Below are 72089 nucleotides of genomic sequence, written 5' to 3'. Positions count from 1 at the left end.
TCTGTATATTAATGATTCTCCTGTGGAGGTGGTCAGCAACATCAGGTTTCTGGGTGTGCAGCTGATGAGTAGACTAGCTTGGTCACTCAACAGTGAGACACTGGTGAAAAGGGCACAGCCTGAATTTTCTGCATCTCATGAAAAAAGCACATCTTCCTTCTTCTATTCTTACCACTTTCTACAGGGAGACGATTGAGAGCATCCTGTCATATTGCATCACTGCTTCAGACCGGAAGGCGGTGCAGATGGTGGTGAGGATGGCAGAAAAGATTATTGGCAATTCCCTCCCTTCCATCCAGGACATAGCATATAAGCGATGCTTGAGCAGGGTCCGCAAGATTGTCTGGGACACTACACACCCTCTTTATGACCTCTTTACCCATACACATGCATAACACACATATACAATGTGTGTGTGTGTGTGTATGTATGGGTAAATATATACTTTCTTTTGAGAGCAAGCAACAGAATTTCATTTTTAATATGGGCCAGTGTGCTCACAATAAAAAAATGACAATATTGGTTATCTTATCTTGTTTTATGAAAATCACTAAGTTCAGTTCAGCTTAGAAATACACTTTACTTTTATTCTTCTAAATGAAGTGAGATCTACTATGTATGTATGTATGCATGCATGTATATATGTATGTATGTATTGGCAGCTCTCGACTTACAACCATTTGTTTAGTATCAGTTCGAAATTACAACAGCACTGAAAAAGGGACTTATGACTATTTTTCACAATCATGACCATTGTAGCATCACTAAGGTCATGTGATCGAAATTTGGGTACTTGGCAACTGGCTCATATGACCCAGGATAGTTTCAGTGTCCCGGGGTCACATGATCCCCTTTTGCAACCTTCTGACTAACAAAGTCAATGGGGAAGCCAGATTCACTTAAGAACCGTGTTACTAATTTAACAACTGCAGTGATTCACTTACCAACTGTGGCAAGAAAACTCATAAAATGTGGCCAAAGTCACTTAACAAATTTCTGACTTAGCAACACAAATTTTGGGCTCAGTTGTGGTCATACGTTGAGGACTGCCTGTATGTTTGATAGGTTTTGAGAGTTTGTCTAAAACAAAAGTTCTAAAGAACTTGAAAAGTGAGGCAATTGTGAAGTTACATGAAAGTTGTGGTGTTAAGTCGAGGACTACCTATATTATAGGAGGACTATAGAAAAATACAGCATAGCTACTGAAGAAGTCTTGGCTTCCAATTTCACCTTTCATTTTGCATTTTAAAATGAAATTGCTATCTATTTTTGGCTGTGAAGATGTCTAGGCAAAGGGCATAAATGATGGTTGCTGAGATGTCAGAAACAAGACACATTTTAATAATGGATGGCTAGTAGTGTTCTGAACATCAGTGTGATTACACGTCTGACAAAACCAAAATAAATAAAAACAGACATTTTGTAAATTTGTATAAAATGACAGGCTGCAGAATTCAACTTGTTTGTTTTTATTATTTGGGTATGGAGTCATATTTATGTTTTGAGCAGGGAATGTACCTAGTCCTAACTATCAATAATCAGTATAATATTAAGTAACATAATCTAAGTTAAAGCATACAAATATTAAACAAACAATTAGCTAACAAGAAAATTGTACCAGCAGCTCTTTCACCCTCCATTCTTCCCTCAGCGATATAACACTCCTATCTTTTCAAAAGCATACATGCATTAATCTTGTGGTAAGTAATAAATTTGCTCTGTGCTAAGAATATAAAATAATACAATGGTGTAATTTATCTTCTAAATGAGATATGTGTGTGTTACTGTTACCACTTTGTTAGGATACTAGAATTTCAAAGTTGGATCATGTTTGTTTTCACACCGGTCAGCCCTTATAAACCACTCAAAGCAATGCATGTACCAATTTTAAAAACTGCTTAACTTAAATCTGATGCCAAAAATAAGATATAAATACCATTTTGACTTCTGATATTATGCAGTTGCAGAATGTTGAAAGTAAAATAATCCAAACTTCTACAGTGCTAAACATTTATTATGGTCGGAAAGCACGTATGTACTCATAAATATGCATGTGAGATGTTTAAAGGTTGTATTTTAGGTGTCAGAAACTTGCTGCCATTAAATTATATGCAACCAATTCTTGCCAACTTATTTGAATAATATAAAGGTACTTACAATTCTGGACAAGTGCCCATTTTAACATGCACTGTATTTTATTTAATAAGATCATTTCAAAAACTGCAGGACATTGTAGAAAAACACAAATTCAAAACAAAATAAATTAACAATTTGACTGATTAAGCATCCAGAAGAACTGAATCAGTCACATATACCATAATTAGAAGACAATTCAAGGAGAAAAAAAGAGTAACAATAGTTCTGTCCTTTTAGATAGGGAATTTCCCTATGAATGTATTGCAATAGAAGTTATATTCTGCTGATGCTATTAGTACATATATGTGTAAACATGTAAACATATGTGTGTGTGATTGTATGTGTATTTATATACATATGCATAAACACAGAGAGACACAGACACAAATACTAGATTAAGGGGCCTTTTTTAAAAGTTCTGTATGTGCACAGATCTGTTTTTATTTAAACCCTTAAACTAATATTTAGAACTTCTTTCATTAAAAACTGAAGGAAATTCACTCAGTGTTTTCAAACTTGTCAATCCAAAGATTCCTAATAGCTGAAAAGCAGTTAATAAGCAATGTCTGAAAGTGGTTAGAAAAGGAAGTGTGCAAACACAGTGTCCTTTTGAAAATGCCAACCATGGTTTGAACAAGTTGGTATTTTTTTGCCTCCCAGAACTCTAAACCTACCAAAATGCCCTCTTGCACTTTCTTTTCAGGGAAAACCTGTCTGGAGCACTTGAGGGCAATCTCAATTTTTCTCCTTGTCCAGAGAGAAATTATGAAGAGCTGGTCTACTCAACAGCACTTCATTCCAACGTGTTCATTGCCTCTGTTTTTAGCAGAGCTGTCCTAATGTCACTATTTCTTTCCTGGAAATCCCACAACGAGAGAATCATGACATTCAATCAACATCTGCTAAATGTTCAGATTTGGAAGGAATTTTTTTTTCTTTTAACATTAGCATTTTACCATTTGGTAAAAAAGAAAATGTGTGTTCTCAGCTGCCACGTCTCCCTTGTATTAATATAACTGGGTGGTACACTTATTTTTTTAACTTTTAACATTGAGCTTTCTCTTCAGTAAAATAAAAATTGGCATCCAGTCATATTCTCTTTAGCAACAGTTTGTTGCATGATGTCTCAAAATTCTAAATGCACATCTGGGCATCTGGGGAAAAAAGATATAGTTGCTTTAAAAAGTTTTGGATAGCTGCCACATTTACATCTCTGCATAGTCCAAGGAACAGTTTGGAATCAAACCCAAATAGCTGAGCAAAAGCCTACTATATATTTTTGCAAACTGGATGGCAGATGAAGGTGGGCACAGATTACAAGCACTGGAATTAGGGAGCTAGGTTCACTGTAGTTTCTCCCCAAGTGTCCCCGAGCAGAGGAACTTTAAAACAAGCACCACTTTTCTACCTTTAGAATAGATTTAATTGGTATTTAGTATGTAAAGCTTTGGATGTGTGTATTAACTAGTCCCATGAGACAAAACCTGTCCATGCAGTTCCTAAAGGAGCCAGTTTATTTTGGCATCTCCCCAAACCATAATAATCAGCTGTATTATAAACACACACCACTATTTCTTACTCTAATACTAAGCATTGTCTTGTTTGCCATCCCATTGTGATAAGAGCTTTATTGTTGTACATATAATCAGTCATTGTTTGTGCTAGGATTTGGAAAGCTCCTATTTAAGTGAAAAGCGTTTATGAAGGTTAGCATTAAAAAACAACATTGCATTGCTGCTGCTTCAAACAGCAGCAACTGGCACATTGATTTATCCAAAGAAACACAATGCTTTCCTGAGCAAACGTTATGCCTCATTTGACCTTGGCAGCAAATACTAACCTAGAGTGGAATATGTGAGATTTTAAAAAAAAATAAATATTTACCGTAGCTCTTTTAAATCTTTTGGTAAACTAACAGGGCTGACGACTTCAGTCTGATGATTAAACTTCTATCATCTGTAAGTTGGGATATATATATATATATACACAGAAAATTCTATTGAACTGCACAGCAGGATGACAAGTAACTGTGGCCATGCTGTACAGTATTTCTTAATGCCAATTTCACTTTATTTAACATGTCATTCCTCAGAACCAGATCAGAGACAAAGTCTTAATGTTAGAGCTGCCTTGTCTAACTACTGGAACTTCTTTCCTCGTCTCCACTGATTTTATTCTTTCTGATCGGGAATTGTTGGGTGGCCAGTTCAGAGAGTGTTGCACAGCATCACCCTGATTTTCTGCCATGATTGTTGCAACAAAGGTAGTAGGACCCATGTGTGGAATAACTCAGATGCTTCATCCTAGCATAAGATTAATTGTCCCTTTGCAGATTTCCAGACCATAACGCACAAGGAATTTTCTTCCCCTTATTCCACAATCTGTTCCAGGTGTGTGAGAGAGCTATCTCAGAACAACACTACAGTTCATAGGAAGGCTCTTAGTGAATAGGGCAGGATGACAAGATGGAGACATAAAATCTCTAAAGGAGGAGCAGGAAGCTAGCAGGCAGGACCATCGCTGGGGGAGGGTAAGTTTCAACAAAGGAGGCCTAGCTTGAATAAAGCTGCACTAAAAGTGCCATTGAAAACTGCACTTCTTCCAACATATCAAAAATGCAAATTGAGGAGGGGAGAGAAATATACCTGTCACTGATTCTCATATTTACACTCTGTACATCAACCTTCCCAAGCTGGTGTCATTCAAATATGTTAGATTGCAATTCTCATCATTCCAAACAAGTATCACCAGACTGGCCAGACAACGTGGAATGGGACTTTGACATTTCTACAAACTGGAAATGTCTGCATTAACTACCCCCCCCCCATGCTTTCAGTGAAAATGGCAAGTAGTAAGAGCACTTTACAGCCAAATTTATTTCCCTTTATTTTTAAAATGAATGAAATCAATTAGCGAGAATATTGTACTAGATCTAAATAGTGCCTATTCTGGACTGTGTTATGGAACACATTGGATTATCTCCCTCCTCCTCTTCCTCCTCCTCCTCCTCCCATGGTGTCTCTTGAATACATACATGCACACTACATACAGTATCTAAATATGTCAGTGTCAGGTTATAGTGTGTCCTCGACTTGGGATTGAAGTTTCCATTGCTAAGCAAAGCAGTTAAGTGAGAGGTGCCTGATTTTACAACCTTTTTGCCCCTGATGTTAAATGAATCACTGCAGCTATTATGTGAGCCCAGCTTCTCCTATTGTCTTTGCTTGTCGGAAGCTATCTCGGAAGGTTGCAAATGGCTATCATGTGACCTGGTACATTGCAGCCACCATAAACACATACCAGTTTCCAAATGTCTGAATTTTGATCACATAACCGTGGGGTTCTTGTGAGGGCTGAAAATCACTTTTTTTCAATGTACTGTTATAACTTCTAATAGATGCTAAAGTAATGGTTGTAAGCTGAGGACCTGTATCTCCCCCAGTAAATGGTATAAAGCAGTGGTTCTCAACCTGTGGGTCGGGACCCCATTTGGGGTCGAATGACCATTTCAGGGGGGTTGCCAAACAATGCAGTTTACCATTTTTTCCCCTTTTCCTTAGCTGTGCTACTCCCTTTTATTCTTGAATAGAGTCTAATTCTATTGGCTTTCAAAAGCCAATAGGAATTGTCCAGGCTGTTTCTGCCCTGCTGAGCCCACCAAAAGTCCCATTCTGCACACGGTGCTGCACCAGTTGAGTAGTCCTCGACTTACGACCGGTTGAGTAGTCCTCGACTTATGACCGGTTGGGGGTCGTGGCATTAAAAAGGTTGAGAACCACTGGTATAAAGCAATCAACAGCAATAGAAGGAAGAGGAAGAAGAGAATTGGCAATAATCGTATCCATCTGTTGTGGAAGCAGAGAGATTTAAAGCACTTCATATTTGAGCCATTGCTGGAGCCCACATTGTTTTCTGCAGGATAGTCTTCTCCAGGAAATCATTTCAAAGGAAAACAAATGATACTGCAATTTGAAATTATGAGCAATAATGTTGTCATTTTACCTAAAGTACTTTATTGTTTTTTGTTTATTTGTTTAATTTTTATGCTGCCCATCTCCCCTACAAGGTGACTCTGCTTCCTTCTCTCCCTGCAAAAATGAAAATAAATAACTCTTCTTGTTGTTGCTGGTGTTATTTTTACTGCACGTGGTATAAAAGCCATACTGAGTCTTTTGCCAAAGGAAAACATTATTTATCAGAAAAGAAATGTCTTGATGGAAACACATAATAACTGCATTTGGCTGAATTAAACTCATGCAATTCTTCTCTCTTCTTTTACCATTTATGGTTTCTGGATTTTTACTCAGAGCTTTCAGATCTCAATACATCTCATTTGATGATTAACACATCAAGCAATGATTTAGAAAATTAATTAGCTGCCCCAGATTAAACAAGAGCCAGTTTGGTCCACTGGTTAAATCACAGGCTAGAATCTGGGAAGCTGGTGATTCTAGTCCCATCTTTAATCATCATCATCATCGAGTCCAACTCCCTGCTCAGGCAGGAAACCCTACACCATTTCAGACAAATGGCTGTCCAGTCTCTTCTTAGAAACTTCCAGTGTTGGAGCATTCACCACTTGTGGAGGCAGGTTGTTCCACTGGTTAATTGTTCTAACTGTCAAGAAGTTTCTCTCAGTCCTAGGAAGGAAGCAATGGCAAACCACTTCTGAAAAATCTTGCCATAAAAACTGCAGGGGCTTAAGGTGTTAGATTCGGAGAAGAGAGACTCCGTTTCTTCCACCCTCAGCCACGGAAGATCATTGTGTGATTTTGAACCAGTTCTCTCAGCCTTGCAGGGGAAGTTTGGAGGAAATACAGTTGGAGGAAATATAGGAAAAGAAAGGAACACTAGACCCATCCTTTAGCTCATCTTTCATTACCGTAAATGCCGGCGTATAAGACGACTTCCGCGAGCGCTGAAATCGGCGCCAAAGACGGGGGTCGTCTTATACGCCGAGTCGTCTTATACGCCGGAAATACTGGTAGTTTCCGGCGTATAAGACGACGTTCTAGGAATGCGGCCCGGCTATAAAGACGGGGGTCGTCTTATACGCTGGGTCGCCTAATACGGCGGCATATACGGTATATATGAATGAAATAATCCTTATGCAGTATGGTAATATGAAGCCCATCTTGTTATTATATGAGAAGACAGAACAGAAATCTTATGCAATAAAAATGTAACGGAAGAGGAATCACAAATAAGATATCAGGCATATAGTATGAAGTTTGCCAACATACGCAACTGAATGTAGTAAAATAAAATTACCAGCCAAGGTCAATGGGGCAGGATGATCACATAGGATGCTGCCTCACAGTCCTGAGGCCCAGTTTCCAGTCCTTCCTCCAGATTATTTTGATCCAAGCAAGTCATCCTGTTCACTCCTGGCAACGTTGGCTGGAACCACCAAAATTGTAGAAAGAGAGCCAGTTAGTCTTTGGAATCTAAAAACCAGGAGCTTGGTAGCACCTTTCCCAACTCTTAGGATTTATGAGGTTTCAGCTGTCATGGCAGACTCCTGATATTAGATCAATGGGAGTGAATGAATAAGAATTCAAAGGCTATCTTTGCTCTCACAGTAATCAGACCCCCTCAGCCCCTTATTGCCATGGCTCCAAATGGGTTATTAGGGGATGCATACACTGATGCATTTTGTAATTATGACATTGCTTTGCAGCCCATGATATTTTTTTTCTGACCTTCCTTTCCAAAGTGTCTCTCAGCTTATGCTTTCCCCTTCTTGCTGCTTTCCTTTTTTAATACCATCTCTGTTTTCAAAAATCTCTCAAAGAGCAAGCTATGGCATGTGAAGCCACTTCAGTACTGTACATATCAGGCATTTGCTTCCATACCATGTTCTCATCTTTCTTTCATTTGTTTTTCTGCACATACATGTGCATTCACAAACCCCCTCATCTTGTACCTGCACAATCATTCATCTACAGCAGTGGTTCTCAACCTTTCTAATGCTGCGACCCCATAATACAGTTCCCCATGTTGTGGTGACCCCCAACCACTTATACATCACCGGGTGCCAGGGGCGTGGCTAAAGAAAGGGGGAAAAAATGGCGGACAGCCTTGTTTGGCGACCCCCGTGAAATGGTCATTCGACCCCAAATGGGGTCCCGACCCACAGGTTGAGAACCACTGATCTACAGTGACTGTTGTCAAAAGAATAGCAATTAGGATTATGCACAAGGAGGAATAATTAATACTTGGCAGACTTTTTGCAATAACAGGAAAAAGTAGTTGCCCCTTCAGAAAGAGGCATTGTCTTCTTTCTGAACTGCCTCACCAAGCACCTAGTCCTTAGTAACATTAATGCACTGAATGAATCTGAGTGGTTCCAGGATACTACAATATCTCCATCATTTGAGCACCACATAGCAAGCATTGTTAGCATTTAAATTTGCAGACAGTGGGGTGGTCAAAAAAGTCAAGATGGCTGTAGTGGCCATGTGACTTAAGCCCAATATTAATGTTTGATATTGATTTAACTCACTTGGGGTACAATCAGAAGGAATTTAAAACTAAGTGGTTTAGAAATACTGTTTTTATTAATTTTTATTTGATATTTAAATAATTACATGCATCTGTTCTTAAAATAACAATAAATAGTGGTGATGCTACTATCATATTCAGAGTTTATATAGATTTCTAGTTATTTTGTTTAATGATACAATAAAACTAGTTTTATAATTAATTAAATAAATTAAATAATGAAGTTCAAACTGAACAGTTTACTGATATTTTATTCTTTTATGCACAATGTTTCTCTTTTTCTTCTTTCTTCTTTTTTGTAGTTATTTATTCTGGTTCCTTCCACCCACATAAATGTTTTAATAAATAAATTAAGATGGAAATGACATTTCAATCACACCATTGTGGAAGCCATCTTGACTGTTTTGACCCCCACCCATCCTCAGATTTGTTGGGAGTGAAGGATATTGTTCTCAGTCAATACATTAAAGGCAACCCATCCAATATAATCATTTTCAGATGACATTTCAAGAAGACCAAAATCCAGTCTTCTGTTGTAGGATGGAGGTTCAGCCTGTTTTGTTTCACTCATTTTCTGGATTCTAAAGCTGAAAAAAAAACTCCTATATACCTAACCGCTCTACCAAAATTCCCGTATTGTCAGAGACCTTTTCCTGAAGAAAGATAAGAACAATTCTTTCATTGAATGTTTGAAAGATGTTAGACATGACACATGCCAGACCTGTAATTGGCTCAAAAATTGGTCAGTTATGTTCATTTGATCTGCTTTAGGTTCCTTAGTTTTACATTCCAGTAAAGTTATTAGTCAAAGTAATTGTTTATTTTTTGCCAGAAAAACAAACGATAGAGCACTCAACGCTGGAGCTGACTAAACCATCCCTTTGTTTTGTTTGACTTGCAAAGTACTCTATAGTCTGAAAAATTATTCTATAATGGATGAGGAATCTGCTAGAAATTTTGCCCCAGACAACTTTAATTTGTTGGCACAATGAAAACTATCATGGAACAAGACCACCAGGAGTGCTCTAAAGAGAACAGAGAAAATAAATCAAGACATTTATCCACTGTTTGGTACATGGCGTATATACTTTTTTCAGAAGATAGATAGATAGATAGATAGATAGATAGATAGATAGATAGATAGATAGATAGATAGATAGATAGATAGATAGATAGATAGGCAGGCAGGCAGGCAGGCAGGCAGGCAGGCAGACAGACAGACAGACAGACAGACAGACAGACAGATAGATAGATAGATAGATAGATAGATATAGAGAAAGAGAGAGAGAGACATAGAGATAGACAGAGAGAAAGATAGAGATAGAGACAGAGATAGACACAGAGACAAAGACAGATGAGAGAAAGAGAAGAGAGAGATGATATTAATGGAGATAGCAAGAAATGATAGAGATGGAGATATAGAGATAAAGAGTTTTCAAAAGAAAAATATAATGGAGATAATTAGAAAGATAATGTTCAGAAGATACAGATGTGTGTGTATGTGTGTGTGTTTCTGTGTGTGAGAGAGAGGGGGGAGGGAGGAGAGAAGAGAGAGATTTTTTTCAGGATCTTGCTCATTTTAGAAAGCAACTCTCAACTGCCAACCAGCTAGTATTTCACAGGTCTATCTTGTAAAGTTTTATTCTGTAAATGTTGCCATATGACAAGATTAGTGATTCTTCACAGTTCTCTATGGTATCTTGCTGGGACCTGTCCAAGTTTTCCCTTTGAACTTACCCTGACTCTGTTCCATTATTGTCTTGGTTCTATTGTATTTTTTTTCCCTGTAATTCTCCAAAGGAAGGCAACTTAGCACCCTATAATTCCCATAAGCCTCAGCCAATGGTTGAAAATTAAGATGGCTAGAGTCATCTGGAGAGAACCTGCTGGCCTCCTTCCAAAAGCCTTAATCAGAACCAGACATGAATTTGACTGGAGCTTGGTCAAAACACCCCATGTTTCTGGATCCTGGCAGCAGGAGTTAGCAGAAGCAAGGAAAAGCAATAGCTGCAACTTCAATCAAACAGCATTAGGGGCTGAACTGGACTGTGGGACCATAAAGAAGCATTCAGACTCAGTTGCTTGACAACATTTTGAACATGCAGGACTGCTTGTTTTCTATAGTTTTTTGCCCATCTGGTAAAATAAGACATAGTTGGTTGCACTTCAGGTCCTTTTAAGCAAACAATGTCATCTGTAGGGATCCAGGAAGTATGCCTTCTCTGTAATCATATATCTTTGGAATGATATCTGCTCCCCACCCAAGATATCCATGTGGCTCCCACCTTAATGAAGTGCTGGAGGCCTTTAAAACATGGCTGTTCTCCCAGACCTTTGAGTAAGATGGTGGTGGAACCCCGTCAATGTTATATGTTATATGGAGTATTGATGTCTGGACAATTCTAATTTTTTTATTGTTTTTTCTGCTTAAAATTATAATCTGCCAAAACCATTCTGGAGTTGGGCAGCTTCCAAGTCTAATAAACAAACAAATCAATATGAGGGTGCAGGGAAAGAAGAAGGATCATCTGTTTAAGGCTTGGTACTCAGAGTCACAGTTTGCTTTTTACATATAGGATACTTCAAAAAAAAAAAAAGCTAATGATCACACTCTGTCTTAGGTTGTTTCATTCTTCCTGTACTACTGGTAGCTGAGAGGATTTAAGTCTGAGCAATCACATTTTGTGAGTAGCCATTCTTGGGCCAGGAATTTACTACTGACTATGACAATGGATCAACTTTCCCTGGGAATGTCCCTGATAGATTTTGCCCTAAAAATGGGATAGTCCATATGCCACAGTGCTAAAGAGTGGTGCACAGAATAAATTGCGGGGGGGGGGATAACCTTGATCCAAGGGCTCAGTTTCTTTGAGAAAGGTCACCACTTTGGGAAGCAGAGCACAAAGAGAGCCTTGGTTCTTTCTTTACTAAAGACTAGGAAAGTGCTGGGCTAAAGGGCACGCAGCACTGCTGCCAGTCAGAGCAGTTGAACTGGAACAAGGAAGGTGAATCTTAATCTAGTTAAAATCAAACCAACCAACAAGCAGATTATTTGCTAATATGGTTGCCAAGATCTCCCAGAAAGTAAGTGCTTAACAACATTATTTTTGAATATGTGAAGAAGGAATAAGATTTCCAGGAAATTTTCAGTAAAAGGCATATTGAAATATTGTTTTTCTTAAACAAAATGTGCCATGTTTATTTAAATCATCATTTAGAAACACACTCCAAATTCCAGCTGCTTTTAGAAGAGAAGTCAAATTTTCCTAGATTCAAAATTGCTCTTCTACACTGTTATAGGTGAGCCAAACTGCTGTTTAAAGCATAGGGTAGTATTTGCTGCTATGCTGCAAACCTATCAAAGTGAGAAGCAATTCTTTGATATTTCACTTGCCTTAATTAAAATTCTGTTCTGTCACCCTCCTTTCAGCCCCTTGACTCAACTGTTTGAGCATGCTTGGCAGGTACTGTGACAAAGAAACGCTGACAAAATTTTAATAAAAAATGACTGAATTATAAAGGAGATAACGGAATAAAGTTGTACCTTGTGATGTATGTATTTGAATGGAGACGGAACAGGCTTCCCATTTGTATCACTCATATTGCTTTGAGATATATCCAGAGGAGATCATCTGTCTGTGGGTTTTATTTTATTTAGAAAAATAAAAAGCAGTCTGCATTTGAAACAGTTGCAGCAGAACTGGTGAAACCCAGTTTTTAATCTGGAGTAATCTGTAAACCTGTATCAGAGGAATAGACAAAACCAACAGAAGAAAACAACTAGAAGAAAAAAAGAGAACAGGATAGGACAATAGAAACAACTATCCTGCCAGAGGCAAATCTGTCAGAGAGCCATTCTTGACATTTTGCTTGTTCCAGCTCTTTGCAGGGGTAAACATCTGGGATGGGAATATTCCTATTCATGGTGGGTGTCTCTCTCTCCCCCCCTTCCAAATTCTATATATGATTATGAAATTGCAGGAGCACTGATGCATCTGGCTTCACTCCAAGAGAATGACACAGGAAAAGCTGGGTTCATTATAATGATGTACCTGGTGGCTATTGATCAAGCCCCTCTGCATTAGGCATATCTTTCAGTCCTAACAGATATTGACAATGGCCAACCTTATAAAGCTTTTGTTAAGGGGAGATCAAATGTGATGGTTTCAGAACAGATTTGTTACATGAAGACTGTTGCTGCTGCTGCTGCTACTCTTCCATAAATGATCAAATTATGTTATCTACTTTGTGGCTCAACTCCATGCCTTTCTTAGATTGCTGCTACAACAATATTGTCGACTCTGATTGACAGCAACTCTCCAAGCCCTTGATAGAGCCCTTTCCCAGGTGTCTTTATTGGTGACAGAGTCAACCTGACATCACCTATTTATTTGTTTATTTTTATATCCCATTATCAGTCCAGAATAATGTACATAAAAAGCAATTTAAAATATATTAAGTATATAAAAAATAAAATAAATGCTAAACAAAAGAAGTAAGACAACATTCATTATTTTTTTTTTTAAAAAAAAAAGCAATTGAAGAGGAAACCTGGTCCTGGAGCAATCATTATTCTGCTGTTACATGTCTCAGAACATCATTTTTTTTTCACTTTAAAGAGGGTTCAGCCATACTTCCCTCCAAAGAAAATTCCATAATAAATTAGTGGAGGTGAGAAGTCCCTGCTCCTGTCCCAGGGCATCTGTGGTGGAGAGTGTCAAAAATTTGAAAGATGCGGGTGAAGCCACACAATTGCAGCCATTATCTTGACTTCTTTAACAGCTATTCTGTAGATGCCCCTACCCCTAGCAACTGCACTATAAGCAGAATCCACCAGTGGGATAACAACCAGGATTTCCCCTGCTGATCTTATCACAGTTGGAAGGTTGTCTAATAGAAATCCAATTTTCCTTCTAAAATGTGTGTGGGGGGGTTAAACTGAAAGTTTTCAAGTAGGGTATGGGAGACATTCCTGAAAGAAAGTAAAACTCTATGTAAAAAAATTGAAAGCAGAAGGCAACTCGTCCCACTGTGGCTAATTCCTCTGGCAGAGAAGAGGAGAACAATATTGCCCATTGCTTTCCCCACTCCAATTCCATCACCAGGTCTGATTCTGGCACATTCTCTCTGTTTAGAGAGGGAAAAAAATTTAATTTATCCATTTTGCCTGCTATTTTTTTTTATCAGGTGCTCTGCTCAGGAAGAGATCGTCCAATTTTTCATTCCCTTGCAAAAATAAAAAAAAAGCTGAGTGTTTCTCTGTGACATTTTTTTTCCTCTTGCCATCATCAGAAATGCTACTGTATGTATGCATGTGCATTAAAAAAAAATAAAACTAGCAAACAAACAAGTAAGCAGACAAAGTAGGGCCTGACGTGTCAAACAATAAAGCCATAAAGGAGCTAACAACCATAGCAAGTGATATTTTCCCCTTCGTCATCCATAATTGATCTTCTGAAATTTTCAATAGTGAGCAGTTGGGGTGTGTGTGGTGATATGTATGGAGATATCTTGGTCATTGCTTGAGACCATCCAGCACATTTTGCCAATCCCTGTCAGAGAACATTAGCTGACTTCAATATAAACATGGAATAAAATCAAGACTTTTCTGAAAATAGAATAACATTTCCCAAAAGCTGTAGAAAGAAGAGCAAGATTTGCTAAATAGGGTCCTATAGTTACAGCAAGGTGATATTGAACTGGAAATGATATGGTGAACAGTAATCTCATAAACTGCATCTATGTGCTACTTGATTGGTTTATTGAACTGAATAACTGTGTGCAAGTACATACATGGAAACAGGTTATTAAGTTGGATAATGTGCATTAGCATAATAATAAAAGGGACCTTTGTTTGCATGCATGTTTAATCAATCCAATCTGGATGTTGCATCCTCAACATCTGTAATAAAAATATTTTAATGTCTGGCAACTATTGATAAAAGAAATCAAATATAAAATTTGTGTTTTGACAACCAAGTGTGATGGAGAAGAGTTGACATAAAAAAATGGGATAGAATAGAAACTCCTCTTTCCCTTAGCAGTAATGCAGTTTACACTGGAATGCTTCATTTGTCAGCATCCATCAGAAGATATAATATAAGCTAGTTAGAGTCACAGTATTTCTGTCTATGGTTGAATCAAATGGGAGACATTCCTGCATGCTCGTATATGAACAAAATTGACAGTGAAGTGTTTTGATAATGCTTGAATGCAATAAGGCATGGATTGGAAAGTCAGTTTGCTGTAGTGGTTAAGGCTAGAAACTGGGAGACTGTGAGTTCTAGTCCCATAAAGCCAGCTGGGTGATTTTGGACAAATCATTTTCTCTCAGTCCTAAGAAAAAGACAATTGTCAACCATTTCTGAAAAATCTTGCCAAGAAAGGGACTTGTCCACACAGTCTCTCAGAATTGGCCACAATTAAATGAAAGAAAAGAAGAAAAAGACAAACGGAGAGCCTACCATATAATATTATCTGAGGGTCAGAAGAAGCAGGGATTTGGTAAAGGAACCTGAGAAACTCCAGGCTAAGAGGTATCTTAGAGCCCCAGAGAATAAAACTGTATAAGGTTTGACCTGGTGGGATGAATAGGAAGGGAGAATAACAAATGGGATGTGTTTCAGATAACGAACAGCTGGAGAAGTAAGAATGATTAGGGTTACGGGTAGATATTATCTGCAATTTATGAGAGTATGTAGAGAGTAAAGAAGATGACCTTGACAGAGATATATGAGCTTCATTACCAAAGGGATGAAGAAAAATTAAGTCCACAACTGGCAGGCAGCATTTGAAAGTGGCTCCAACTGACACCACCCTAATTCATAAGAGTGTAAGAAAAGGGAGGAGACTTGCAACATTCTGGTAATATAAACCAGTATCTTCCCGTGAAGTTGATTTCTTGGTCAGGTCTATCTAGCCGGGTTGATGAAATGTGAGCAGTGAAAGCATTCCATAGTTCATGCTCCTACTGGAGGGTTATCTGCTGTGGGAAATTTGGCTGAACATGCATTGGCTTCCCCATGAGCTTCAATTCTGTGTTCTACCTTGTATGGACACATATTTGTTATAGTTCAGGAGCAGACTGTAAATGTTAAAACAGTCAAATGCAATTTAAAAATATTGTACAGTAAAATCTCAATTAAATTAAACACCTATCTCTGTTGTTGAGTCTGAATATAGCAAATTTTATGTTAGCTATTGTATAGATAATTATCTATACAATAGCTAACATTATCTTAAAAAAAACATAAATATTATTTGTCTACCCATTGAGGACTGAATTAGTTAGGAATACAAGTTTTGTAAAATCTACCTCTAAGGAAGACGTATTCTAAGATTTCAGTTTCATCAAAGGCACAAGATCATCTCCTGTGTGAAAAGGGTGTCTGGTTGCATCTCCCATTCATGACTATAAAGGAAAAACACAAAAGTGTGCTCTAGGGAAGACCAGAAAGATTTGGAATAGACCAGCTGGTATAATTATTGGGCAAATGACATTCTCATGTTTTATTATAGAGTTGATACAGTCTTGAGGAAGCTACAAAAAAAAATTAGAGTATTGTTTTCTAGTCTTTGTTTAAATGGAGCAGCTTCCTGGCTATAATTGTGTACCATTTAGATTAAAAGGGGAGGACCTCTAAAGGAGATACATTGTTTTTGAGCCAGTAAGATATTATTAAATGTCAAGTTCTGCTAGGTCATCCAGTCTAAGTAGTGAGTTGAAGTCCACACATCCTAAAACTGCCAAGTTTGAGAAACAATGTATTAGACAATATTTGGGGAGGTCAAGTGTATGTATCATATTTCCATTTCCGTGGTGGTGCAGTGGTTAGAATGAAATACTGCATGCTATTTCTGCTGACTGCCAGCTGCCAGCAGTTCAGAGGTTTGATTCCCACTGGCCCAAGATTGACTTGAGCCTTCCAAGTTTGGTAAAATGAGGATTCAAATTGTTGGGGGCAATATGTTGACTCTGTAAACCACTTAAACCACAATGTAAAGCATTGTGAAGCAGTATATAAGTCTAAGTGCTATTGCTATTTAACTATATGTCATTTTTCTACCAGAGGCCTACAAGTTATCATAACAGAATTATTACAACCATCATAATAGTTCTATGAATTATGATGAACATTAACCAATTAACAGCTGAATAAATTTCTCAGGTATTAAGAACCAATTAACAGAAGAAGTAAAAAAATAAGAAATAGAACATTGCATATTAGCAGGTTGATGGAAGTTCATCTATTTTATTTCAATGAGCTACAAAGCTGGAATGCAAAACTAACCGTGTTCTTATGATTACAGCTTTGGTAAAATCATTACATTTGTATTTGCACCTTAAGTATTAATAAAATATGTAATAAGATTGCTTTCTGGTATGAACTGTAATCATGTCACAAGAATTAAATGGATTACATTTAAAATATGCATGCCTCAAATTTGTCTCTGTAATATTGCTTATATGAATATCTAAACTGAACTACAGCAGATTTATTTTTTATCATTCTTATACTTTCTTATACAGAAAGAAGAAAATATTCTGTAGCATTAAAATACAATGACATGTTGGGTTCTTTATGAATGAAACTAAGAAAAATATCATCAGTCTTAGACGGGAGTGCTTCGTCGGTGGTTTGTACATAAATAAAAACATAATAACTGAGACATTTTTCCCAACTTTGTTTTCTTTAGTTTTCTGTGAGAAATGAAAGAAGTGAATAATGAACAAAGCAACAATTCCTTTTGTCTGCCAACTTGAAGAGCACCAGCTTTATTGTCAATTAGAGAAATCAGTCCATAGCAAAGTATCTCCCTTCTTCTGGCTTATCTTCATGGAGCAACAAAGCCAGAGCAAAGCAATTCAATTAAAAGAATGTGCATTAAAAATACAATAACTGACTTGCTTCATATAAATGATTTGGGATTGATGTCTTGTACTTTTCAATAACACAGCTCAATTACCCTGCCTTCCTGGAGGCTCTTATCCATCCCCAAGCTTTTCCAGACACAGATTTTGGTCACTTATCAGAAATTTATTAGAGACACTAGGAAAAAGAAGGGAAACTTGCAATTTACAAGATGCAATAGGATTCGATCGATGTGCACTTTGTGCTACAAGATCTGCATTCAGACAGTTGGATGGATCATTTTAGGCATGTTATCAAAGACTTACACAAAGGCTGGATGATGTCATTCCTTTATTCCTGTGGTTGTACAGTTTTAAACAGTCCACAGGGACCCTTGCCTGTAATCCTACCTGAGAATAAATCTCACTGAACACAATGTGGCTTTCAGTATTGCACTGTCAGAAAAAAAAGATAACAATAGCCAGCATTATTTTCAAGTACTATATAACTCTGTGTATTTCTATAAATGAGAGCCAGTTTGGTGCAGTGATTTCATCATCAGGCTAGACACCTGGGAATTCTAGTCCTGTTTGGGCACAAAGCTAGCTGGGTGACCTTCAGCCAGTCACTCTCTCTCACTCCTAGGAAGGAGGTAATGGCAAACCACTTCAGAAAAACTTTGTCAAGAAAACTGCAGGGACTTGCCTAGGATGTCAATAAGAAGAGCAGACTAACTTGAAGGAACAAAATCATTGTGCATACAGTATGTACATGCGTACTTATAAAGTACATATACCTATACATATATACAGATAAATCCAAAAGACATTATCTTATACTGAAGTTGTCCAAGAATATTGGTGATAAGTTCTTATTCTTTCTGGATTTTCCTTGAAGCTGGTGGATACAGCAGATATAGCAGCAAGATCCATATTCTCTCTCTGTCTCTGTCTGTCTGCCATTCTGTCTCTCTCTCTCTTTCTCTCTCTTCAAATTCTCATTTTCTTTTTCTTCTCAGCATTGCATCCTTTTTTTCACTCAGAAGTTATTTTCCTTTGGCTTATCTCTATCTTGTCACTTATCACTTGCCCTCTGACTGCAGTTCCTAAATGGTTGGTTCTCTTACTAGAGTTATTTTGTTCAGCTGAACACATATGAAAGCATCTTCATTCTGCTTGGTGGGTACAGTTGCCTTTTTTTCCTGACAGCAAATAAATGTTGCAAAAGTAGGCAGAAATTCAATAAACACTTATTTTGTTTCATTATGCTACAAAAGATATCATCTATTTAAGTGTGCCTTATTTTTGTGAAAAGTAAATATGCATTCTATCTGGCACAAGAAAAAAGCTTTTTCAGTAATTGTTCTGCTTTAAATAGGTAATTCATTATATTAAAATTATGCCATAAATTATATCATGCACCATGTCTACAGTATAATTTAGATTCGAAGTATAGCATGGAGATATGTTTCTATTCAAAAAGCTTAATCTGATCATTACCATTCAATTGCAGACTAATTGTCTAAATCTACACATTTTAACATAACTTTATGTAATATATACATGTTTCTGCATAGCTGTTTGTTTTTAAAAAAATATGCTCTTCTATGAATATTTGAATAGAAAACTGCATCATGTGATTTGGATAAAAGGTGAACCCAATGAACTGATTCTTCTGATCTTATATAATTTGTTTTGGTCCTCTTAAAAATGTGACCAAACTTAAATTCTTCCCTATCCCTATTCATATTAGATGAGACTTCCTTCCTTCTGGGAAAAATAAAATAATGAATTTAATATCACATTTTGGGGATTTAAGTCAAGAACCCCAAGACCCCTGTATGATCAGTAATGTGTTCCTAGCATTCACCAAGACTCAACTGCAAATACTGTTGATAAATCAGTTGAATATGAGAGAAGAGGAATACAAATGAATGTGCATTTTAAAAGTCCTGGAATTGATTGGGGATTATGAACCTTAGTGGATCAAAGGGAGTTTGAATTCTTTGAACTTAGACTTGTCTGTCTAGCATAAATGCATGATCATGTGAACTGCCCCAAATATCCTTGGATATAAAGGATGGATATAAAAAGCTGTTTTTTACCACCACTACCTTAGGTTGCAATTCTGTACCTAGCTCCCTATATCTATTTATTATAAAGACTGAAACGTGCATACCAAAAGCTAGACTTGCAGGGATACATAGTTATATTCAAAAAGGAAAATTAAAACAAGAGAGACTTATGGGTGTACAGACCACAGGTAATTCCGACAAATAAATGTCTACATCAGTTAATGGCCAGAAATACATCTTTAATTTGTATGTCCTTCCTGTTGCCCTTCTTATGCATAAGCTCAAAGGAACAGTAGTTTTAGCACTATGTATGTTAAGGGGAATTTCTGTTTTGTCTCAAAATCTCTCTCTTGCTGCTGAAGTCTTTTTATTTGCTTACGCTGACGTTTCCCTTTGCATGGAGAGAGATCCCATAATCCTGGAGATCAAAGAGCCATGCAAGTTTATTGATTGATTTCCTTGTGTCATAGGTTAGAGTGTACTGTCAAACAAGAGGGATATTAAGAAATTGAAAGAGATACAAATATGAGAACAGGGGAGTAAAGGGCATATACTCAAGGAGCTATTTAACTCTGCTGTAAGTCAGAATGAGTTTGATATATAACCACTGTAGTTTGCTAAGAACTTGAAAAGGAAAAGGAAATGGTGCACAAGGATGTTTCATTATCATTTTTTAAAATGGAATTTAATTATTTAAATTTAATTATTTTCCCCTCCAAAAATAGCTAAAGCCATGGAAACTTTAACTTTCTATTGAAAACGGGCAATATATGTGGGATGAGGTGGGTGATATTTAGAAGTAAATGACAGAGATTCAGTGTTGGAATGTTCAAAGAATCTAATTATTTTCTCTCTCTCTCTGCAACTAGTTATTCAATCCTACTAACACTCAGCAATTGCTACTAGAGGGTGACTTTTCATATGAGCTGATATAAGTAAGGGAGTTACTACCCACATATTGTTTTTTTTTAAATATTAAAACTGGTGGGATGACTCCTAATGCATTCCTCCTTCCTCCTTTGTATATGTAAGTAATATTTCTGTGAACAAAGCAAGCAAAGCAGTGCTAGAGTTTTCATTAATGCTGATTAAATCACCTTTCCCTTGTTTGTGCCTTTCCAGATCATTGGGACTATGAGTGAAATTGATGAGAGCTCTGGCCCAAAGCCATTACCGTATTGTGGCAGGAACATTCATGGACCACAGCAAACTTCATGGATATGCCCAGTTATCTTCCTGGCTGGAACTACTAGAAATTTGCCCCTGTTGCACCTTTCCAGAAAGATATAAATATTATTAAATAAATGATTTCCTGACTATAAAATCTCCATTACATATTTCCCCATCTAGGAATTGATATGATTGACATGGCAAACTATCAAGAACTTGATGCCATCTGATTGCAGTTGAACCTTGAGATGTAAGTATTCCAAGTTGCTTCTTATTGAGCTTGAGGACCCCTCTAGAATTCTCCTCCTTGTCACCTTAGAGGCTTCTGTAGTGATGTTGAAACTCTTAGGGAAGAATAAAGAAAAGTTTTAGCAAGAGCTTCTGGTCATCCCCCATTGTTGCCAGATACAATTTTTGAAGGAGAAATTGTGCTAGGATATAATCTGGCATGTATGTTGAGGAACACAAGCAATTTCTCTGTATAATAGTCAGTCCTCTTTGTGCTAACATTTATTCAGAATAAAACAGACTTAGAGACACAGTTAGGCTTGAGGGGAAAAAAACAATTATTTCTCACTTTTCTTTTAAAAGTACTCTACTTTTCCTTAAGAGCATTTCCAAATTCCTAGGCAGTATCTGCTTGTCTGCAGATTGCAATCCTCTTGGACAAAAAATGAGGTGTTTATTACTTAAGAAGGTTCTCTAGTTTTAAAATCCATTGCACATTTAACAAGTGCAGCATCAGATTTAGAGTTCAAACTTCTCTGCTGAGCAATGGTTAGACTGGCCTCTATATAAATGAATGCAAAAAGCCAATTGCTATTCAAATACAGACAATGCAGAAGCCTGAGAAAATAAATTTAGGAGGGATAAGAATTGTAACAACAAATAGGTCTAATAAATGCTGGATAAATCTATTAGTACATTTGTATTAATTCTGACTATTGTATTGCAATATCTGAAAGTTACCACATTTGGGTATCCAACATTAGTCTGGAATTTTGCCAATGAAGGTTCAAGAGTTTTATGAACTGCAAAGCACTTAACTTTCTACTAATGTACATTCTTTCCAGATGAGGTGCAGCAACTCTCTATATATAACAGACATTGTGCTGTTTTTACTCCTCATGAACTTTCATAGTAATTGGTGGATTTGTCTCATTCTCATATCCGTGTTTGATGTCATAAGTAAATGGTTAGAAAATTCTTCCTGAAACAAACTACAGGCCTAACATTTAGCCGACATACAGCTCCTGCACTGTAATCAGAGAGAATCCTAACAACTTTTGTGACATTTCAAAGTCTCTTGGGAATACATCTCTTAGGTCCTATGTGGCAGCAACTGTGAGGATAACATATTTCTTTGCATTTGCCCTGCCTCAAGCAAGAAGGGATAAGAGTTTTATATATGCAGTGCAGAAAGCAATGTGTGTCTTTATTCTACTTCTAACTCTGCACAAATCACTTCCCTGTTTCAAACCCAAGAGACATTTCACTGCAGCCAATCAGTATGGTTGTTAATGGGAATGCCAACTGGGCCAGAAACAATCTAGTACTCAACTGTTTGATGTATATCTCGCCGGACCACTTTTCTACTCTTGTTTTTTAAGGATGCCAGTTCTACCGTTAGTACCTGTTACAAGGAATTGTAGCTTGAACTGGAAGCTTTGATCAAGTCATTGCGGAAATAAGAGCCCTTTATTTGCTATTCCCCAACAGCTGGATTCTGGGAATAGCACATAGTCAGTCTTAATGTCCCCATTTACTATAATGGAGAAAATGCTGGGCCTTATTATCTCTGGGAACTAAAATGTTAGCAAGATACCACATGATTAACTCTCAAATTTCGTAATTCTGGGTTAGGCCTGCCAGGCCCTACTCATTACAAGGGCTGGAACCACTTAGATAAGTTCAGAAGAAATCTCAGGCATTTATTGAAGGAAGATAGGAATCCATAACCAAAGATTTTCAGCAAATGCTATCATTCATGAACAAGAAGTCATGTTTAAACCCTCGTACATGTTTTTTATTTTCCTACCTGTGTCATTTCTCTTATACAAGATTCTTTGAATACCTTCATTGCCACCCTTGCTTTGTTGCTACTACTTCTGGGAATTCATATTTGCCAGTATTAAAAAAAGTTTCATCAGAAATACAGTATGTCTCTTAAAGGAAGTAACACTTAATACAACCCTGTTTCCCCAAAAATAAGACCTAACCAGAAAATAAGCCCTAGCATGACTTTTCAGGATGCTCGTAATACCTACCCCCAAAATAAGCCCTGGTTAAGATCATCCACCAGATAGACACATTTGGTACCTTATTTCCCCCAAAATAAGATCTAACCAGAAAGTAAGCCCCATTGCAACTTTTGGAGCAAAAATAAAGACCCAGTCTTATGAGGGCAATTCAGAAATGAATCCTTTTGGTAATCCGTTTGATTATCAATGACAGACACTCGCAGATACAGGGATTTTATTATACGCATTAGAAAACTACAACATTACATTACTTTTCAATATAATGACCATTCAAATTGAGGCACTTGTCATAACATCATGAAACAAGACCACACCAGAAGTGGTGCCATAGAAAATCCCACCAAATGTGAAGATGCCAAAGGAGTACTGTTACTGAAGTTCATGGAGCGTGGTTTGGCCATCAATTCAGAAGTCTACTATGAAACTCAGACAAGCCATCCATAACAAGCATCGGGACATGCCGACCTCCAGAGTGGTGTTGGTTCCGGTGTGGTGTGCTCGCCCGGACACCACTAGATGCACCCAAGAACTTTTGAAGCAGTTCCATTGGGATGTTTTTGATTTTCCCTCCCCCCTATAGCCCAGATTTGGTACCAAGCGACTAGTACTAAGGAATTTCAAACCTTGTAAGATGTTATGACAAGTGACTCAATTTGAATGGTGATTATGTCAAAAAGTGATGTAATGTTGCAGTTTTCTAATGTGTATAATAAAAGTTCTGTATCTGCGAGTATCTGTCATTGATAACCAATGGGAGTTTATTTCCAAATTGCCCTCGTCTTTTCGGGAAAACATGGAATTAATACAATTGATAACATTACATGGCTTGCTAATAGATAGGGTATACAAGTACACTCTAAAGCCATAGGTTATAAAAAGTATGGGGAAATAGAGATATTATTTCTAAAGTTGAACTCTTGCTCCCCTTAACATTAATGATGGGAGACTGGGAAAGAATGGAAGAGATAGCAGATATAAACCATCAAGAGATATTGAGAAGGATAACTGATAACTTCTCAAATAAATGTCAACTTGGCCCAGAGGGAGGGAAAAAAACTAGAAAGAAGCATATTGAATCATTCAAAGAGACTCTGCAGTAATTAGCCCACTAGAAATAAGAGTGGGAAATATACCCAAAAGTGATACTATATCCCAGGGCTAGAAAGAGATTCACCCATAACTGCCATAATATTTGTTTGTTTTGTTTTGTTTTGTTTTGTTTTGTTTAGGAAAGGAAAGGAAAGGAAAGGAAAGGAAAGGAAAGGAAAGCAAAGCAAAGGAAAGGAGACCAAAGAGAAACTGAGGGGACAAATGGAAACTTTAATGGGGTTTCTTTCTACTCTTCAAATGCTTGTGTAAGCATGAAGAGTGACTGTGTAGGTGAGCTGATGGCCACGTCCAGTTTGTTTCTGCAGCAATATCTCAAGTAAGCCAATCCCTTTGCTTCCTTTGACTTCTAAGCTCAGGGCCAAAGTAAATATCATTCAAAACATATAGTATTACCATAAGTGGACCATAACGTTTCAGAGATGACCAATAGATTTCCTGATTATTGTAATTTAGACCAGATCTTGAAGCCCCGGAAACAGGTCACTTTCTGGTTTGAATAGCAGGAACAAGAAGAAATCTTATTTAAATATCTGCGAGGGAAAGAGAACCATCTTTCTCCCAGCCCTACCCCTTAGTGTGGCCTGACAAGTTCTGCCAGCCCAAGATGTTGCTAGCTGTAGATAACTAAGAACAGTTAAGATGGAACAATTTTCTTTCATTGAATGTAGAAAAAGAGAATAATCTTACCCTCACTATACTGTAGCAAAGAACATTCAATAGCAAATGACAGATTTAAGGCCTCCAGTTTATTTATATTTGTGGTTAGTTGTGAGATCTTCATTAGTCTTTCCACTAATGGAAGATTCTCAGTGATTCAAGTCACTGTCAATACTTAGTGACCACATAGATAGATTTTCTCCATGATGATCTGTTCCTAACCTGGTCCTTCAGCTCTTCCCAAGTATCCCCATCACTGAACTCAGTTCAGTTTGTGGCTGATCATCCTTTTCTTCTTTTTCCTTCCACCTTTCCCAGCATTAAAGCCTTCACCGGAGAGCTAGGTCTTTGCATAAGGTGTGTAAAGTAGGATAGGTTCTCAAAGTATTATTATTGTTATTTATTAAATTTATATGGCACTCATCTTGTGGTTTGAGGGACTCTGACTCTGATAGAACATATGAATATAAAAATTATAAATATAAAAAAGCAATTACAACAAACTAAAAAAAACATGGGTTTGGAGCAGTGGCTTTTCTCTTACTGCATTAGCCACTTCCAGTCAAGAGTTTCTCCTTCAGGGCCCCATGACAACCAGCATAAGTTTAAGGCATTTCCTGATGGTCAGGAGAGAGGAGAAAGATCTCACCTCCTGTAGCAAATGTTCCAAAGAGTCAGGACTATGGCAGAAAAGAGTGTTCTCCTGAACCCCACCAGCTGCAGTTCCTGGGGGTCTGCAGTAAATATCTTCAGCCAGCATGAGTGTCATGGGTCAGTCCCATCGGGGTAAGAAGGCTCCTCAGATATCCTAGATCAATGTCATAGAGGGCTTTAAAGGTAATGACCAACACCTTGAATTGGACTTGGAAGCTGATGGGCAGCCAGTGCAGTTTGCATAACAATGTTGTTATATGTGTCACAAAAGGCCTCCAAAACTGGCTGCACTGCTGCATTCTGAATCAATTCTGAATAGTCTTCAAGGACAGTCCCACATAGGAAGCATCACAATAATCTAAATGGGAGATGACCAGGACATGCGGGACTGAGCACAGATGCTCAAGATCCAGAAAAGGGTGCATGCAGTTGGCTCATAATCCAAAATTGTGCAAAGACTCTCCTAGCCATGACTGCCACCTGCTCTTTGAGCAGGAGTTGTGAGTCTAAAAGTACCCCCATGTTGTGTATTGGATCTGTCTGGGGTAGTGCCACCCCATCCAAAACCAAAAGTAATAAACCTATGGATCCCAAGGCTCCATGTATCCACAACCACTCCATCTTACCAAGGTTCATTTGTAGCCTATTGTTCCTCATCCAGGCCCTACAGCCTAGAACAAATCCTAGAGGGTATCTTCTGAATGAAAATTCTCAAAGGAGTTAACAAACTACAACAATCTAATTAAAATGTAATTAAGAGCACAGTTAAAATGTAGTAAAAATGCACAATTCAAATGCTCGCAATATGTTTAGGTGATAAACAATAACATTTGGAGTTTAAGGACTTCCCATCTGAGTGATCTTTGGGAGCATAGATGGGGAGATATGCTTGCTGAATTGGATGACAGGGCCTCTATAAAGGCCTCTTCCCTTTGGCTTTACTACTACTGATTTGGTGATTGTTAAGCAAACAAAAGGTCTGCCTCACACTGCTTCACACTCAGGCACATTGCGTGTGACTTCAGGGATAGTCTGGAGGCCTCTCTGAGAATGTGGAATGTTGTCACCACTACAACAGTAGAACTTTGGCAAATCTTTTCTGCTGCTTTGGAAAGGGATCAAATTTATGCTCACCAAGTGAGTTTGCAGGCACTGATTTGCTGCCAATCCAACTCAGGGGGATTTGCCTAGGCAGATTTCACCTTGACAGAGCAAAAGCAAATTGAATTCAGATGAGCAGGCCCCAGCAGTAGGTCTCTTCTGGTATTACAGAAGAACTTCCTTCTGAGCTTATACAATCACACAACTGAGTTCTCTCCTTTGGCATCACTATAGTTAGTACACCCAGAATAATAAACAGATGGCCCTTTTCTATGAATATGTAGTGGACAGCTGGCAGAAATGTACCCTTTTTTCAGAGCTAGTATTTTTAATTTTTGTTATCTTGCCAAACATCCTATATCTGGAAATCATATTAGCTCCACTAAATAATCATGGGGCCAGCCATATGTTTTGGTGATGGAAATGTTTCATGTGATAATGATGTTTTTACAGTAACAGTATTAGCCTGGACAATTGAAAAAATCTAATTCTTGCCCCAATGGTTTCTTTCTTTCTTTCTTTCTTTCTTTCTTTCTTTCTTTCTTTCTTTCTTTCTTTCTTTCTTTCTTTCTTTCTTTCTTTCTTTCTTTCTCTTTCTTTCAAGACCTAAAACAAAGCTTAGTGACAAGAATTTAAATCATTCCAGCTCAACCATGCTGCTTCTAAAAAGGTTTTGAATAATGAAGCTTCTCTTTCTCCCAGGAGCTGCTTTTAACTTTTAAATGAAGCATGACTAAATTTGAGCAAAGAAGATTTGATGTTTCCAATTAGTTCAGAGAGTTGAAATGGGTTCTGATCTTATCTCAGTCAGTGCTGAGAATGGGAACCACAACCTGATACAGTTTCACACTGGTAAAAAATTTAGGGAGGGAAAACTCCCCTTAGTGACTTAATATAATTGTGAATTCAGGCTTTCTTTTTCCCGAGGACATCCTGTCTATAATTATACAGCAATACGAGATAGTTTGGCTACACATTTGCCAGACAATTAGTTAGCAATATACAATAATCTCCTTTAAAAACCTATCAGCACCAGCTCCACAATCTTTGTGGCCTTTGGGCAAGGCTTTATTTATTTATTTTTTTACAATAGCAAATCACAGATCCCCTCTGCAGCTTCTGGCCATCTTAATGCTCCACACATAATGAAAATGACATTATAGGAAAAAGGAAAGCTAGAGGCCAGGGAGCAGGACCAGCCTATCCAGTCTCTAAAGACAGTCCTGACAGAGTTCTAAAGCAAAATTCAATAAAGTGGGACAAAGTTGAATTAAATGCCAGCATAATAATTGTTCGGAATAGCTGAAGTGTTGAGTGCTGCTTTAACTATATTAACTATTCTTTGTATATTTTATGGGATTTCTAGATCACTACATTTTAAAAAAAAAATGTATGAAGAGTATCTTTCTGTAGTTTTGTGTGTGTGTGTGTGTGTGTGTGTGTGTGTGTGTGTGTGTGAAAAAAGACACTTAAGAGTGACCAACATGTGTAAAACAATGCAACACAAATGCACTCATCCAGGAGCTCTTAAAATCAACATCAGCAGATATTCATATAGGGTTGCCTACAGACTTACTTTCCAGATGCTTAAAGTTCAGTGCATCAAAATCATAGGTAGAGCTAAAAGAAAATTTTGCAGGTTTGCCAAGCAGCAAAAAATCAAAATTTTAACTTTTTAAAAATATTTCAAAGCATCTCAGTCTGGAGCAACCAGAAAGAAAGTTTCTTGATCCAGTTGAAATCTTTAATTCATGTTCATGTGATTTTTCTAGACCTAGAGATAACTTTTCGAACAATTTTCAACATTTAAAGTGGTTTATAAACTCCTACTGATTAACTTTATAGAAAAAAATTCCAAAGATAACACTATGCTTGGCCCCTATCTAAAAGTTTTAATATGAAGTGCATACTTAATTAAAAATAATGAAATAAAATGTATTTCTGATAGGAGCCAGTATAGGTTATTTTATTTATTCTAGAAAAAGCTATATGAAAATTTATGATTGTTTAAATCATAGAAGCATTTAATGAAAAAATAAGAAAAAAGTCCTTTTCATTAAACTGTCTCACTAGTTCTATTCAATAGTAAGTTCCACTTATTTTTGCAAATGAAAAATGATCTCACTAATAGGAAAGTAAGCAAAACTAATCTAAACTCAGACTGTTCCCTCAGGAAAAAAAAGCACAGAATATAATCTCTTTTTTTTAACCTCACCTATGCTACCTATTTTATTTTTTGATCCTCTTTTATTAGCCTGTCTGAAAAATGCTGATTTTTCTCCAATATCAACATACAGTATAACATTCTTCCCCAAGTAGAAATTGATCATTTGTATGAACTCTACAAGGTGTTTAATGATGGCATTGTAACAAAAATAATAAGTCTGCATGGAAAAATTAAAGGTGTATTAAAAATCAATATTTTATGGATCATTGTATTGCATCAGATCTTTTTGAATGGGTTTCCCAAAAATGTTAGGATCATTTCTTCAGCAGTATCTGCCACTGATTAACATTTGTTGTTTTGGAGAACCATTCATAAATGAAAATACCAGCTTATACAGTGATCTTTAGGCCATAATATCAAAGATAATTTACACAGCAGAGTCTAAGATTTATCCATCCACAGGCAAACCCATGAAAAAACGGGGGGGGGGGAGGATTGGCGCTAGACTATTTAGATTTGATTCACAGAAGTTTGCAAAACTTCCTGGGATCACTTGTATGCTTGCAGATTGATACCCTTTCCCAACCCCTCTGTATAAATATTGGTTGCCTTTGAAAAGCCACAGAGATGAAGTGTGGTTAGCAGCAATCACAGTCTACAACCCTATTATAAGTTCATGCACATAAGAGGAAGCTCTGTTCCCTCCACAGCATTGGCTTTTCATGGTGCATAATGTTGAAAAAAAAAAAAATGGGAGCTCCTACACATGAAGACAACAATCCCAAATTAAAGTCTCTCTTTCTACTACAAGAAAACAATTTTATCTGATAGACAGCCCTTCTCAATTTTACATCAAAAGTGGGGTAAAAGGTTTTGCTTACTTATCAACCACCCTTGGAAACAGCTAGTTGAAGCATGGCTATCCATACAATATGTGTATTTAATGCACAAACAGCCCCCCCAAAAAAAACTTTATCTTATCAAACATGAGTAGAACATATGAGACTAATTATATCAATATGATAAGATTCCAAATCAGACCATTTCCATATGGAAGTTAAGTAGAGAATTAGACCCTGTGTATTAGTGGAGGAAACATGATAGTAATATATCAGTGTGTTTAATTCTGAAGATGCATCTGGAAGAAATTATAAATATAAAGCTGTGTGATACAGATGTGCATGTGCATTTAGCAATCCAATGGAGTAGATGTTAAAGTCAGTGAATCAGCCAATTTAAAAAAAAAAAGATAATTGAAGGCATGTTGGTAGTAATGCATGCTCCCTCTTCTGCTTTGCAAATAGCATTTTCTAAAAATGTTTCTATCTGTGGGCCATTCCCTTAGTTCATTAGACATTTTATCACCTTTATTTTTCTTATCTATAAGTTTGGATGCTGTGTAAAATTAGAAAAAATTCTGCTTCGTATTTCATACAGTACATGATAAAAGGGATGGCCTGGAAATGTCATGACTCTTCATGTGGTTGTCTTTGTGTCCAATGGGGGGGGCTTCTCCTTTTTTTTTTTTTTTTTTTTACCAACAGTTCCCCGAGAACAATGTTAACAGCAGCAGCAGCAGCAGCATTCATTGACCTGCCACTTTTCTAATAATGTTCAAAGAGACTCTCAAGAGCAATATGTGTCACAGCCATTCTGTAAAACAATACTAACTGAGCAGTATGTGCTGCTACTTCCAATTTTACCACCACTTGAGGTAGCATCAAGATTTTTTGAGTTAAGTAAAGGGAAGAGACATCTCTTCTTGTGAAAGCTTTCTCCTTTCTGAAAATGGTAAGATTTTGATTCCCAATCTGCAAAAGAAAATGACTCACCAATCTCAAAAAGGTTTACTATCCTTCTTTTCAGCGCTTTTTTCCTCATAGAATGCCTAGAACGGAATTCCAGCACCTTTTTGGGATGGAACCTTGTAGGGTAGGCAAGGCGGGTTGTATGACATGTATGAGTTCTGGCACCTTTTTTTTTTTTTTTTTACAAAAAAAGCACTGCTTCTTTCCAATGTTGAAGGAGGTAGTGAGGCCTAAATGGTAGTGAGTCTAACTGGCTTGTGGGATAAACTCAAACATTGAACCCAAATTATCATGCTGATGATATACCAAGGCTGTACCTTTCAGAATGCAAATGGGGAGCTGAAGATCCTTCCTTTTTTCAGCTCTTGCACTTAGAAAGCCAACCTCTGGGGCATTCTTTCTGTTGTCTAATCCTCCATGGGGAAGATTCTATAAAACAATCTATTCTAGTGGTCATACTCTTCTCACTATCTGAAGGGATAAAGGCCACACAGGTATGCTGAGTTAAAATGTAGGCTACATTATGTATGAATACACATTATAGATTGTGTGCATTTATCTTTTCTTACAATTATTTTACTCTTTTGTTTTTTAGAAAATAGTAATAATCTCTGTACCCTAATTTTAGAAAATGAACTCTGGAACTATCCTGAATGTCATTGTTGTTTTCCATTATAAGAAAAGTGATAGAAGAGAACCATTGAGTTAAACCAATTACTATGTAAGAGTACAACACAGAATCTCTAGAGAAATGGTAGTAAACTGATAACATGGCTGATCTTGAACATGGGATCATTTCTACTATTTACTGAACTCTGCATATTCTGTAATATTTGGATGCTCTATCTTCAGTAAACAAAACCTCCATGCCATGAACGTGTTTATCTTTTATTTTCTCATACTGTGCTGTCTAAAATGATCTCCAATCATAGCTGCTTTGACTTTCAAGAGACTAGGAACTTGGGAAGCAAAAGGATGGCTTTCTTAATGATAAAATAAATTCACAGAATTTCCATAAATACCAATAAAGAGACAATGTGCCTTGTGAAAATTTTACCCCATTAGGTTGGACAAGTCAAAGAACTTTTGCCTTTAAGAGCCCACAAAGGCACCAAGATAATGCATTAAGTATAAACTGTTTAGAATGAAATTGAAAACAAAACATATTCAAATGAAAGCTGCAACAGGGTGAAGAAAAATATAATTTAAGACATAGAATAACGAGAACGATTTCTATCCATGAAATATCCTCTGATAACTCACAAATGGTAAAGCCATGAATTTATGCATAAGACAGAATTCACAAAGAGATAATTCATATTCAGATCTCATGGTCCTCCATCACAGAGCCCTCTGTTTATATGTAGATAGTCTTATGAGAAAATGACACTAGGCACTACTGAAATTATGAGACAGCAAGTCAAGCCTGAAGATAATAATTACTTAGTTCACACAAGCACAGTGAGACTCTTCAGTTCACGATCTTCATGCCCTGCACTAGGCAAATGTACCATGTGAAAGCAGTAAATTAAAAAGACATCCTGCCTTCCCCCCATCTTCCGAAACACTTAATGAACTAATAAAGGTTTGACAAAGGCTGGAAGAGAAAAAGGAAGGTGAAGGCTGGCTGGAAAAAAAGAGAGGATGTGAACAATTTAATTTGCACTGAAGTAAACAAGAAAGGACTTGCATTCCTGTAAACACATTCCTCTCAGTTCAGAACAGGAATGGATTGACAGTGGGATCTTATTATGCAACACAGAAAGAAGCCTTGTTGAACGTAATTGTCAGAATTATATATCAAGAGGTAAAGGTAAAGGTTTCTCCTGTTCAGTCATGTGTTCATCTCCATTTCTTAGCCAAGCGAGCCAGTGTTGTCTAGGGACACTTTCGTGGTCAGCGTGACTATACACCGAGACGCACCGAACGCTCTTCTCTTCCCATCAAAAGGGTACTTATTTATCTACTTGCATTTACATGCTTTCAAACTGCTAGGTGAGCATGAAGTAGAGCAAGAACATGAGCTCACTCCATCATGCCGCACTCAGGTCTTGAACCCAGGCTGTTAGTTTTCCAGCTGATAAGCTCAGTGTCTTTAACCACTGAACCATTGCACCCCTGTATGTCAGAAAAATGAGAGTATCTAGTATGGTTCTCATCCCCGAAGTACAGGCCATTTTACACAGCTTTGGGGATAATCCCCAGGCTCCTTCAAAAGAGGAAGCTGAATTGTAGGTAATATGACAGATGGATACATTAGTTGCATAGATTTTTTTTATGATCATACTATATTAATGTTAGTTAATGAACATCATAAAAATATAGTATTTGAGAAGTTATTTCTGGACCATTATTGGCAATTAGTATTTGGACAAAAATCCCATCAATATCAAGGGGCAGAGGTGTTCTCAAGATCCCTTTCTTTCATAAACATCATGAAAACAGGATCATGCCATCCCACCATAAGCTCTGTCCCTTGATATAGAGAATAAAGAGGATAACTATGACAGAGAAAGGGAAGATCCAAAACCAAGCAACAAACAAACATGGGTTAAGTCCACATGAAGATAGAAGGCTTATGAAATGTGTAAGGCAAACACCCACTAATGTATAGGAAGATAAAAGAAAGAGGAAGAAAGGCAGATTCAGACTTGCATGAATCTGTTACTATGGTTACTAATAGTAGATATTGTATAAGTAAAATTACTAATAAAAGTAGTTTTAGATCTAATGTACATGGTATCTGCTTCTTGAACTGGTCTATCTTGCAGAACTGACATTTTCACATGTGGGCAATGTCATGATTCATGTACAAAATGGACAGAGTTGCAGCATATAAGCACAATGCTATTTTTATAAATTCATACAACCTCAATATGTTAAGAACACAAAAGGATGACTAGGGGAGCAAAATTTTCACTGGATCTGTGGTCAGTACTTTCTTTGTTCCTGCCATCCATTTCCCCTTAAAAATGGTGTTCCTAGATATATTTCATGTCAGAACTAGAGAACAAGGAATGGATTCTCAGAAATTAAACCAAGGCTTTGATGATCCCGTAATAGTTTAGGTGTTGGACTAGAACTGATGAGATACAAATTGAAGTCTATCTTCAACCATGGAAACTCACAGGCTGAATTTTGGTCAAGCCACATTCTCTCTCAGTCTAGTCTACCTCACAGAAATTTCACTTTGGGCTAAATCGAAGGAAGATCTGCATGTAAACCACTTACAACCCTCAGGGAAAAGGCAGGCTATTAATCTAATTTTACATCCCTTTGTTTTGCCACTTTAGAAATAATTCTGAACACTTGACTTTATAGTGGGACATGCCTATGCAAGGACCATAGAACGGCCTCATCACACTTTGGGAGACTAGATGGCTGCACACTATAGTCATCTAGCCATCTGCCTTTATTTATTGATTTGAAAGGACAATGGCAGCAAAATCTACAGTGGACTCTGTGCTAAAATATACAATAAAGCAAGAGGCTCAAGGCTATCTGAGTTTGGGAAAGATTTACAAATACAGCTTCAAATAAAATACTTTCATTGAAAAGAGCATGGAGATTAGATAAATGGGAAACAATTTAATCATATTCACTTGGGTGTTGATTTTGGCTTTTTTCTTTAGGTTGGTTTTATTTTTATTTTATTTTATTTTTTGTTTATTTTTATCTATACTGCAGCCTGGAATTTTCTCTTATCTCTCAATATCTAAAATGATTCTGATTACATTTCTTTAAAATGCAGTGCAGCAGAATTGTTTTCATTCATCACTGAAAATGGCACTACACCATTTCTTGAATTGTGGGTTGTGGCTGATGGAGCCCTTTCCCCTCTTTCTGTCAGTAAAAGTCAAAAGAGAAGCGAAGAAAAATTGAAATGAACTTCATTTCAGCAAGATAATGTATTTTCTCCAACTTTGTCCATTTCTTTATTATTTGGCCATCTTTAGGTCTCTGTTTTCCTGTTTCTTATTTTGGAAACTAACAGTATTAAGAATCTCAGCAGTTCTTGGTAAGCATTTGTTCTGTAAACTTAAAAGTAATATACAAGGGGTGGGTAGGGAGTTGAAGATCTCTGCCTGTCCCAAATGCAGTCTGAGGCTACTTGTCATTGGATAATCCTTAGAAGAAATATAGCAGAAGACATCATCCATATATTTATGGGCACTGCATTCTTAGAAAACATTTGTAAAATCTTTTACAAATATGTGTTCTATAGGTGTTCTATAGTTACTATTACTATAGTATTATGTTACTACTATTACTATCCTTGTTAGTAATGAGTTAGTTAACTGAGATTGTAGGGGGGCTCATGTGTAAACTATGCAAAGAAGAAAGGGGAAAAAATGATCAAATTTTCCCCAGGCTGTGTAGATGTTTCTATACAAGAGCCTTGTAAGAAAGATACAAGAGAAAGATGGAAGGAGAGATGAAGAAACGATGGTGCCTGGAGCTCCTGAAGTAACCGTCTGAGAGAGTAGGGAACGTAGGTGAGGTGGTGCTGTTGGGATACATCAGTGGCTTCCTTTAGTCTGGTATGTACTGAACTTACGTTAACAGCAGCTTCGCATCAACCTGTTCTGAGTATACAGGGAGTACTCGTGAAAGCAACCAAATTTGTGAGTTGCATACTATTATGCAGGCTCTGGAATGGGATGGAAAGACATTAAATGTGTGGGTCTGCCCAGAGGGAAAACAAGACTGTCCACTAAGTTTCATAGCAGAGGCAGGCAAAAATCTGAAACTAAGGTTTTCTCCATTGACTCAAAATATCTGTCAGAATAGATTCTGCCAACATTGCAAAGTTCTTTTAGACAAAGAATTGGTTTGATTTCTGCCAGAATTTAATTTACTATTTATAAAGGCCTCTATGTAGGTACCAAGTGAATTTCCTTTACTACACAAATTCTGCATATCAGGGATTATGGGAAGGAATGTGTGTGTGTGTGTGTGTGTGTGTGTGTGTGTGTGTGTGTAGGAGAGAGAGAGAGAGAGAGAGAGAGAGAATGTTTACCAGAATCCCTTTTTCTAGAAATTAAGCAAACCAAGAACTTTGTTTTCTTGTTTATGATACATGAACTCTGAAATTATACAGCTTCTACATCTCATTATAATGCTGTAGAGTGTAACACAGAAATAAAAAGAGAATAATTGTCCTCTGTGCATATTGCAGTTTGATCATTAGCACAGGATTAATTGATTTCATTTGAATGCATGTATATTTCGTCATGTTTTCTGTGCTTTGGGTGATAAAGCAATGGCCTGTATGTGAATATGTCTCTTTTGATCTACGTAACCTGAACATTAGGTACAGACTTGATTTTGTTTATTTTACTCAAAGTAGATTTATAATGCACGGAGTAAAAAAGAATAATCATGTAGATAATTGGGCATTGGGGATTCTTGGAATTCTTTTTCATGCCCAAGAATCCAAATAACATCTGTTCCTACATTCCTGTTATTCTAGTTTGCTTTGTAGTTATCACACCTTAAGGGATATCCAAACTGAGAACAAACAATTCAGCTGAAAATTCCTCATTGTAGAAAATATCTTTTACACCAGTTTAATGGAGACTGGGTCAGAATGAAACTCAGTGAATGGTAAGTAGGTCTGGGATGCATATAATTCATTGAATTCTGCCCTGGATTCTATTTCCCTGCAGTACAAATTTTTCATTAAAATAGTAGATTATAATAATTATAAATGATAGATTATACATACATGCCCTTTTTGCTTTCATGGCATCCACAGTCCACAGTAAGACATCCTTACTGTACCTTTGTTTCCACTAGATTTTGCACTTGAATATTCATTCCACCCATAGCATGCTGGATCAGCTGGCACTTATTGGTTATTTGCAAAGCCAATCCTCTGCCAATCCTGGTCAGCATCATCTGCTATTCTTTCACCTCCTCCCCTTATGACATTGGGCCCTTCCTGCTCTTTCCACAGCCTCCATATTACTACAGCTATCCTTGTTTTAAGGTCCTTGCAGCTCAATTTGTTTCATGGGTGGCACTTGATATTCCAAATGATGCATTTAGATGTGTGGTAAGAGGGAAAAGTATGCCTTGGTAAGTGTGCACACCAGGTTTGACAAAAATATCCTTAAATACATATGGGAAATCAAAGTAAAATAATATTTACTGGCTTTGAAGCAACAGATGGATTATTTGCTCCTATAATTGGAGGAATTCTTCAAATTATATCTGTCTTGAACTTTAGAAAGAAAAATTATGTGGTGGATATTAATTTGAAGCAGGGGATGTTATATTGAAGTTTTGTTAAGCACAAACTATAGGGCAGGAAAAAGTAAAAACAAAAATATAGTCAGCTTTAATCCTGCTTGGATTGGCAGGCTGAAAAGCTCTAAATAATTTAACAAAAGGTTTAACTTCTAACAGCCTTAAAATGACACATACAGAAGGAACTTTCAAATAGGTGAGAAAACCTGAGATGAAAAGTAAAAAAGAGAGAGGGGGGAGCATTCAGTCTCCTTCCTTTTGTCCCAAGCAGAGCTTTATTGGCCCATGCTCAAAACCAATCTCTGTCAAAATGAAGGGTTTTTTTTAAAAAAGCCCTTATAAACATTGCTTTATGTCAAACATGGCTGCACCCATTGTTCCCACAACTGAAATTCAAGCAACCTGCAACAACAGACAGAGAGATGAGAGGTGTCAGCAAAGAAACGTCACACACCTTTGTCAACCCAATCTCACTCATGCATATTTGACATGAATAAAGATGAACAAAGTAACAGGAAATCTCAGCCTCTTCGCTTCTTTTTGAACAGTTTTGAGAGCACAACTCATTGTCTTTCTGGATCAGAAAAAGTCCTGTAATATCTGATGGTAGCAGTCAAATCCCTCTAGAAGCTCTTAAATTAGTCCACTTGATGTGATGACCAGTCACATTTGGTTTTGCTCACATGTGGGACAATAGATAGGGCAATAAACCAAGTCTCATAGCCTTTATCAGTCAGATATCACCCTCTTGAGACCATGATTGCTAAAAGTGTTCATGCTAGCTAGGAACAGGGGGAAATATGACCCTCAATTAACTATAGGGAAACCTGTTCTATTGACATGGTGGTTTCATTTTTGCTCTTAGGTCTAATAACCCCAGAACGCCTCCATTGGCTTGAAAACAGCTGCTGAGCATTGCCTCTAAATGACGCTCTGAGTAAGCATAACCAAACACCACACGGTGCTTATTTGCAACCTGTATAACTTTCCAGATTGTGCCAATGTGCCTAACTGATGGGAAATTGTGCAAATGAATAATGGAAAAAAGTTTGCCAAGAGCAAATTTTATAACCACTAGATCCCAAATCACTAATAGTATGTCATCATGAACTTTTGGAAGGCTGGAAGAGTGAAGCATTAGGCATGGCAAGCTCATCCACCCATTCCTTCTCTCATAAGACTACAGATCCAAGGGAAGGGCTCAGTGGCATCACACATGCTTTGCCTGCAAAATGTCCCTGGTTCAATTATCTAACTCTGCATATAAATCTCAGGATGAATATTGACTGAAATCCTGGAAAACTGTAGCCACTCAGTGTAAAAGGTAATGTGCAAAATGATCTAAACTTTGATTCCTTTTTATACAGTTTCTTATGATCCATTCCATATAACCATGTGGACCCCATAACTATGATCACAGGAACATAAAGAAGCACTACTCAAGGAATCTATTTAATTTTTTACTGTATTCATATATTGATGAATTAAAATGGTTCTGGAAAGGAGAATTAGGGAGGACTTGTGGTGTATTCCAACTCCCCTTGCTATATTTTTAAAGTCTACATATAGATTGATTTTGCTAAAATTATAGTTGTAGCTGGAACTTGAGATTTCTCATAAAAGACCCTCATATATTTCAGCTTCTTACAAATAAGAGTTTCTTCCTCTAATATGTGGGTCCCGTAGTTGCTTTTAAACAAACACTATCCCTCAGTGTGGACCATCCACTTAGTTACCATATATGAAAAGTGTTTATTGACCTGCTTGGACAGTTTGCTCTTCTAAACGTTGACGTCTTGGTATACGTCTCTTTTCACCTTTCCCAAAGTTGATGCCCTCCAAATATATTAGACCCCAATTCCCATAATTCCATGCTATCTGAAAATTGTAGAAGTGGTAATCCAGCCCATTTGGACAGCACCGTCTTGGTCGAAGCTACCCCACATTTGCACTTCTCACTTTCCAATTTAACCAGCCTAAAAGATTGTATCCAGCAGTGCAGGCAAGGAAGAGCAACTTTCTTGGATCTAAGATGAAACTTTGAAAAGAGAACATTATTCTGTTCTGGGCAAGGGTTAGGAATCATGCAGAGTACCAAAAGCTAAACGGGATAGGGAAGCAAATGAGGACACTGTGGGGAGAAAAGGAATCCAAACTCTCTCCCTCTCGTTATCATATGTCAAAACAGGAGCACAGGCTGCTTGCTTCTGAGGGAAAATAACTTTCACTCTTGATAACTGACTCTTTTTTTTAACTTTTTTATTGTGTACAAAGGAAAAAAAAGATTAAAACCATTGAACATGATCAATCGTCTTTGACATACATTTCCGTCTTGTCAGTACATATTGTACAATAATTACATATGATATATCTATGTACAACTGTACATTCCTAGTTTCTGTCTTAACTTATATCTTTGCTGTTGACCCCCATTTTTTCCCTCCATTTATAAAATTTATTCCAGATTCAATAAAATTCTGTTTCTTCCTGATTTTTTAATCTTTTAGTTATCTTGTCTAGTTCTGCGCAATACATAATTTTCTTTATTAGTGCTTCCCCACTTGGTACTTTCATTGCTTTCCACTTTTGAGCAAATAGTATCCTTGCTGCCGTTACCATGTGTATGATTAGATATGTGTCACCTTTATTTACATTTTTCCCTAGTATTCCTAATAGTAATGTCTCAGGTTTGTATTGAATGTTTTGCCTAGTCATTTCTATTGCCCATTCCCAGACCATAAGCCAATACACCTGTGCTTCTCTACATGTCCACCATACATGAAAAAAGGTGCCCTTTTCTTTTTTGCACTTCCAGCACATAGGTGAGTATCCGTTATACATTTTGGCTAATCTGGCCAGGGGAAGAGGCCATCTGTAAACCATCTTATATAGGTTTTCTTTATATGATGTCGCCAGTGTGATTTTGTTATTTCGTTCCCATACCTGCTGCCATTGATCCATATTTATATTATATCCTAAATCCATTGCCCATGTCACCATTGTTTCTTTAACCTGCTCCTCATATAGCTTATATTCCAACAAGTATTTATAAAAATTCTTAATTTGTTTTTTCTCCAGGCCTAGCAGTATTTTATCTAACCCCGTATCTTGTCTGTTAATACCCCATTCTTGCTTATCCTTCATGTATCTTGCTTGTGTCTGGAGATAAGACCATCATTCCAAGTCTATTCCTTGTTGTCTTAACTCTTGTTTTTGTTTTAAGTAACCTTCTTCTGTCAAGATGTCTTTATATATAATAGCCTTGTCTTTCCTATACAGATTGGGATATGTGATTGCCTCTAATGGTGATAACCAAGCCGGGATCTTTGTATAATGTTGACGTTTGACTATATTCCAGCTTTTTATTAGTTCTTGTTGAACCTTATGTCTTAAAAAATACTGTTGGTTTCTGCTCTGCCCCATCCATATATGAGCATGCCAACCCTGTTGGAGGTTGTAACCCTCTAAATGTAAACATCTTTTATTTTCTATGGTGATCCAGTCTCTAATCCACATCAGGGCCGCTGCTTGGTAATATAGCTCCCAATCTGGGAAACCTAAACCTCCGCTCTCTTTGGCATCCTGTAATGCCTTTAATTTTATTCTTGCCTTCTTTCCTGACCACACAAATTCTAAGGGATAACTGACTCTTTAATGAAACCCAGGACCCTGCATTTTGAATAGACTGAATATATCCTTGGGCAGAAGAAGCCGGAAGGGACAAAGGTTGATCATTTGGTGTTAAACAGCTAAAATTAATAATCTTCAAAATATTTGTATGGGTGAAGCCTCAGTCTCTGCAGTGTAGTTTCTGCAGGCTTTTTTGTGTTATTAAAATAAGTCTTGGCATAAAGCATAAAAAATGGTTGTTACTGAACAAGATTACTATAAAATAGGATAAAATAACATCCTTCTGAATATTATTAAATGTATTAACATTTGGTACCATAAAAAATTAAGAACACATGTAATATCCTTAAGGAAACTAAAGGGTGATTTTCTTTTAATTTCTGATAATGAAAGGTATTTAATTTTGCATTAATAGAAATAAAAGATAGTCCATCATTGTCCTGACAGGATCAGATTACGTGATTGGTTAAGCTTTTTTTAATTGTTATTTACCATTTTAAAAAAAAAAAATCAGATTTTTAATTAGTAAAATCTCACTAGCTACATATTGTCAGGAAGTGCTACTTTCTACCGTGTGTCTTCTAACTGCTACAGTACTGATATTTAATAAATTGTAAAAAACTTCTTTACTAGAAGCTGTATCGAAGTTTTCATTTTAAATACAAAATAGAAATGAATGTTATCTATTTTCATACAATGAAATCAAATCTCACTAAATTGTGGATAGCTATCCCTAGATTTTGTTTATAGATGGGAAATGTTTGCACACACCTCCAATACAGCTAAATATAAGACACAGATATATTCAGAAGACATATATATAAGAAATATATATATATTCAGAAAATTTGCAGAAGCAGTTTTATTTCAGTTCTGCATGAAGGAACATTCATGTTTTAGTCTCTGAACTGGGAGAAATTGCAAATTCCTTCCTTCCTTCCTTCCTTCCTTCCTTCCTTCCTTCCTTCCTTCCTTCCTTCCTTCCTGCCTGCCTGCCTGCCTGCCTGCCTGCCTGCCTGCCTGCCTGCCTGCCTGCCTTCCCACCCTCCCTCCCTCCCTCATTCTCTTCTTGCAAGTTAGTTAGTCAACATAAAACATATTTTATGTATCTCTTTTCAACCTTCTGGAATTTAAACAGTGTGGAGAGAATGTCTGAGTGTACCATAACAGTCAAAGCTGTTCTCTGATTAGGCAGAAACACCAACCTAACATGAAATGGCATGGTTCAGGATGATTTTGACATATATTTAAGATAGGACCGAGGAGTCTCACTTCCAATTTAAAATACTCACAAAACTTAACCTCTAATATCTAATTTGATTACATAAAAAGCCAAACTTTAAATATATGATACAATTGTTTTAAAACGATGGCAATGATGATGAATGCAGTTTAAGAAACATCTGAAATTGCCTTCATGGTGAGCTCTATGTTAATTTTTTTTTTTTTTAAATCACTCTGATGTGCTGCTTGCAGATTATAATGTAATTCTGTAATACAAATTAGACTGGCTTTGAATACCTTTGAAATGCGGCTTGTTAAATAGTAGTATGTACCAGTTAAAAAATTAGAGATTCTGAACAACCAGGATTTAAATGAAATTATCACACACGCTTTGATAGAGTCCTAGAATGATTCAAAAGAGCAAGTTTCGTATGAAGTTGTCTCAGTTTCTTTGATAGCCACCTTGATCTTTCGGCTGTCATCTATTAATTATGTGACAGATAAGGTAAATATAAAGTGTTGGAATATGGAGATCACAGCTTTCTTTCTTCCTGTGAAGACTGAAGGTATAAGCTTATATGAAGTCAGCAAGCAATGGGAGATGATAAAGGCATTCTTCCACTGTCAAGCAGTATTTATTTAATATGTTTTTTAAAAAAAATCTTGAGCTCTGTAACTCAGAGTGGAACTGATAGTGTAGAACAGAAGGATAGGTTTGTACAGAATCAAGCAGTCAAGATTTTCCTGGATTGTATCATTTAAGATGGCAAGTGAAAAGAAGCTCTGCCCATATCAAATTCTTCCCACATATAAAAATATAGCCCATTACGGAGAAATGCATGTATGTAATTTTCTTTTTGTTCACGCCAATTTTGAATTATTATTTTTTTTGTCTTCCACTGGGGATCATTAATACTCATCCAAATGTAACAAAAATTGATAAGGAATCTGTTGCATCTTATCAGTTCTGCCTTAATTGTGCTATAGGCAGAGAGAACTGAGATTGCTGAAGGTAGGTAGAATAATTGTGGTTATCTTAAAAGGACTTGGGGCTGATAGAAAATATGGGGAAAATTCTTAAAAGAGTCTACTCCTCCACCTCTGCTTTGGAGTCTTTCATGATTTTAACTCTGGTCTTGAAAAAGGTTGCAGTAGAACCAACATCAAGTCACCTCAGAGAAAAGATTGAAATTAAAAAGTCAATGATTCCCAGTAGGAAGTGGACACCACAAGAATCTGTCTACAGAAGATCCTTTCTTTCAGTGGTCCCTGGCTGGGGGATTCTGGAAGTTGAGGTCCACACATTTTAAAATTGCCAAGATTGAGAAACACTGGCTCAGAGCCTAGAGCAGGGGTCTTCAAACATGGTCCTTTTATGACTTGTGGACTTCAACTCCCAGAATTCCTCAGCCAGCTTGCCTGGCTGAGGAATTTTGGGAGCTGAAGTCCACAAGTCATAAAAGGGCCAAGTTTGAAGACCTCTGGACTAGAGCAAATAAGTATTCCCACAGCAGCATAAAGTAACAAATGAGAGCTGGATAGATCCCAGTCCTAAATCTTTGGCTTAATGAAGCATCCTTATTTCTGTATATAACAAAAAATATGTCAGAAGAGGCAATTTTATTTTAAGCTTCTTCTAGTGCCAGGGGAAGATGAGATTACAAAAATGTTATAAGTATACACCATGTAAAAACAGCCATTGAGGCATGCTCATGCCACATTGAGGGGGATTTGAAGATGATCCATAGTCAGTTTCCACCATCTGACTTGGCACCCAGTCACTTAAGGGTATTAAATATAAGTAGCCAACTATATAATTAGGCCAAAATGCACCATAATTGTACCTTCAGCCATTCTGGTGCATATGTGGAATGAAGAAGGTTCCATTTTAGATTAATAACATTTGTTATTATGTTCATCAGGATTCCATTTGACAATCTTAACTAATTGGAAAAGATACTCCTTTGTAAAAAGAATGATAATTTAAAGGATGAAAATAGCTTGTTGAGCTGAGCTTAGGAACATGCATTTATTTTTACCAGTTTGTAACAGAGAGGGAGAGAGCAAGAGAAAGTGAGTGAATGAGAGATATTTGTTTCTGAACAAAAATATTAACATGTAGTTCATCTAGAATTATGCTAAAAGTGCTCAGCATCTTTATTTTCTTTTTCTCTAAAATTGGTTGCAGTGAATAACCGATTTGTTCAAGAATAGCTCTATTAAAATAATCAGCTATGTGTTAGTAACTGCATATTGCATCCTTTATTTGTTTGGTCAACCCATTCATGACAATGATATTTACCACTATTTTTTTTCACAAACTGGAGTGAAACCTAAACAACTTGTAAATTAAAATCAAACCTGCTGACTGCTTTGGTTTTGAACACCACTTCTAAAATAGATGTGAATGGTGCAAATAATAGTAAAATATTTGTTAATCTGATTTGGTACAAATAGAAAAGGCTGAATTCAGCCAATATTGTTTTAGCTGATGCAATTGCTCAGTGATTGGAGAAGAGATTTACTGAAAAGAAAGGAGTGGAAATAATAAATGAATCAGTTTAAATATCAGCCTTTTGGAAATCAATAGAATATTTATTATTCTTATTAGGGGAAAGAACAGTATTCTCCTCTAGGCATCATTTTTTTCCCCCGATTAATTTCTGATCTGCTGCTTTTTTTTTTTTTGCTTTTTTTTTGTATGCATGAGATCTACATGCAGAAAACAGCAGCGTGAAAATTAATTGTAAACTCCTTGCTTAAGGAAATTGCTGAATAACACACAAGCAATTGGATATGGATGGCACTCGTCCTTTATTATAAGCAGACCAACTTGAGAGGAAAATTATACTAGATCTAATCTTTTTACCATCTAATGCCCAGGAATAAATAAATATAAAAAAGAAAAGTTCACCTTTCCCTTTTTTACTTTCATTGCATTTGCTTCTTGTCAAAAGCTAATGAAGCAGGATAGTAGAGTATATGGACAAAATCGAGATTTATCCTTCCCTGAAAGTAGAACTCCATAGAAGAAAACACGGAGGCAGAAAAGAGGCATTATTTGCTTGCAGAGAGACTTTAGGCACTATGGTGTCCTAATGGGGTAAAATGTGCTTGGTAAGTCTCAGCCAGAACAGCCTGAGATGTTTGGGAGTGGATTCTGATGGACAAGAAATAGCCCTCAGCATGTCAAAAGCTCACGGCTTACCTCTCAAGATTATAGGAGGGAGATGAATGGAAAAAGTTCTGAAGCTAAGCTGCTCTTTTGTTCTGTCTCTTTTGTCTGAGCTTTTATTGCTCTTCCTGGAAAACTTGAGAAGAAAACGAAAGGAAGCACTAACCCTCAGCCATGGCTCTGACATCTATCAATCTTACAGAAAAAGAAGATTCACCCAAATCATTGGGTGCTCCAATATGATAGCATGAAGCCTGCTATTCAAGATGGCTATGGGGTCTTCAGGAGTCCAGCAGGTGGGAGGGGTGGTTGCAGCAGCAGCATCCAGGCCCCACCCCTTTTGTACAGGCATCTGTCTCACACCCACATACAAAGGAGTGGGCTTCGATTGTGCTGTCCTCAGTGCTATGTAACATGCTGTAACCTTCCCTGTGGATGCTGGTGAAAAGGAGGCCCTCTCAAATGGCAGCAGGAAAGCAATCTACTTTTTTTTTTCTCTTCACCACCATCAAGGCTTCTTCAGGATTCATGGAAATGAAAAAGCCTTATGAAATGAGGAATTTACATTTTTCCATAACCAAATAGAAAGTGAAATAGCAAGCGGTGACTTCATAGTGTTCATTCTGATGGTGTCAGTTGTTTGCTGGGTCTATCCCAAGATGCAAGCTTATGCAAGTACATTCTTAATAATAAAAGCTACATGGGATTTTGCCTTGCCACCTCCTGTTTTCCTATGTAGCCAAATGAACTGCTGAGGGCATCATCAGTTGTACCCTTGGCAGCTATATTGATGTCCTGGTTACATGTTTGGGGGCATAATTGCAGATTAGTGTTTAAATCTGAAAACTGCACGTTTCTGAACAATACCTCAAATTGTTTGCTTGCATTTGAGGTATTCTGAACAATACCTCAAATGCAAGCAGTAGTTTTGTGAAAATCAAAATGAAGCATACTGAATTTCACATGCTAATCTTCTGTTGTCGGTGACAAAAGAGGTTTTAAGGAAATATATGTTTTAGCACTGTCTCCTGAATACCAGTTTTTTTATTCAGGGCCACTTCATTCATCCATTCTGCTTCTGCTTTCTCTGTGCCGTAAAATTCCCAGAATCCTTGGACACTGTTGCCTCAAAGTTACTTTTTTACTTTGAAAAAGAAACAAGAGAAAGTGGAGGGGGATGCCCCTGAATTGACCTTGTGTTGAAAGTCAATATTGGCATTATTGCCTTGGTATGGAGGGGAGGCAGGCAGGGGAAAGGCAGATTTGAGACCATATCTCCTGGATTAGAAGACTGAAGCCAAGATACAGTGCCTGAGCCCAGGGAGAGATTCAGAGCTTTGCTTGTATTGACACACGATTAGAGGACTTTGACTTCTCATGCATTTAGAAAGGTCAGTCACTCTGTGATAACAGAGACTGGCACCTCAGACACCAGTTCCCTATTCCAGATTCCTAGGATTTGGCAAAGGCCTACAGTGTATTAAACAACCGAGACTATCCAGCTGACAGCCTCAGCCTCGCTCCAATCACAAAACCTCATAAAGGCCATTTACTTCTCTGCCCAGTACTCATATTTCATTATTAAACTCATCATTTGCTTACGGTTCTCTCAGTGAATCCTGCTTTCAGTTGCACAAAAACCTGGTTATGTCACCTCATTTGACAGTTCTTAGTGTTTCAGTCTGGAAACTGCTGTTTAAAAAAAATTAAACTATCTTTTCACACCTAAAAGGAGCTACCCTGTGTCCACACACGGTAGCATTTGTCTGGCATTGTCTTAAGTATTTCATATAACTAATGAGAGAAATCTTTAAAACAACCTTGGAGGATTAATGTTATGATATGTTATTCTATCTGAGCATTCAGGAAAGAGATCAAATGGCAGACTGAAACAGCTCCAAATACAAATTAAGCCATAGCTTAATTCTTGTTCTCTCCACAAAGAAATCTGACATTGACCTATAAAGGAAAGAAGAAGAAAAAAAACACCCTCAGATGCAATTATTTGAGTTTAGGGATACCAAAGCTTACTGATTGGACTATGATTAACCAAATACCACTGATTAGACATAAGAATTGTCATAGACCTTTCATTTGCATTCTTATCATTTGGAATCTCACTTCTATTGGAGGTTGGTCCCCAATCCTGCCATCACCAAATGTGCCAGCTGACAGTCACCAATAATTACAGTTGACTGCTAACTGATGCTAATATATACCTCGTGTACTGAAAGACCTTCCTCAGTTGCTTATGGTGTCAAAGTCTAAGCCACTTTGATGGTTTTCATAATCCCAAATTTGGATCTGTCCCCTTAAACTACCATCTTCTGAATTTAGGTGGCATTATTACTCATCCTGGGATGGCTGGCTTAAAGATAAAGAAAAGGTCTGTGTGACATCAATAGAAAAGAATAAATAAATAGAGGAAGTGACTTTACATGTGCTCTGCAGTGTCTTGGTCTGCTTATGAGATGGGATTTGGAGAATGGGTAGGAAAGGATTTGTATGTTCTTATCATGAAGCTCACAACTTAGATCTGGATATCTTCAACTCTTTTCCATTAGTATTTATCCACTGAATAAAATCTGGAAGAGAGAGTTCCTTCCAGATTCACACTCCTGCAGATACTTCTACTAGGGCTCATGGGGAAGAGATTTTTCTCCTGCTGTGCCTCTTCTGGAACAGCATTGCCCCAAAGATCAAACCATCTCCATCCTTATTAGGTTTCCCAGAAATGGTGGAAACGTGGCTTTTTCAGAGGACCTCTAGTGTTTGGTTTGAGTTATTCTTTTTTTCTGTTGAAATGTCTATATGCTGATTTGATATAATTGATATTATACCGTTCTATTGTTTGACTCCTGTTATTGGATTGGTGGATATTAGCTGTTCTGAGCCTTGCTCTACTAAAGTGCCTTAAACAATGGTTATTATGAGATTGATGAATGATGAAAGGAATAGAAATGTACCAGAAATGTGAGAATCTAGAAGTTTCTGCAAGGTAACTTGGTAATGAGGCAATATTATTTCAACAAAAAAGGGTTGGATCAAGGGATTTAAAAATGGTACACTATTCTCAAAAAGTAGCAAAAAAGACTAGAACTTTTTATTATAAATTCTATATGCAGTTCTGAGAAATGGTAGTTCTTTGACAATTTTCTGGTTGGAAAATCAGAGAAAGACCTCTATTCCTTTTCCTTCCTGTTTATTCTCTCCTCACTGACCTCGTATGTTGGTTTCATGGAGAGCCATAGGAAGATTGCAGAACCAAACATGCTTTTTCAAAATGAGCATTTTGGTTTTCTTTAGATTATAACAGACAACCCACTTAGAATTGTAGCACCTAGCCAGCCTTGACTATTGCAGGGGGTAGGGCAGATTTCATTAGCAGGTGGATGGAAAAGCAACAGAAAATGCCAAAGTTGTAAATTACTTACATTTACTTATATTTTATGTGAATGGAAAATTTTAAGGAAAATGCTTAAGTGTCCATGTAGAGTTCACAAATCTGGATTGCAAAAATATTAATAACTACTAGCATTTTGGAGGTCAGTTCTGATAGCCCTACACCAGAAGCCTAGCTCAACTGAGAGTAGACAGTTCTTTAGTTACTACTTTGCTTCAGACAAGATTCAGCTTCAATTCACTTCAAGCTGTGGATTTTGTCAAAAGTGCTTGCACAACCACAACATATTCAAAGATTACAATTTCTTTGTTAGGGATGCCATCTTCTCACTCTCTTTTGTGGAGAATGTCTGTTAAAACATTTCATAGCAATTATTAAAAGCCTGTGACTGCTGAGCAGGGACTGATTTTCTTAAACTCCTAGCTGATCTCTGCATGGATTCTACTGTATTTATAGATTCATATTTTAATTTTTTGTTTTATCTAACTTCTTCCTTACTTAGCTAAAGCTTCAGTGCTTTACTAAGTTACTACAAGAAGCTGTTGTCAGTAAGAATGGTGTTTATTTTTTTTTACAATAAAATATATCTTCTGTGGAATTCCCTCTAGCCTATAATTCAGCTGAAAAAATTAGGCCTCCTTTTAAAAGGAAAAAAAAACATAGGCTAATGGAGGTTGTTGCGTCCTTGGCGGGAAAACAGACACGAGAAGCAGCTGGAGTTCTCAGTTTCTTTTATTCAGCGTTCAGCTTACAGGAAGATGGCTTCAGCCTCGCCCAAACGCCTCGCAGCCTCTTATATAGGCAACTCCCGGGTAAATGGGTTACTTTTCCCGCGCCAGCACCCGCGCATGCGCACGGCGCTGGCGACAGCCTGTCTGGTCCCGGGCAGCTTTGCACCTGCCCGGGACTGCCTGCAAACGCCCGAGCCGTTTGCAAGGCTCGGGACATAACACCCCTTTCCCCCGGGCTAAAACTACTACCAACATACAACATTTATTTTATATGACATTTTGCTCCCCAGTGCTCCCACTGTTTACTGGCCTTTGCCTTGCCAGCAATGTTATGTAGTCTTCTAGGTACTTAGGAGATTTCTTTGCTCTCTGTGACCTTCTTAGCTGTGGGTTACTGGCATAAGTCCCCTGACTGGAGGGAGGCGTGAGCCTGTTCTCTCTATTGTGCCCTGGTGTCTTCCAAGGACTGTGCCCCGATGCCTGGCCTGCTTGCTTGCCCACCGGGCTCGTCAGGCCAGGGCTTCTGTTACTTTGTGACCTGGTTGACCTACCTAGCTGTAGACCCTCAGGCCCCTTGAAGTGATAGCCGCTGCTGGGCGTCTCTGTAGAACCTCCTAGGTCAGTCCAAGACCTGTCAGGAGGCTGTCCATTCCCTGAACCCCATTCTGTGTTCGGGCTCGTGTGGGTTTCTGTACTTTCCCAAAACTCAGGTGTTCCCTGATTTGTGCTAGGGTTGTTGTAGTCGGGACTTGGTTCCTCGACTACTCTGTGTATGTTTGACCCCCTGTAGGATTTGGGGTAAGGTCAGGCCAACTTTGGGGTTGTGCCTTTCGTCGGCTCAGACACACAGCTGCAATATGCCCTTGTTTGCCGCATGCCCGGCAGGTAGCGGAGCGGAACTTGCAGTCGGTTCTCCTGTGGCGACCTCCACAGCCGATGCACTTGAGCAGAGCCGAAGAGCTTCCCTTCTGGTTCTCTTCCTTCACGGGGTGTAGACGGTCGACTTCCTCGTCCGGATCCTCCTCGGAGTTTCGTCGGACGTCTTCCTGGTGCACGGACGCACCCTCTGCACTGTTTCTGATCGGCCGCATGTTTTTGATGGCGCCGCCTGCTGCTTCTTCTGCGGTGACTTCCCTTAAGGCGTCTTGGAAGGATAATTCTTCCTTGGCAAAAAGTCTCTGTTGTAGCTCTCGATGCCTTAGCCCGCACACGAATCGGTCCCTCAGTCGTTCCTCGAGGTCCTTGAACTCGCAGGGCTTGGCGGCCTTCCATAGCGCGGCGATGTATTCCTTGGCTGTTTCACCGGACCGTTGATCACTCTGCTCGAAGGTGTGGCACCATGAGATAACGGACACCTTGGGGTGGAAGTGCTCTTTCAGCAGCTTCTTCAGGTCTGCGTAGCTTACAGACTCTACTGGAACAGGTGCTACAAGATTTTCTGCGATTTCGAAGGCGTCTTGGCCGCAAACGCAAAGCAGGGTGGCGGCCTTCAAGCTATCTTCCCTCACTTGGTTTGCCTTGAAGTAGTTCTCCATTCTGGATACGTAGGACTCCCACCGCTCTGGATGTGAGACGTCGAATTCCGAAAGCCTTCCGATTTTCGCCATCTTCGGATCTTCAGGAGACGGGTCTATCAGCCAGCCTACCCCCGAATGCGCACCGGATTGGCGGGTAGCTGCCGAGTCGACGCCGTTCCTCTTCCGCCGCTCAGGACTCCTCGGGTAAGCTTACACTTCTTCCTTTCCAGGTAGTGCAAGGCATCCCACCTTCGTCGCCAGTGTTGCGTCCTTGGCGGGAAACAGACACGAGAAGCAGCTGGAGTTCTCAGTTTCTTTTATTCAGCGTTCAGCTTACAGGAAGATGGCTTCAGCCTCGCCCAAACGCCTCGCAGCCTCTTATATAGGCAACTCCCGGGTAAATGGGTTACTTTTCCCGCGCCAGCACCCACGCATGCGCACGGCGCTGGCGACAGCCTGTCTGGTCCCGGGCAGCTTTGCACCTGTCCGGGACTGCCTGCAAACGCCCGAGCCGTTTGCAAGGCTCGGGACATAACAGAGGTGTAAAAGTTAAAATGAGAAGTTAGATGTTCAATCTATAGCCTTTCAGATAATAGGTCTGAAAAGGTTTCTGCCTGAGGTTCTAGACTACAGGATGGCCACAAAGAGAAAAGAAGAGACATAAAGATTAAACATTTTACTGACATTTTATTAGTCCTATGATTCTGCAGAGTAAGGCAACTAGCTCCCAGTGATAAAAGCATGGTGGTGCTTATCCTTTGCATCACAAAAAAGACACACAACATTTTCAAATGCTAATTTATCTAAAGTTGTGCACATTTATAAATAATTACTGCAACTTAAATAGAAATGTAGTGCACCTTACCATAATGCGAGGAGAGTGATTAACAAATCTAACAACTTGCTGAGTTTGTTAAAAATGATGCAGAACTTCAGTGTTTCTGCTCCTCCTTCAGATAGTTCTTAGTGTTTAAAATGCCTTCTGCAGAGGTCTCCCTTCTGTACAGTAAGGCTGGTGAGATTCCATGGGTCAGATAATGGCGGATCTTCTCCAGATGTTCATCTTCAGTACTCTAGACTAGTCTGTTGTTCACAGATGAGGTGGAGGATAATGCCCTGATGACAGTATTGAAATAAGATTCAAATGCCAATCCATTTGGATTTTGTTACATGAGATTGCCAAGGAGGAAGCACAAAGACTGTATTTTGTCTTTGCCTCAAGCACAAATTGTTTTGAGCTGTGCTTGCATACCGAGCGCTAGTAAGAAACATAAGTCGCTTAGTGATATGAAAAGCCCAGCATGTTTTGGCAAAATCTTTGGTGGTTGTTATTACTTCAGTAGTTTAAAGGCTGTAAATGCTTTGAAACAAAGCTCTAATTTTTATACAGTAAATGACTTTTTTCTTGCCAGTTGCTGCAAAGCTTTCCTAAGATCTTAAAGACATTTGGGGCTCTTCCTCATGGCTTTGTTAAAGTGCATCTTCCAATCATTGCTTGGCAGACAAGAATGACAGTGAACCACCCTGACAGACACATCCTATTATGTCTCAGAAACAAGGCAGAAAGCTGGTGCTGTCTTTGGATTTAATACAAAACAAGTTAAGGAAACTTATTGATGGCTTCCTTTTGCTTCATTTCCCCCTCTCACTAAGAATTACCTGTTCCTTAGCTAAAGCTGGAGTGGTGGTGCCTTTTAATAGATATCAAATTTCATTTTGATTTTGTGTAGATGCATTCAAAGGAACCCCAACTATCAGACTTTCAAAGGAAAAAATGGCAAACTGAAGATGTTTCCACTAAAACCAGCAGAATGAAGAACCAATGAGTAGTCTTGCTCTTTATAATTCCTCTCCGGACAAGGAGAGGACTTGAGATTTCCCACATGTGCTTTGTACAGTTGCTCCTCATGATGAGACTGCAGCTCTGGAAGATAAAGGAATAAGCCATCTTCACTCAAATTGCAACTAGTGCCTTTTCATGGGACACTGGGTTCAGATACTTCTTTTTCTAGTCACTTTTGGAAATTAGCTTAGGAACCTTTGGATCTGGTGAGTTTCTCTTAATCCTTAGCAAAATAAATTTCAAATACAAGTTTAAGGACTTTTTAAACATGCACACAGCCCAGACTCAAATCTCAGAAGGGTAAGTGTGGCTGAAGAGAGTTAAGAAACTCGAAATAGCTATCCCATCTCCCTTGATTCTTCATTAGCAATCCAAATTTTATAATATAAATGATGTCGCAGTTGTGACTGCTGCCTGTGGATGGCTCTAGATTGAGCTGATACAGGCAAAAAAAGAAGAAGAAGAAGAAGAAAATTTCTGTCTCCCATATTTGGGCCAACAGGGTGCATCAAGAAACACTCAAGGTAAATCTCCTCCCCCTGTCTCTTCCCTCCTTGATACAGCTGACAAAGTGAGAAGGAGCCTGTGGCCTAGGAGGTAAATATAGCTCAGGCTCGAATCTCAGAAGGGTAAGTGTGGCTGAAGAGAGTTAAGAAACTCGAAATAGCTATCCCATTCTCCCTTAATTCTTTGTTAGCAGTCCAAATTTTATAATATATATATTGGAATAAACAGCAACAAGGTGATTAAAAGTTTGATTTTTGGAAGTTACAAAGGGACTAAAGGTACAGGTGCATTTAGGCTGCATTCATATGGATGTTTCTTTTCTTTTTTCTTTTTAGGAGATAGTTCCATCGAGAACAATATGACATAATTTAAGAAGATATATGTAGGATTTTGTTCACCATGTATAATCCATATCTGATAGAGGGTTTCCAAAACTATTTTGGGCTGAGATCTAGAGAGCAACAAAGAACATGTTCTGCACTCATGGACAGAAGCACAGCTGTTATGTCTCCAGATAATCAGGAACTCTTATGCTACCTGGCAATCAGCCATTATATGGTTATCTAACTTGGCTTAGCTGCAAAGTATGATAGTTGATGTTCAAATTCTGAAGTTCTTGTGCTGACTATATCCAAACTGAGTAACAGATCTCCTTTCTTTTTCTTTAGAAAAACCACACTGAAATTCACTTGCCACTGGACTTTAAATATCACTGGGAATGTTGAGTTCTATTCTCTGGAAAGAGCCCGCATGTGCCTGGAAGTCATCTACTTATATGAAGTTGATGAGCATTCTGAAAAGATAATAGGAAAGGCATGACAGGAGAGGCACATTTCAGTCTTTCAAACTGTTCCAGGCTTGTTTTTTTAATAATTCCAAAGGGGCTAACTAGCCATGTCAATGTGATGCTGCAAGAACAATAAAGAATGTGACTTTTAAAGACATACAGATTTGCAAAACTATCGTAGTCTAGAAGTCTCTTCAGCAAATGCAGGAAATATTATGCTCAGTTGGAAGATTAGAATACAATAGTAATATATTAGATCAGACGTATCAAACTCGCAATGTCATGTGACGTGTTGTGATGTATCATGACTTTTTTGCCATTGCCGGCAATGCGGTGGGCGTGGTTTTGCTATGATGCCTCCAGCCCATGGGCCAGCAGTTTGACACCCCTGCTTTAAAGAGAATTGAAATATTAATAGATAAATTAAAAGAATTTGGTGCATTAGCTGCTTTCAAGATTAATACAAAGATTTTAAGATGGAGAAGAAGGTAAAATACCTGGGTAACACTATGACAAATATGAACTCCATGTTATTTCAAAATATTAAGACATGGAATGAAGTTTTTTAAAAAGAAACATTAAGATGGGAGAAACTACAACTGTCATTGCTGGGGAGAATATTTGTGATAAAAATGAATGTCTTGCCTAGAATGATGTTTTTGTTTCAGGCAATACCTGTTTTGACAATTGATACACCATTTAAACAGTGACAGAAGAATATATCTAAATTTGTGTGTCAGGAGGAAAAACATGAGTTAAGTATAAGGCATTAAAAGATACAAAGGAAAGAGGAGGATTGGGTTCATCTGATTTGAAATTTATTTTGTAGCTTGTTGTTTGGTTTGGATAAAAGAGTGGGTGCTGCTGAGAAATAGAAGACTTTCGGAGTTAGAAGAGCATGACCTTAGATTTGGGTGGCATGGATATTTGTGATAGGATAATGTCAAGTTTATTATGGATTTTAAAAATCATTATTTGACATGCCATATTGAAAATATAAAATATATACAAACCCAGATTGTTCCTGAAAACATCCTTTTGTGTGGATCTCTACACAAGAAACATTTTAGAGAGAAGTAATAGGCAAACACAAATGGATAATTTATCTTGAGATACTAGAATTTTGTCAAGGGGAATGTAAAATCAAATCAAGAGAAATACTAGTGGCAGAAAGATATAATTGTCAATGGTTCTCTTATTTACAATTACTAGAAAGATTTAAAATTGTATGATTTTGTACATTATAAGACTGTAAAATTTATTTCTTTTATTTATTTATGTATTCAGAAAATTTATGTGGCCACCCAGTTCACAATGACTCTGGCTGGCTTACAGGAATAGACTTGTATATGAATGATGAACATGTAATTGCTTAAATGTATAAACCATTATTGAAACTTGAAACAGAAAAAGAACAAGTAAAAGAACATATGATAAAGTGGGCTAAAAATTTTGGTTACAATATAAAGGTAGTCCTAGACTTATGATTGGTCACTTAATGGCCATTCAAAGTTATAGCAGAACCCCCAGAAGTTCCTTACAACTCAGTCCCAAAGTTACAGCCATCCCTACAACCAACTGCAGGGATGCTGCAGCACCCACACACAACTCCATTCCCCCCCCCCACCATCACCAGATCAGGGCCCTGCAAGCATTCCCAGTCCCCAATGGTTCCCCACTTAGCCTTAAGTCTGATTCCCACCCCAATATTCCCCATACACTGCTCCTCATTTATCCTTTAAAGACCTTTGAAGCCTTCTATAGTGCTGGAACACTTGGTCACTCGGCGTCATGGCACAATTCCAGAAATGGTGGGAAATGGCATCCACTTCTGGGTCACCACCATGTGGCCCAAGGACAGACTGTTACATTTTTGTGCCTTAACACAGTTTTCAGAGCACTGGAGAAGGTTGCTGCAGTTTTCAGATGTTTGCTGCTACACTGTGCAATTTCATTAAGGCAGCAAAATGAGACCATTTTTCCCTGGGCCACGTGGTGTAATTCAGGAAGTGGCAAAGGTACCAGAATGCAATTTGGGCACGGGAAACAGTTGCCTTGCCAAATAGCATCCCTAATAATTTTTGTCCCATTCATTTTATTTCTGAAAATCCTGTGAACTAGGGAAGACCTGTTTTTGTATAGATCAAAAATATTCATACTGCTGTAATAGATATTTTCCTTTCTCAAACCTTATGAGAAAAAGGAGCTTTCAGTATCATCACTAGATTACCGGGATTCTGTACAAGAAGCTCTTGCTGGTTAAATTGATATACAGTATAACCACTAGAAGCATGCAGTTACTGATTATTACTAAACTGCAGTGTCAAACCATTTTTTTGAGTTCTTTGAGAAAATACTCTAGTGCATTTGTGCAGACATTTTATCCCTTGGTGTTACTGAGGCTGTGCATGCTTGAAAAATGACTCAGAACAACTGCTTTGAACCTCAAATAGCCACCGTAGAGCTCTGCTATTCATTACAAGTTTTCCCAAAATGTGGAGGGAAAAAAAATGATATTGCTTTAAGAGTCACATTAACTTTGATGAGTGGATTCCTGAAAGCAGCAGGAACCTTTATTCAGACTCCTGCAAAAGCCTGAAATAAGTCAATCTATTTTAGAAGAGAGATGCTATGTTCATACTCATGGCATGAACCAAAATACAACTCCCAAATCATTTCCAAAGTATGCACAACATTAGTTTGTACATCTGGATCTAATGGAATATTGTTATAACCCCACCTTTAATTGGTTCACATTGAAGAACAATGTCCATAGCAACAGTGTGGGACTGACACAGTCAATAAATGTAGTAAATTAAATGAACAAACAGCTTCTAGAACAGTGGTTCTCAACCTTTTTAATGCTGCAACCCCCAACCGGTCGTAAGTCGAGGACTACCCAACCGGTCGAAAGTTGAGGACTACCCAAACGGTCGTAAGTCAAGGACTTTCCCTGCCCGAGAGCACCGCACATGCGTGGTGCTGCCCCCTGCACCGGCTGAGGCGGTGGCAAGCGGCAGAGATGGCGCAGGCCGAGGCACTGGCAAGCGGCAGAGATGGTGCAGGCCGACCACCGGCTGGGCCATCAGCTGGCCCAGCCCAAGGGAGGTAAGGCACCTGCTGGGCCCCATGCTCACCAGCAACCCTCCCTGCGCCCACTGGCCTCCCACCTCCCACCCCTGGCCCTCTTTTACTTACATTTTTAGTAATTGCTCAGCAAGGAGGGGTGGAAGCTTCCAGACAGCTCGCCTTCGCTGCAGACAACTTGCAGCACCGTTTGCAGAATGGGACTTTTGGCGGGCTCAGCAGGGCAGAGACAGCCTGGACAATTCCTATTGGCTTTTGAAAGCCAATAGAATTAGACTCTATGAAAGAGAGTCTATTCTATTGGCTTTCAAAAGCCAATAGAATAAAAGGGAGTAGCACAGCTAAGGAAAAGGGGGGGGGATGGTGGACTGCATTGTTTGGCACCCCTGTGAAATGGTCGTTTGACCCCAAATGGGGTCCCAACCCACAGGTTGAGAACCACTGTTCTAGAAGGATAAAATCAAGACATACCAGAGATCAACAAACAGGAAAGATTTGGCACAGTTGCAATATAAAGCAAATATGTCAAACTTGTGATGTCGTATTGGCACTGTTTGCCATAGCCGGCAATGGGGTGGGCGCGGCTTCCATGTGACGCATCTGGCCCGCCAGCTGGCAGTTTGACACCCCTGATATAAAGTCTCCCCTCCACTATTGTCTACTGTTGTTGAGAACATTTTAGTGTTTTTGACATTAGTTATCTTAATTATTCTTGTGCAAATTCTATAGAGTACAATCAGTACACCCACATTGCAGATCAAGATTCCAAAGTGACAAAGTAGAACTTGCCTTATGCCATCTGGTGAGCTGATAGCCAGAATTTTCCACCAGCATTCACATTGCTGAAGATGTGTTTGAATCATGCCATTTCAGAATCAGATAATTTGCAGCTTCTCAGCCAACAATACATCAGCAATGTTGCCAACAATAAATCAGTGGATGGATGGATGGATGGATGGATGGATGGATGGATGGATATATGGAGGGATATATGGAGGGATATATGGAGGGATACATGGATGGATGGATGCTAATATTTTCTGATCTTAAAAAACTGTAGGCAACTGGCCATCCAGTTTGGATCTAGTGTGAAACATGATTTTTTTCTAAATAATTAAATTATTTTTTTTTAAACTATGGAGGCTTCAGTCTGATAGGGATGGGAGTTCCCCCTGGAGATGGCCGTTTCAAATACATGAGGTCAATATCATTTTCAGCACTGGCTCTTTTACACCTAGAGAATGGAGAATCGTCTATCCTATTATTGGACAACACTGTGCTGGCCTGGATTCCTGCTTGCAGAAAGGTGTTCTTCATTTCATCAATCACTGTACAGTTAAGTAAGAAGCAGTCAATTGCATTATGTCTCCAGTGAAATGTCTTAATGTTTACCAGACTGTTTCCATGCTGTTGATAGTAAGAGTGCAATTCATTGTGGGAAATTAGTGGTGTTGTTAAAGGTTGAAAGGAATGAAGTGTTTCTTCTTTAGGTTCTTTTCACGCTTTTCCTTTTAAAATAAAGTTGCTTCTTTTAGGTTGTTATTAGATCTACTGTATACTAAGCAGATTGGCCTGCCCTAACAAGATGACCTAGTTCAGCCTGAATTTCCATCACTCAGAAAAGATTTCACCATATGATCTGTTGGAACTTCCAAAGGAGCGAGGCAGAGCAACTCAGCTGCTTCCCTTCACTCATAGAAGCAGGAGTCTGTTGGTTCATAAAGCAGCTTTGAAGGAGAACCTTGTTAAGCTACTTTAAAACAAAGCACAGCCTTCAAAAATTGGCCCAGGCATGATATGATTCTTTTTAGAATCACAAGCTGCTCCCAAAACAATATAGGTTGATTAACCATCTCATTTCTCCAGAAGTTGAAGTGCATAAGTAGAGTTTTAAAAATTAATGTTCACATGAAACCAGATTTTTTTTCTTATGTAGAGTCAAATGAAAGAAGCTGGGTTGTTGTTTTTATACAGCAAATGCTAAGTGCAGTGAGCCTATTATATGCAGAAAGGTGGAAGAATATAGAGGTGCCTATCCTGGAGGGATGGATTGTGAAGGTGGCAGCACTTGCAAAAATGGCTGTCATTTTGATTTGTTTGATTAGGGAGGGAGCAACTTTTATAAAACACTGGAAACCCTTTATGGACCTTTATGGACCTTTCATACTTAACAACATAAATTTGGGCCTCGGTTATGGTCGTAGGCTGAGGACTATCTGTACTGTGTTTGTTAATTGCTGCAAAGAAACTTGGAAGTAGGTCCTTTAGATTTCCTTTTTTCTTTTTCTTTTGGTTATCTTTCTCTTTCTCTTTTATTCTTTCATATTTCTTTCTTTTTGCTACTTTTCTTTTTATGTTTCTGTTATGTTTATATTAAAAATAGAAATGCATAAATCTCCAAATTTCACAACACTTTTAATTAGTCATGTTATTTTTTTCTAAAAGTTTTCAAGTTTATGACTTAAAATGAGGTGGAATGAATTTACTATCCTTCCAGCCACAACCTTACAGCTCATTGGGTGATTATTGGAAAGGGGGGGGGGAATAAAAATGTTGTTTTGAGATGAGAGTGATCGAAATATAGCATCCGGTGTTCAAATGGAGTCATGGAAATATTGGTCAATAAATAAAAGTCCCCCTGACCACATGCCAGATGAGTTCAGGGGCAGATGGATTTGTCAGAAGTATGAAGGCATTTCCTCCAAATGTGCAAATGTGTGCCTCAAACTTTGATGTGAACATGTTTAGCAAGGCGAGTATGCTTTGTTCCTTTGGTTTCACATGGTTTCCATATCAGTGGTGATTGCTTGCATTTTTAAAATAAAATATTAGGCTTTCTCTGATATATGTGCCAGTACATCCAAACAGAACTTTCTTCTTGAATCTTCAAGAACAAAATAAAACAAAAAAACTAACCAGTGAGTTGAATTCAACTTCAAATTCTGAAAATAAGTAATTCCTCTCTCCAGCTCCCTTCCTTGTTTTGTAATCTTCACTTTTATATTATCGCTAGGTTTTGTTTTTAAATTGTAGTACATAGATGGCTTAATATTAGCTCCTTTCTTGCACACACACACACACACATACACACACTGAAAATGGCACTTTGTTACAAAAAGACTGCAAATTTATTGAACAGTATTGCTGACAAGAATATTATCAATATAACATTAATATATCACATTATTCCTGAAAGCTTTTAAAAAGCCTGCACATGAAATGAAATGTACATAAAATCATTGTTTCTACAGATAGAATCAAGTAGAAATAATGTTAAGTAGTTCAAAATTCTTCTTCTTTCCCTTTAAAGTAATTAATAGTTTCTTTTTTAAAACCTTTCCTGAATTGTGACTCTGTGCATATGGTCTACACACACATATACATCTGGGCATATAATCCCTTTCAGTGATTGGCTCAAGTGTCCTAATGTCTCATTGGGCAAAAAATCCTCTGGCCCTGTTTGCTAAATTGGTCAGCTCCTAGAAGGCATCCCGTCCTTCCTTCCTTAATCTGGTTGCAAACTCTAATGGGTTCTAAATATGAAAATTAATTATTTGGACCGAACAAAGAATTGGACTGGCAGCCAATTCTGTTGGCAAACTTCTGTTACCGAGTTGGAATAAAACTGGGATACTCACTGTAGCATCATGATCCCATTAAGGCTTTCCACTAATAGGATACACAGTGAATCTTTTCCCAGTCCCCATTCTTCCCCATTTTGCCATCTCAAGACATTCAAGGATGTTCCAACAGTCTGCAGTAACTGAGGAGGAATCCGCCCTGTTGCTCTGGATCCAAGTCACTGCTTCTTCTTTCTTTTGTGGCCCAGTCATAATTTGTTTAGCAGCAATGAAGTAATAAATTCAGTCCAAGAGTGCCTGCTCAAGTTTCAGTAAGTGTTCCACAGAACTTTTACAGGAAAACTGGTTGGTGAACTTTAAGTAGCTGAGTCATCCTTCCACATTCTAGATGGATATATTTCATTCATATTCAGGGCAAAATTAAACCATGCCATTGAATTAATGAACTTGCTTTAAGGAAATGTCTGTTAAAGCCAGAGGTTAGAGAAATAAAGATGAATAACACAAAATAAAAAACCAGCTGATTGGCTTCAGTGAATCCTAAGACTCTTCCAAATGCAGTCAAGGAAGCTCGCTATAACCCAAAAGTTTGACTGTGGTTCTCTTAATCTCTGTTGATGTAGGCTGGTTCCACCATATTTCTCCACAATTATGGAACTTGAGCCTGGTTTGAAAAATAAATATTAATCACAGGCAATCCAACCACCCTTTGCATGCATGAATGTCATCACAGATACAGATCAACTGAAGGCAGGACAAGAAGCAACGGGTGGAAACTAATCAAGGAGAGAAGCAACCTAGAACTAAGGAGAAACTTCCTGACAGTGAGAACAATTAATCAGTGGAACAGCCTGCCTCCAGAAGCAGTAAATGCTCCAACACTGAAAGTTTTTAAGAAGAGACTGGACAGCCACTTGTCCGAAATGGTGTAGGGTTTCCTGTCCGAGCAGGGGGTTGGACTAGATGACCTCCAAGGTCCCTTCCAACTTTACTACTATTATTATTATTACATCACTTATATCAAAAATTTTATACTTTTAGTTGCTGAGTAAGTGATTTACATTTATGCATAATCTGCCAAGTATGACTGGCAGAACTGACTGTGAGAACGAAAAGTGCACCATCTCCAATGAGTTGACTTCATGGTGACTTCTGCAATGCCTCCTTGTAGGTTTTTTTGGGGGGGAAATGGAGGGGCTTTGCTACTGCATTCTTCCAGGATTTCCTAAGGTGTTTTCTTGGTGTTCTCTCAACTAACTCCACTGAAAACCAATGTTTTGTGGATGTTCATGGTACATATAATACGATGATTCAGAATGAAAGCCTGCAGGTCTGAGACAGGTATCTGATTGGTGGAAGATCCTATTAATTATTCCTATTGTACATAAAGTGAGAAATGAAGGCAGTTCAAATCTTAGGGTGGGTAGTAGAAACCTCATATCTAAACCTTCTATCATAAATGAAGTAAGGCAGGGAAAACTTCAACCACAAGATGGAGTTGCAGGAGAGCAATACAATCAAACTTTAAATAATAATAAAATATTTATTTAAAACGATAAATACATTATTGTAAGCAGTGTAAAAAATAACAATGTGAACAACCATTGAAGGAGAGCTTCCATTACCTATAGCATGTGATAAGCATTAAGGAAGTTATAATCCAACATGTCTGGAGGTGAGTCAGTTGGGATGGTTGTCTTAGACAAATAACTTTAAATAGGTTTTTATGCTTGTTTACATTTGTTTTTCACCATCTAGAATTGTATGCCAAGTTAAGACATTTGAATAGCTAAATAAACAAAAATGTATCCAGACTGAGCTGATCTCCATCGAAAGTGAGATTCTTTGCATCCATCTGATGGTAAAATGATAATTTTCAATAATAGGATTTGGCACGTCTTTTTTTAAGCAGCTAAAGGGTAAAATACTTGCATTAACCCCCCCCCAGACTTCACACAAGAACTTACCTCAGGGGAGGAGAAAACATCCCCAATTTCTTCCCCCAAGATTGTCTGCCACTCTCCAACACCATGTTAAAATAAATAAGCAAAATGGCGTTCTCCCCCCCCCCCCCATGAGATGAATCTCTAGTTCTGGGAGTTGAAGTCCACATGCCTTAAAATTGTCAAGGTTGAGAAACACTGCTCTAGAACAACCATGACATATTGGAAGCTGAGGGGAGGTGTACTGGAAGCTGAGTAGCACCTCAAAGCTGAGTTAAGAACTGAGAAGACTGTGACATACAGGCCCTATATTTAATCACTCCATCAGCTTAAAACATCCAATACCAGAGGAAGAAAATTTAGATACTCTTTGAGATCTTCTTCAGACAAGCATGATATAGACAGAACTGCAGTGGTGAGGATATGTTGGAGAGGGGCCATCACTGTGCAATGTGAATCAGCAAAGGCTGGTTCAAGTAGTGTAACAGCTATGAGGATGTAATTTATTAAAGGGTTTGTAGAAAAGAACATTTAATTTTAATGATTTTTAAAGTGCCAAGTGTTTAAGGACTTGTCAGTCATACCGCAGCTTTTGCTCTCCGTTTTAGCTGGAATGCTAAAAGCCAGAAGCCAATTGACGTCTTCCAGGAAAATCAGGGCCAATACCCTATGGGTGTTTTTTTTCCTCCCATTTCTGTAATAAAAAGGACCGAATATTGTTTTTCTTGTAAATGAAAGTAAAGCCTGGAGAAAAATGACAATTGCAACATAGCAAGCTGAACCCACATTAACTAAAGTCAGAAGGGAATGCCAGATATGCTGGAATGCTTACCAAAATTCAGGACCAGCCACTGGTTTCAATGCCAAGATCCAATCTTCAGCCCATTTATGATCTCAGAGGTTAAACTGCCTCTCCTTCCCATCCTGACAGTCCTGTCTCAAAACCCATCCCCAGTGCTTCTCTGCTTTTCCTGGAGCTGGATTGGAGGTGAGAATCCCAGCAGCTTGCGGTTAATTCACCCAGGACAGCCTTCCTGGCTCACCAGCATCTGCCAAGGAGGGGGCCAAGAAACTGTCAGTAAGCAAACATCGCCAATCCAAGGAATTGATTAAGGCAACTTCTCCTGACTCTTTGCTTATGGTTGCGAAAGCAGAAATTGTTTCAGCGTTACTGTTTCCAAAAGATTAATAAAGATGTTCAGGAGGCTGAAGTGCTGGGAGATTTGTTTAATTATTCCCCACAGTCCTGCCCCAGCAATCTGCTGACATTTCGCCCCGACCTTGCAAATCCTCAGCAAATATTAATATATCAACTCAAACAGGGGCTCTTGTTTTATTGGTTCATGGAGCTCAGAAAGATTCGCCACAGCAGTGAAAAAATAATGTGCAGAACTGAGGGGAAACGGCTCCTTTGATATCACCTTCTGCTGCACACATGTGCTCAGAGCATCAACAAAATGGAAATACCGCTTCTTTGCCACAGATGTGGAGTGACACTTCAGATGCCTCGGCTCTCTTTTGTGCAGCCCATTGGAACAGGCCCAAAAACTGTGGTGGCAAGAGTATAGAAAACACAGACACAGAGAGACAGGAAGAAATTGCATTTGATTATCAGACACGGCAGATTTTTTTTTTTAATGGAGAAGTTCTAGACAAGGGCTAGAACAGGGTTAGGCAACCCAAACACTCAAAGAGCCACTTGGACCCATTTCCCACCGAAAACAAAACACTGGGAGCCGCAAAACCCTTTTGATATCTAAAATGAAGATAACACTGCATATATCCTTTTTTACCTTTAATATATATATATCATAAAGGTAAAAAAGGATATATGCAGTATTATCTTCATTTTAAATGTCAAAAGGGTCTCTCTCAGTCTCTCCCTCTCTCCTTCCCTCTCCCTCTTTCTGCCCTTGGTCTGCCAGTCCTCTTTCCCTCCCTCTCTCCCCTCTCTCTCTCTTTCTCCCCCCCCTCTCTCTTTCTCTCTTCCCCTCCCCCTCTCTCCGATCTTCTGCTCACCTGGCAAGCTGGCTTCAAGCTGTTCTCCAACAAGCTCAGAAGTAGGCAACCTCGGCTCTTTTATGACTCATGGACTTCAACTGCCAGAATTCCTGAGTCAGCATGGCTGGGCTAGTAGCTCTCTCCTGCCCTTCCTGCTTCCTGCTTCCTGCAGAGATGCAGCAAAGGGAGGAGCCCCGCCCAAAAAGTTTTTCAGCTTGTCGGGGAAGATCATGAGTCTACTCTCTTTTACACACACACACACATACAGAGAGAGAGAGAGAGAGAGAGAGAGAGAGGGAGAGGGAGAGAGGGAGGGAGGGAGGGAGAAGCAGGGAAGCGTAAATGCCTTTCTCTGTCTCTTTCTGCAAATGGCAGAGGAGACTGGGAGCCACAGGGGAAGGCTCAAAGAGGCGCATGCTGCTCTAGAGCCACAGGTTGCCTACCTGTGGGCTAGAATAATCAGAAGAACTCAGGGCTGGGTTTGCAGACATGTACCTTCATCACCGACATCAAGGGGTGACTTGTAAGTGTGAAGGAGGCATTGCAGATGAATTGCTACGCAGAGTGTTTTCATATCGCCCAATGTCACTATCAATTCATTACAGAGCCATTAACAGATTACACACCTCAGATAGCATCTTCATATCATCTGAAATTGGCTCTCCAAACACCCTGTGCTTCAGCTGAGACTTCATGCATTCAGCTGAAAATTATCCAGTATATTCACTGCACCTTGGTTCAAGAATATAAGTGATGATTCACATGTTGGTGAACCATCATGGATTAAGAACAAAACAAATGCCTTGCTACATCAGACTAAATGTTCATTTACTTCAGCATTGTGAATTCAGAATGGGCATACTGGTGCCTATAAGAAGCCACAGGACATAAGCATCCTATTTGTCCCCAATTATTATTATAAAAAGAAATATTTTTATGCCCAGGAGCTAATTTAGCAGTGATGGCTAATGAGTGATGACAGACCTTTCTTTCATGCATCATAGATGTATGATAATTCCTAATATCTAATTAGGCAAAGTTTCTCTTAATGGTTTGAAGCTGAATGTGAAAGTTTGGAGCCAATGTGGTATAGTGGTTAAGGTGTTAGCACTGAGACAGAAGTTCAAATCCACCATCAATCACTGAAGCTCATGGAGTGACACTCCTTCACCTATTTTCCTCAGAGTTTTGTTATGAGGAAAATAGTATGTTTTATATTCTACTGTATATAAAAGGTAGGATATAAATCTAATAAACAAAAATAGCAACTCTATGCTGTGCTGCTTTCCCCTTCATTTATCTATACAGCTTTGTTTAACAGTGAATTATTGCTTGTTTAAAAGCTTACACTTTTTTTCCTGCACCTAGAATAAGCTTAGGAGCAGGAGTGCTCCATAATATAGTACTTAATGATGAAAATGTGGTGGGAAACAGTATGGAATAATGAGAGTGGGTCAGTGAGTAGAATACCCCAATTACAGCTTCCTTGTTGTCCTAAGTCAGGGGTGTCAAAGTGGGTGGCCCGCAGGCCAGATGCATCACGCGCAGGCCACGCCCACCCTAGTTCTGCAAAGGCAACAAATGTCACGTTATGTCACAATATGTCAGGTGATCCAATCTAGTTTGACACCCATGTCCAAAGTCATCAAAGAGATGATAAACATCTTAGCAATTTAATGGCTAAGAAGTTGAACTAAATACCCAAGTTTAAACCTTCAATCATGGAAACTCACTCATGAAGGGCTTATTATTCTCTTTCAGGCCAACCTACCTCACAGAATTGTAATGTGATAAAATGTTGGAGGTGGGGAAGCTCTTTTTACCATCTTATGGTCTTGGAGAAAATACCTTTTTAAAGAAATAAACTCTTCCCAACGATTAACTTGATCAAATGAAATTTACTTGGATATTTCAGGATGATGTTTCTTCCTTTCCCTCTGACCTGTTTTCCCCCTATCCAGAAATGTCTCTTTCTCCTTCCCTTTCAGCCTTTACCCCTCTTTGGTGGAGCTTCTAATTTTTCTGTCAAGCAATTGTCAAGATCCATGCACAAAAAGGAAAACAAAGCAAAATCTGATGGAGCCGGCAATGTCTTCCTCCACTTTCACTCTTTTCCCTACCCCCAAAAAATGTAAGCCTAACCATTAACCTACATCAAACCATGTTGCTGAGAGTGTCAGAGGGGAAGAATGCCTGCCTGCCTGCCATTCCTGGCATTCACTTCCACTGAGCCAGAGAGTTAATGTGTGATTAATTGGATTCATAAACATGTTAATCACTTCACTGTGTGAACTGGTTAACATGCCCCACAGCCAGCACCTTTATTTAAAATGCTTCTGTTTTTCTGTTTCACATATCACACACACACACACACACAAGCTCAAATGTATTTAATGTTTTAAGCTCGTTTCTGAGAACAAACCTTTAAGCCTGGGCTTTAGCTGTGCTCCTGCTCTGAAGGCTGAGCCTTGGAATTGAGTTTCAGAGCCAGCAGCCTCGTCTTGTAGTCTGCTTAGTGTTTATATTACACCACCAGGAACATGGTGCTTTACAGAGAGAAGTGGGCAGCCACAGCAGGTCCCTGCTTGCAAACAACTTACAATCTAAGCCAGAGGGCCTTGGGAAAATGGCAGCAGGAAAGAGGGAGGGAAGAAAAACATGTGAACCAATACATACTTTACACTGAGAAAGGGAATAAATGCAGAGAAGTGGGTTGTGAGAAAAGGGGGTTTAAAGAGTACGGAAGAGATGCACTACATTCAAGTTTGGGTCAGTAGTTAGATATAGGAAAGGTAGCAAGAAGCATAACTGTAATGATAGATGACAGTGGTTATTTCCCATAATGCTGGGTTGGTATATTGCCCCTCCAGTTAAGACAGCCCACAATAGGGGAGAAACCTCCATTGCTTTTTCAACAAAAGTGGGTAGTTAATGCTGCGCGTTTTCACAAATGCACCTATCTACAGCACAAACATGCTCCAGCAACGTATTTGGGGGTTTTGCCATGTATTCATGTTTTAATCTCATCCCCCAACTGATATCTTAGGCAGTTTGAAGTTGTTCATAGCTATTTTAAATTAAAGTGGTATTTTGCCCCTAAAATGTATGGGACTTTGGCTGTGGGTGAATTCTGATGTGCTTCATCAACCAATGTGTTCAGCATCACAGTCAGGTGACTCTGAAAGTCTGGCACCTATTGGCCACTTCAGGCTAATGTGGGCATACACCCTCTTCTCTCAGCCTCAAACAATCTCTTCCAGGGCTATTCTGTTTTGAACAGTGGAAAAATCCAACTTTTTTTTTTAATTGGATTATCCATGCATACTTGCCAATAACCTGACACAAATCAGCCTGAACAGTAGCTACAGCATTGGGGGTAGGGATGAAGGGGCTGTAAGGTGAAGTGAGAGAGCCAGAACTCTCTCTGCTTATGATATATCCATGAATTTGTCAGCTGTCATTTAGGACAATTTTTGACACGGGTTTAGAACTTTTTGGAATAGCATTAAACCTATGTCCAAAGAAGCCCAATTATCAGTTCTGTCTTGCCCAAGTGTTCTGTAGGGATGAATTGGCTGAAGTCAGTTGGCCATCAGGCTAATTTTGGATATGGCTTTAACACTATTCCAGAAGAGTGTTAAACCCAGGTTCAGAATTAGTTGTGCAGAAACAAACAAACACAACAACACAGCCACTTGCACCAAACTTAAGACAGAACTTTTCAAAGAGTACACAAAATTTGCTGCTCTGTTAGCCTTAGCCCCACTAGTTGGAAAACAAAGCCAGGGAGCCACCAATCAATATGATCATATGTATGCTGGCCTATGAGATCAGTGGAAGCAGCAAAGTTTATGCTGATACAGCTTTCTGGCATCTCAGGGACTGGCAGACACAGCCACACTTTAACTGGGCCATGCCCTGTCAGTGTAATGCTAATTAGCAGTACAAAGCATTGTTGCAATTATAATTGTCTCTGTATTAAAAGCAGAGCTAACACCTTCCAGTAAGTAGAATAAGGCAACCATAGCCTCACACAAAAACACAAAAACACACACACACACACACACACACACACACACTCCTGGTTCTTCTACTGGAGAGCGGTTGTGACTTCTGATATGATGGTGGGTGAGGATGCTCCATTACTGTTAAGATTCAGCTTCCAATCACATGGGCTTCTACAGGTGGGAAAATAAGGCCATCTTTTTTTTTCTCAGTTCAGGAAGTAGAATATCCAGGGTTGGTGATCTCAAACAAGCAAGTTTAATTCCCTGCAGAAGAGCCAATATAAGCAAAATTGGATAGATGATATACAGACTGGCCACCCATCTCTTTACCAACTCTTTGTCATTATTTTTAATGTACCATCTCTGCCCTGAGAAGTTTACAGTCTGCACACCATCTTGCTCAATGAAATGTCCCTTCAATTTCAGGCATACCCCTTATATTCATGATCGATAAGATATACAAGGATTTTATTCCGTATGGGTCTTGCTAATATTTGGGAGTAGAACCAAGAATGGACCAGAGGGGAACTGCATTTTGGCTTGATATTTTATTTGATAAAATCCCATATACAGTATGTCTATGCAAAAGTAAATCATTGGGACTTTTTTTTAACTAATAGGATTATAGAATTTCACCTGAAAAATACTCTTCGTAACAATTAGCTGAATTTGGCACATCTAAAAGTTTCTTAAAAATAGGAACACACAGTTTAGATTTTGTTTCGTTTCAAAAGAAGGAAGAGATAGATGGGTGGGAATCTTCACTTCCGACTATAGTTTCAGAGTTATTTTGGTGGATTTCTGTTTTCATTAACAGAATTAATGGAATAACCAGGAATGGTCAAGGGTCGATTTTGATTATGGCAGTATATAAATAAAATAATAAAAAAATGGACAGAAAGCAGTGATGTAGTCAAAACCCATTTCAGACATATTGAACTCAAGCATTTAATTTTGGCAGCTTAGAATTAAAATCAGCATATTATTTATGTGGTCAATATTGTAGTCATTATGATGTATTTAGACTATAAATCCTGCCATATTACATTGGAAATATATCAAGGGGGAAAAAATCCAACTTTTCTTTTATCGTGGTTGCTAAGGAGGAATTGACTTGGGTAAACTTGTGACAACTCTGCTGCCCTAAGAGATGAAGTATGTCCCATGTTTACCTGGCATTAATTAATCTGAAATCAAAACTTTCAATAAATCCTGGCCATTTAACATTCACAGGAATAAGATAAGACCTATGTGCAGAGAGAAAGATGATTTGTAATTCAATAAATGAAGTGAGAGTTGGAAGTTTATGTATGTTAAATTGAATCAGATTTATTCTCTTGGTTTTAAGCATTCTTCATGGAAGCAAGATCTACACTAAATAAAAAGCATGATTAAATAGGGATTATTAAAAATTATCCAACCCATTATGCTTATTTTACTCAACAAAATCAAGATTGTCAAACTTTTTTCCTATCAAGTGGAGATGTCACTGCAAATACATTTGCATTCTATTATTAAAAATAATTTACCTTGAGTGAAAAAATGTATGTATATTTGAGTAGCAAATCATACAGATCTCCATTATTCTATAGGTGCAGCTCTCATCTGAAACTGAATGAGATTAATAGCAGAACTCTCTATCATATATAAATGAAACATTGCATGTAAGTGAAAAAGAAATCTCATAAACTGATGCAATATGATTGCAATCTAATGCAAAATTACTTGGATAATATTATCAGACTTTGGAAAAACTGAATTCTCTTTTACTTTACTGCTCAGTACTGCTAAAAATGCAATTAATAGCAGGAAGCTTCCATGCCCTTTTAAATGCTTGAGTTTGAAGGCAGTGGGTAGAAAAATGTGGACTTCCACTTATCATTCCCTACAAACACACACACACACACACACACACACACACTTTTCTCTTGATGCATAAAAACATGACATCAGGAATAGTCCTTTAATTCTTGTTTGACTCTCCCACTACTCTGTCTATAGGAAAGAACTAATTCAGAGATGCATGTTATTCATATGAGAACTGCAACTCCCAGTCGTGATTTGTACGTTGCAAACAAGAGCCATGTAAGAATGTCTTGTGTCCTGATTCTTTTATTAGAGAACTTACCCATTTTGTTACTCATTAAATTTAAACCGCATTCCATTTGTTACTCATTTGTTCAACTCACATTTTTCTCATTTGTTTTCAAGCTCAGTTTTTTTTTCTTTTGGTTTTCTAATACAGTCTGGAAACTGTATCACGGAAGGGCATTCTGGGAAAAAAAAACTATAATTGCCTGAAAACAGTCAGCCTCTGTTGGCAGCTATCCTCTCACCTCATTTTTTTGCCCTTTTCTGTCACTTTCTTTCTCTTATAATAAAGTTTCCCCCTCGCTCTAGATCATCTGAGATAATAAAGTGTGGACAACTGAGTGTGTCAAATAAATCGAAGGAGTAGCTGATGCTTTCTATGAGTGATGCAGCTAGAAAAAGAGGAGAGGGTTCAGTCACCATCTTGACATTTTTTTACAAATACAGACATAACCTTCTGTAGGCAACCAGGAGGCAGTAACACTCCCCCAGTGCCAAAACTGTCTCTATTGACACTGGAAAAGGAAAACTTCCTACATCCTAAAATACACAATAAATGGACATGTAATAAAAAGTAAGCATGTGATAAATGTTAGTTATTTATAGCATTATTTCCGATGAAGGAATGATCACTGAGTTCAGCTTTCTATGACACAAAAAGAATGTACACCCTCCAAGAACAAAAATCAGGAGGAGTCTGATAGCAATTCATTAGTCTAAAATGATACTACCAAATGATGTTTGGCTATCATAGGCCATCAAGTCTCTCTTCCAAGACCAAGAAATCCTGATCCTCAACAGAGTCCAGTTCAACAGAGCCAGTTCACACATCCATATATAAAACAGCAATAAGTGTAAAATATATGCTTGGGATAAGATAGACTTGAGATCTGGAACACCACTGCAGGCTTCTATATACTGTATAAATAGTCTTCATTTAGCTAGTGCCTTGTGTGGTAACTGCTGGTAGTTATGACGGTAGTGAAAAAGTTAGCTTTGTGACCAATCCTTGCATTTACAATCTTTACAGCTCTGTAAAGCAAACAAAAACTGGTAAGACCATAAACAGAGTCATGGTTTCACTTAATGACCAAGTTGCCAACCTCAACTGCGATCACTCAACAAGGACCTGTAATCTCAAAATGCAGTTGTATATGAGCTAAGACAGTGATGGCGAACCTTTTAGAGACCGAGTGCCCAAAAACTGGCCCCACCCTCTGCCCCGCTCCCCCATCCCCTGCCCCACCTGCCCGCAGGGCCACTCATTGCCTCCAGGGCCCTCCGCAGATTGCCCAGGCAGCCCAGCAGTGCTGTGGCGGTCACGCCCTCTGCTCGTGCCCTGCAGCATCAACTGTGCATGATGGGGTGTGAAGGCAGAGTCTTGTCTACGCTGCCTGGCTGCCACGTCCTTGGCTGCGCTGCTCCGCGTGGGCCATGCTCAGGGGCGACTCTCCTTCAGGGGGGCTGCTAGAGAGGAGGGGGTTGCAGGAGGAGGTGAGGCTGGGTCAACAGCAAGTGTGCCCACAAAGAGGGCTCCGAGTGCCGCCTCTGGCACCTGTGCCATAGGTTCGCCACCACTGAGCTAAGATAATACTGGGGGGATTTAAGCCTAGTATGGCTGGGATGAGGACAAGTAGCCTTTAGCAAGAGAAAGATGCTCCTGCTCTGAGGTGGGTGCATTTGGGAGGCTTTTGACATAAAGGTGAGACCCTAAAGCACCTTTCCCCAAACAGCTGTGCTTCAGGTGCCTTCTGGCATAACCCCTCCCCCTTCCAGTTCCCAGTCATCACTGGCAACATTACAGGAGAGGTAATTA

General features: G+C 38.5%; 1 long non-coding RNA gene across 3 annotated transcripts; it reads right to left on the bottom strand.

The window, feature by feature from the left end:
* Positions 1-59755: 59755 nt before the first annotated feature.
* LOC120301736 lies at positions 59756-64250 on the bottom strand. Of its 3 annotated transcripts, none has more exons than XR_005554992.1 (3): positions 64194-64250; positions 63007-63722; positions 59756-60895 (listed from the first exon to the last, which is right to left on the bottom strand). It is a non-coding gene; the product is annotated as an uncharacterized LOC120301736 (long non-coding RNA). The 3 variants fall into 3 exon arrangements; XR_005554993.1 differs by lacking the exon at positions 64194-64250 and adding an exon at positions 62759-62868 and having other exon boundaries at positions 63007-63940; XR_005554991.1 differs by lacking the exon at positions 64194-64250 and having other exon boundaries at positions 63007-63938.
* Between the last annotated feature and the right edge of the window lie 7839 nt (positions 64251-72089).

This window comes from Crotalus tigris, unplaced genomic scaffold (assembly GCF_016545835.1).
Source record: "Crotalus tigris isolate CLP2741 ecotype Arizona unplaced genomic scaffold, ASM1654583v1 scf7180000024391.5723578, whole genome shotgun sequence".
NCBI lineage: Eukaryota > Metazoa > Chordata > Lepidosauria > Squamata > Viperidae > Crotalus > Crotalus tigris.
This window is presented reverse-complemented; position numbering and strand designations above follow the sequence as displayed.